Source organism: Pavona decussata, unplaced genomic scaffold (assembly GCF_977016875.1).
Source record: "Pavona decussata unplaced genomic scaffold, jaPavDecu1.1 SCAFFOLD_93, whole genome shotgun sequence".
Taxonomy (NCBI): domain Eukaryota; kingdom Metazoa; phylum Cnidaria; class Anthozoa; order Scleractinia; family Agariciidae; genus Pavona; species Pavona decussata.
The window spans coordinates 1,945,177-2,012,500 of NW_028145510.1; the positions used below are offsets into that span (position 1 = coordinate 1,945,177).

General features: G+C 39.0%; 7 protein-coding genes and 1 long non-coding RNA gene across 12 annotated transcripts in view; 5 read left to right on the top strand and 3 right to left on the bottom strand.

The window, feature by feature from the left end:
- LOC146473543 (contactin-associated protein-like 2) overlaps positions 1 to 3,536 on the top strand; it is a 22,615-nt gene extending 19,079 nt beyond the window's left edge. For all 3 annotated transcript variants that reach the window (XM_085118270.1, XM_085118271.1, XM_085118272.1), the window contains 2 exons: positions 1,104 to 1,218; positions 1,845 to 3,536. In XM_085118270.1, coding sequence (XP_084974396.1) covers positions 1,104 to 1,218; positions 1,845 to 2,467 — 738 coding nt within the window. In that variant the 3' untranslated portion in view covers positions 2,468 to 3,536. The remainder of the gene's footprint in view (positions 1 to 1,103; positions 1,219 to 1,844) is intronic.
- Positions 3,537 to 5,379: 1,843 nt separating this feature from the next.
- LOC146473545 (contactin-associated protein 1-like) lies at positions 5,380 to 23,288 on the top strand. The gene is made up of 3 exons (XM_085118276.1): positions 5,380 to 5,655; positions 15,308 to 15,568; positions 22,001 to 23,288. Exons 1-3 carry the CDS (start codon positions 5,577 to 5,579, stop codon positions 22,651 to 22,653), a joined length of 993 nt encoding a protein of 330 aa, XP_084974402.1. The 5' UTR covers positions 5,380 to 5,576; the 3' UTR covers positions 22,654 to 23,288.
- LOC146473546 (neurexin-4-like) lies at positions 9,450 to 13,386 on the top strand. Its single transcript, XM_085118274.1, has 4 exons — positions 9,450 to 9,603; positions 10,694 to 10,950; positions 11,727 to 11,838; positions 12,168 to 13,386. Exons 1-4 carry the CDS (start codon positions 9,543 to 9,545, stop codon positions 12,791 to 12,793), a joined length of 1,056 nt encoding a protein of 351 aa, XP_084974400.1. The 5' UTR covers positions 9,450 to 9,542; the 3' UTR covers positions 12,794 to 13,386.
- LOC146473547 (uncharacterized) lies at positions 18,860 to 19,607 on the bottom strand. Its single transcript, XR_014866373.1, has 2 exons — positions 19,560 to 19,607; positions 18,860 to 19,337 (listed from the first exon to the last, which is right to left on the bottom strand). It is a non-coding gene; the product is annotated as an uncharacterized LOC146473547 (long non-coding RNA).
- A 3,634-nt stretch (positions 23,289 to 26,922) lies between the features above and the next one.
- Positions 26,923 to 38,274, top strand: LOC146473548 (contactin-associated protein-like 2). Of its 2 annotated transcripts, none has more exons than XM_085118277.1 (3): positions 26,923 to 27,481; positions 33,169 to 33,429; positions 37,102 to 38,274. In XM_085118277.1, exons 1-3 carry the CDS (start codon positions 27,400 to 27,402, stop codon positions 37,707 to 37,709), a joined length of 951 nt encoding a protein of 316 aa, XP_084974403.1. In that variant the 5' UTR covers positions 26,923 to 27,399; the 3' UTR covers positions 37,710 to 38,274. The 2 variants fall into 2 exon arrangements, with proteins under 2 accessions (XP_084974403.1, XP_084974404.1); XM_085118278.1 differs by lacking the exon at positions 26,923 to 27,481 and adding an exon at positions 32,193 to 32,395.
- On the bottom strand, positions 37,691 to 49,761 carry LOC146473549 (uncharacterized). The gene is made up of 3 exons (XM_085118062.1): positions 49,445 to 49,761; positions 46,450 to 48,993; positions 37,691 to 37,750 (listed from the first exon to the last, which is right to left on the bottom strand). The coding sequence occupies exons 1-2, from the start codon at positions 49,759 to 49,761 to the stop codon at positions 47,850 to 47,852; spliced, it is 1,461 nt and encodes a 486-aa protein (XP_084974188.1). The 3' UTR covers positions 37,691 to 37,750; positions 46,450 to 47,849.
- A 6,948-nt stretch (positions 49,762 to 56,709) lies between these two features.
- LOC146473550 (uncharacterized) lies at positions 56,710 to 60,482 on the bottom strand. The gene has a single exon (XM_085118219.1). It carries the CDS (start codon positions 59,424 to 59,426, stop codon positions 57,870 to 57,872), a length of 1,557 nt encoding a protein of 518 aa, XP_084974345.1. The 5' UTR covers positions 59,427 to 60,482; the 3' UTR covers positions 56,710 to 57,869.
- Positions 60,483 to 62,765: 2,283 nt separating this feature from the next.
- Positions 62,766 to 67,009, top strand: LOC146473551 (uncharacterized). Of its 2 annotated transcripts, XM_085118394.1 has the most exons (4): positions 62,766 to 63,024; positions 63,116 to 63,278; positions 64,185 to 64,241; positions 64,319 to 67,009. In XM_085118394.1, exons 2-4 carry the CDS (start codon positions 63,132 to 63,134, stop codon positions 66,497 to 66,499), a joined length of 2,385 nt encoding a protein of 794 aa, XP_084974520.1. In that variant the 5' UTR covers positions 62,766 to 63,024; positions 63,116 to 63,131; the 3' UTR covers positions 66,500 to 67,009. The 2 variants fall into 2 exon arrangements, with proteins under 2 accessions (XP_084974520.1, XP_084974521.1); XM_085118395.1 differs by having other exon boundaries at positions 62,766 to 63,278.
- The last annotated feature ends 315 nt before the right edge of the window (positions 67,010 to 67,324 follow it).

A 67,324-nucleotide genomic window follows, 5' to 3' on the forward strand; every position in this document is an offset into this window, starting at 1 on the left:
TTAATGACGGTTCTTGACTTCAAAGCTACCATAGTGAAAGCAATAGCTAGAGCGTACATAGACCCTGTGTAAAATAAAGTCTTTCGTGTTTCTGTCACTGATTTTCATTTTATTAATTCTCCGCCTCCATATATAACTCCGGAAATCATGATATTAAGTCTATTACAATGAGACTTGGAGGATAGATGGCACATCTAAAGGTGTTTCTTTCGAGTTCTGCAACAAAGAGAAAGACGTCTTATGACGTAGAAATTACGACATATTTTCCAAACGGCGGGCATCTTGGATCCGCCCTCTTGGATTTCTGAATTTTACCTCAGAAAAACACCTAAATTGAACAAAATGCAACCAAAACCAATAGAATAACACTGTCTGCAATGATCTGAAACCACGAAATGTACGTAAGAAAGTTAATTTTTGTTCATTAAAAACAGCAATATTCCTATTTATGAAGAGTGTGCCTGTCAAAATTGGGTTATCATGGTAACATCAAATTCAATGAACGCTGATGTACCACATCATCTCGTTCCCAACTAAATATGTAGAAAAAAGTCACGACGTTTGGAGGTGTTTTCTCAAACATTGAGAAAAAGTTATAAGGGTTAAAGCGTTAGTAGGGGCAGAATACCTTCCCACCCCTCCCAGCCGCTCTAAATGGGGCTAATACTGAGACGTTTGTACCCATATGTTTTTTATTCATATTCTGCGTTGGCTGTCGGTTGAATCACAGAAAAATGTGACATATTTAAATATATTTTACAGTTTTATTGCATAGCATAACAGTAAGGTGAGTTTGTACTATCTCATAGCGAAGTTATTGCGACCACATACGCTATCTTCATTCGCCAGTTCAAACAGCAAAAGTCACTAAGACAAAACAGGTCAAAATAGAAAAGGCAGAGAGAGAATACATTAGGATACACAAAGGGAACAATAGCAGTAGCAACAACGGCTCTCGGAATCAACAACAGAGCATCAATAATGAATCTAACACACTGAAGGTGCAAATAGTCCGAGAGAATTGCTACCTTTTGCGGATGGCTTTCAAACCGGCTGAAAACGCATTTTTGAATAATAATTGACAAAACTATTTCCCATTTCAGAACCCCTGCAGGAGTAACCCTTGTTTTAACGGTGGTACATGTCAAGCAGGATACACCAGCAAAGAATTTCGATGTAAATGTCTTGATGGATTCCTCGGAGCAAACTGTGAACAAGGTAACACTGGGAAAGTTAATTTGATTAATTTGAATAATTTATTTGATCATTTAAGTATAATCTGTTGCCCATAACGGATACAAACTCTGGCACAAACCAGGGGCATCAACCGGTTCATTTTGGTGGACATCATCCCAGATGGCCTTAATCGCCTCAAAAATTCAGATTTAGTTGTAAAGAAAATCTACAGTTTTCTTCGGTAAAGTGTCAGCTGAAAATTTAGTAACAATGGAAGAGCAATCCCTTTCGCTTTCAAGGTGGCAAATATGTCGTTAAAAATGCTACAAGAGGTCATCAAGTACCCAGACGTAAAACCAACAACAGTTAGTAAATTCGGGAAATAAAATTCCGTTTCCCAAAACTTTCTGCATCTTCAATTTCAGCTAAATCATCCGAACACATCAAGTTGTATTAGCTTTCACAAATATACATGCCAGTCCAGCAAACGATCTGCATGTGGAACACAGGAGTCTATATTTTAAGTATTTCGCTGAAACGTTCTCCTTGGGTGCCCCTGATAAACATAAAATAATTTTACAGGTAAAATATAACACAAAATAACATAAAATAATTTTTCAGGTAATTATTTGAAGAAGCTTTGTCAGATTTGAAATTTTCCTCATCAGCAAAGTCTTGCAGCGATTTAAAGGTGCTCGTGCCCGCAGCAGAAAGTGGAAATTATGTCATCGATCCTGATGGTGATGGAGGCTTACCACCGTTTAACGTTACCTGCAACATGACTGAAAAGGATGGAGTTGGCGTGACAGTCATCAGTCACGACAGTGAAAACAGAACATTGGTGGATGGATGCAATCCACCGGGATGTTACTCACGTGACATTAACTACACGGGAGCGAGTCTGTCTCAGCTGGCGAGTCTCACCAGAGTCTCCTCACACTGTGAACAGTTTATCAAGTATGAGTGTTATCATTCAAGGATGTTCAGAAATAAACTGATTGCTTGGTGGTTGTCACGTGATTCTACTAAGATTACTTACTGGGGCGGAGCATCACCTAACAGTGGTAAGTGCGCGTGCGGGATGAACAACACATGTGCAGACCCCAAATATGATTGCAACTGTGACAAGAATGACAAGGAATGGCGTGAAGACAGCGGTCTCCTCACTGACAAAACCCATCTTCCAGTTACACAGCTCAGGTTTGGAGACGTAGCCAGGACTCCCAAAACAAATTTAAACGAACAAGGCTTCCATACCTTGGGGAAGTTCAAGTGCTATGGTATCACTTAAGACGAAGATGTCAGCAATGAGTTTGTTTGCGTTTACCTACACATGGAAGAACAGTAGAACAGTAGGTCTTACAAAATCGAATGAAAAGGATGTTGTTATTAAACAATTAACAGTAATTCCACGAACGCGTAGACTGTTCACAGTCGCCTATTTTTAGAGACTCGTATGTTCCGATTGAACTCCCGCCATCTTGGTTTGTAAAGGCAAACGCAATCTGGGGAGAGTGTCTAAACTACCGAGGAGGGCCTAGTCAGGGTAGCGTTGAGTTGGGGAGCCGCCGCCTCCCCACTCCGCTCCCCTCGGTACGTAGTTTAGACCGGCTTTCCCCAGGTTGCCTCCGCCATTACAAATCATTGGTTCGATCAAAGCGTGCGAGTCTCGAAAATCCCTCGAAAAAATAGGGGAATGTGAACAATGTGAAGGTACGGAAAATAATTTTTTGAAGAAAAAGTAAAACGCGTTTTCCTTAGTTGAGAGAACAGCTTTTAGGGTCAGTGTTAAGGTTCGATTTATACCGTGAATAAAAGTGCATGCTTGCATAGGGTATAGGAGATAGTTCATTGTTTCTCAGGACAATTGAATAAAAATAACATTATAGCTAATCGTTTGTGTGAGGCAGAGAGTTTTGAAGTATTACTTAAGTGTTACTACAGTTTGAAGTGACCTATGTCACATTGAGTATATAAATGGCACACTTAAAATTTGGATATCGATAGGATACTATTAATCTGTTTAATAGCATCATGAGTAATCTATATTTCTTTAACTAATCCTTCGGCAAAGAATGATTGATTCTCGAAATAATAAATAATAAAGCAAAGAATCGAGTACTCAGCTAAAAAAGAGGAATTAAGTACCGTCAAAAGATAATTTCCCCAAGGCTAATTAATTAGGCAAAGAAATTTTCAACATAAATAAATAAAATTAATGCTCCATTGTATCAACGAACTATGAAATATTATCTGTTTTCATAGTACACCTGTTTCTATGGACGTTTTTAAAAAAACGTCGATACATTTGATCACTTGTGATCATTTTGTTTTATTCTCATAACCTGTATGTTTGATCAAGTTAGGAGATTGTAAGGAGAATTTACACGCTGATCACTATTATTAGGGCTTAAAAGGTTAAGGTTGGTAAAAAAACGTAAAGTTGCACTATGAGCCTAAGTGGTCCACATGGCTAGTGCTTAAGACAGATAGATACCTACGGTAGCATGAAATAAAGAAATGTAATTTGTTTACCCACGAATCACCAAAGACCTCTAGGAACTCGTTCAAAGATGTCCGTGCGTGCCAGGTCGAATTGGAATTTGGAAAATGTTGGGGTTTTTTTTAGGGAGGGGAACCGGAGAACCCGGTGAAAAGCCCTCGGAACAAGGACGAGAACCAACAACAAACTCAACTCATATATGAGGCCGAGGCCGAAAATTGAACCCGGGCCACATTGGTGGGAGGCGAGTGCTCTCACCACTGCGCTATCCCTGCTCCCCAAAGGAGACAGTAGGAGACAGTCTCTAGGAGACAGAATTCTACTCCCCGCTGAATGGGATGATAGTCCATCATAGTGTTTACCCCAGCAGTATGTCGCCGGTACTCATTTATAAACCTGTGTGAAGGGAGACAATGAGGAGAAAAATTTCTTCTCTGAGGAAACAATACCATAATGCAGAATCCAACATTAAGCTTCGAACCAACGACCGCCCCCACCCTCCCCCCGATTTTTCGACCGTCAGATCAAAAGTACGACGCTTACCACTATGCCACTGCGCTTCTTCATAACAAGGTTTAAAAGACTTTAAAGTAATAGACCATTTTCGATATATTAAAATTCTTACTTGTCTACGAAGCTTTGGAGAATAAAACAACAGAAATGGGCCCTTTGCAGCTAACGGTCACATGGTACAAAATCCACTTTGCAGGAGAGCAAGCTACGTACTGGGACATCCAAAACAAAGAAAATTCAAGAGTGACTGGATGGATGTCCCAGAGAGCAATTTACTCTCCAGCTAGGTGGATTTTGTACCATGTGACTGTCAGTTGCAAAGGGCCCATTACATTGAGGTTCAGAGATGAATAATTCATTTCTTTTGTTTTATTTTCTTAAGCCTCGTAATCCATACGGAAGTTGAGCCCTCAGTACGAGCGGCAGTCAAAGCTGGTTTTCATACGTCATACAATGCCTCTGTCGAAAAGGAACACTTCATTGTCGACTTAATGAAAATAATATTTTCGGTTCATGCTAAACACCTTCAATGAATAATTCATGTCATTTCTGTTGTTCAGCACAACCAATCACAGAACGCAGGTATTAATGACGTATGTAAACTTAGTCTTTACGTCCTGTTGACCTATGATTGGTTGATTTAAATTTCAGAAGCGCCAACCGTGTGGCAGGTGTGTTAAATGACTGAAAATTAATATTTTTTTCTAGTTCCCGAAATGCTTGAAGAACACGAAGAGATTTAGAGATTTTCTCAAAGGGAGAACCAATTGCAACCATTATCACTTTATATCGATATTAATCTTAGGTGCGGGAGGAGGACTTGAAAAACCTGGCCAATTTTTTAAGTTACAATCCACTTCCATCCTAACCATCTGCGGCCAAACACAACTAATTAGTGCTTCAAAAAACGAGTCAAGTGGAATAATTTTTTTTCACAACTTAACCCTTATTTTATGTTTCCTTCGATTGTCATACGCCTTTTAGTTTCTCTAAGTAATATTAAAAACAGGTGACATGGCACCTTTAATATTCACACTGCGTTGTCGTGAGAATATTTAGCTTGCTTTCATTAAACCATTCTGTCATATATTATGTCAAAGCAATTTAACTGAACCTACCAGTTTCTTAATTATACCATTATTTGATTGTTAATTGCCGTCACCTACCTTTATATTCTAAAAGAAAGTCTTTCAATCCTCGATATTTGGCTGAACACAGTTTTGTTTTATTTAATTTCCCTGTTGGACTTCACTCTTACACCTGTCGCTGGGATAGTTTAACATGCACCAAAAATAGAAATTTATTCTTTGTCAATAAGCTTCCTGTTAATGTGTGACAACTGCTATACGTAAATTTGCGATTGAACGGCAAGATCCAAACAATAATGGCTCCTTTTGGTGGAAGAAATGCAGTTGTTTTTATGGTTTGTACGTGGCTGGGACTTCAATATTCAGCAGTTGTGGGTGAGAGAGGTTACGTATTGTAGAAATTTCGTTTAGACGTTTTAATGAAAGTGAGTTCAGTGTAGTGTGTTGCTGGCCAAATGTTTAGCGACTCGCTTGTCAGCAATCAAGTTAATGTCTAGCACCAAAGAACTTCCCACAACAAGTCTTGCAGGTTGACTTGTTTTATGGATACTGATAAGTTTATAGGACCATCAACGATCGTTTTATGACGGAATATTTGCCTGTGAGATGCGGGAAGCTTCTGTCTGCTTGTGGGTCAGTGAAAACTAATTTTCAGTGCTTACTGAAATGCCAGTCTAAAAATTTGCGATTTAAGCCCCATTTACACTACAGAAAATTTTTGGCACGGCTCGGATAAAAATGGCACGCGTACCCAAAAAAAAGGTTCGGCTCGGGTAAATATTGTAGTGTAAATGATTTTGCCGTACCAAATTTTATCCCTGCCGACCCAAAATTTCACCCGTGCTCGGCCCTTCTGAAAAGGTAGTCCGAGCACGGGTGAAATTGGTACGCGTTCCCAAAAACTCGACCCGGCTCGGACGAAATGTGTAGTGTAAACGATTGACCGTGCCAAACCAATTTTTTTCCTGACGAGCCTTCGTAACTGTGGTCAGCACCATCTGTTGAAGCATGTGTAGTAATTCCATTCAACATGGCGGAATCGGCGCGCCCTGCAACAAGCAAGTCACCAAGAAAATCTCACGGTCACTCTAAGAAAGGAAATGAAGTAAAGGAATACACTCCTTGTCCCTGAATACTGTTTCTAGCAACTCAAATCAGTGACCATTACAAGCCAGCATTGCTGCTATGACAATGAACATATTTGTATCTTCACGCCTTTTCTATTTAGTGTTATTCTGGAAAGAAGAACAGGAAGAGACTAATTTTCGACGTCCCTGCGACAAGATGTGTAGCCTTTTTAGAAGTAGACACTCCAAATACTTCTCACCCGCCATGTTTGAATGAAAGAAGCCATTGGCCGCATGCGCCCTAAGGAATAATCGCGTACGCTACCCAAGATGTTGAGCCTTTTTCCCGTACCAAAACATTTTCTCACGCCGCTTAGCACGGCAGAAAAAAAGACATGTAAACAGGACATCAGTGCTGCAGTTTTTGGTACGTGTACCATTTTTACCCGAGCCGTGCCAAAAATTTCCTGTAGTGTAAATGGGGCTTTAGAGAGCATTGGAACAGGTTTATTACTCAAGATCGAAATGCTTTCGTGAGTACCAAAAACAGGGCGAAGAGGCTAAGTCGTCTTTAATAGGTTAACAGTGAATGTCACTAAAAATCAATACAACGAAAAGTTAAAAAATCGCGGACACGGACCTGAAGAGGAAACTTAAAGGATCGATAGACAGGTCGCTTAAACAGTTTGATTTTTTAAAGCTCTATGGGGGTAATTTTGAATCGCCACAGCCTTTCTAGCTTCCAGAATGCTGACCAGGCGAGGCTAAGGCGCCGTTGTACATCGCTTTCGGTTGAAGCCATCTTTGACCCAAGGTAGGTGAAGTCGTTAGCCAATTTGAAGTCTTTATTGTTCAGAGTCAGGTTTTTCTTGCCGCTGGTATTGGTCATGAACTCTGTTTTCTTTGTGTTGATGACTTAAGGCCGATCTTTTGGGCATCAGCAGCTGTCCTATTTAGCTGACTTGAGCCTCTTCGAGGGAATTCTCAAAAAGGGCGATATCATCAGCAAAGTCGAGGTCATTAATCACGTTCGTTAGCTATCTGCTAGATCTTCTGGGCGCTGTAATATTTAAAGCCATGTGTTCCTTCAGATTGCTTCGTTATGAAGTCGATCATAATAACGAACAGAAACGGGGCCAAGACGTCTCCCTAAAGGACTCCAGTAGTGACCTCGAATTCTTCGGATAGACGGCCGTCGACATATACCGCTCTTTTCGAATTGATGTATAAGGTTTTTATCGCCTCTGCTAGTGTCTCCGGAATTCCATAATGTCTCGGGATCTTGAATATTGCATTGCAGAAAATAGAGTCCAAAGTCTTCTTGAAGTCGCTGAAGGTAACCAACAGTGGCAATTGTTGATCATCCGCACCTTCCATTACGCGTCTGAGGATGAATACTTGTTGTGTACAGCTTCTTCCTGTACGGAATCCTGCTTGGTTATGCCTGAGGGTTGGATCAACGAATGGTCTTATTCTGTTCAGCAATATTCTATTATAAACCTTGGCGGCGATGGACATTAGGGTTATGCCCCCATAGTTGGTCATTTCATAGAGGCTCCCTTTCTTGGGGATCCGGAGTGGTAAAATGATATTACTAATCCACCACGATGGAGGGATTTTGCGGTAAATACTGCATTGATAAAGCATGATAAAGAGCTTCCACATCTGTTTCACCTCCGTGCTTTAGGGCCTCCGCTGTTATTGATGGGTCACATCTTGGAGCCTTTCCTGTTTTCATATGCTCGATCGCTTTTGCCGTTTCACTCTTGGTGATATTGCCGGTGTCGATAAGAAGGTCAACCTCTGCGGGGGATAAGTTAATGCCAGCGTTTTCTGACTGGTTGTTAACGATTTTAGATAAACATGGTTGATATTCAGACAGTAGTTCCTTGGGGTTCTCTTTCCTGATAGTTCTTTTACTATCCTCCAAGCGACCTCATCTTGGTTACTCTCGGACGACCGTTTGAGCTCTCCCAACTTCCCTTCAAAGTGTTTAATTTCATTCTGTTGATAAGCTTTGTTTAGTTCGGAGTTCAGCGCTCTGTACCTTTCTTTGGTGTCCTTAGTATGTTTGTTCTTATACCCCCACTTTGCTTTGTTTTTCTCGTCCCTTAATTTATCCGTTTTCTCGCTGCAGGCCCAGTAAGGAGACTTCTTTGATTTTACAAGTCCGACTACTTATGCGGCAGTTTCCTCCATGCCCTCCTCGAATAGATCTTAAGATTTTGGTTTGCTATCTTCATGGGATAGGAGTGCCATCAGGGGCTCAAAGCGGTTTCACAGTTCTAGTCGGAACTCTTGCCATAATTTTGGGCCTTTGGTCAGTCTTTTCCAGTTGTCACGTTTGCGCTTCACCGGGTTTGCTACCTGAATACGCAGGCTGATTTTCACAGTTGCACTCACGATTCGATGGTCAGAATCTAATTCGACCGTGTTGTAAGCTCTGCAATTTCGTAAGGTGTTCTGCCACTTGGCATTGATTGTGATGTGATCAAGCTGTGCTCTTTAACCTGAAGGATTGTCCCAAGTCCAAGTTCGGCTTTTAGAGTGAGGAAACTTAACCTGAGCGGGGCGTAAGTTATGCTGTTCGCAAAACTGAATCGGACAAGAGTTCACCGTTGCTGTTTGTCAGGTCATGGTAAGTGTTTTTGCCAATGACCCGCGGTTAAGTAGTATGTCTATCTTGTCCAATTCGAGCATTGAAATCGCCTATTAGTATCGTGCAGTTGTGGGTTGAGATGTTTTCCACTGCATCCTGCATCCATAGAACCCAGACTTATCCTCTAGGTCTGCCCCTTCTGTGGGGGCATAAGCTACAACTATGGACAAGGCTGGATTGCCCTGAAGGTATGCCACAATAATTCTGTCTGACATTTTTTCAACTACTCGGAGGCCGGTTGTTCTTTATTTATTGTAACAGGATGACAACTCCTCCACATCTTTCGTGGGTGACTGATGCGTGGGCAAAAAGCCATTGGCCGTCGTCATTGACAGTTTAAACGACAAAGCAAAAAAAAAAAAAAAAAAAAGAAAAAAGAAAAATTGCACTAAGTGGAATACTAACTGACTGGCCGAAAGTTTGGCAGACCTGTGCAAGCGAGAAGGGACACCACTAAAATATTGAACAGTACGAAGCTGGTGAATTGAACATACTCCTTGAGTAATTTTATCCGAGTGTGCGTAAGCAAGACGGAAATGATTGTGAGCCCGAGAGTTTATGCGGGTGATGGCGACGGCAATCGACCGGCACTTGAAGGTGAATGGCTGTATGTACTCCATATCTCGAGACAGAGAGTTCGAGGAGTCCAAGCGAGTACTCGAGGGGAAGGCCAACGGTCTTCTGCGCTTCGGTTTCATTTATCCATTCATGTCATATATTATATAGAAGCGTTTTAACCCAACCCAAACAAAAAAAGTTTCTTAGTTATACTATTATTCGACTGCTGATTGCTGTCACCTACCTTGCTATTCTAAACTTAATATAAAATTCCTTTAATTTTACGACTCAGAAATTCTCGATATTTTGCTCATCACCGTTTTTATTTTATTTAATATTTCACTGTCGGACTTTACTCTAACACCTGTCGCCAGTCTAGTTTATAATTAACATGTACCAAAAGTGAAAATTTATTCTTTGTCTTAAGCTTTCAATTAATGTGTGTGACAACCGGCTATACCTGAAATTGCGATTGTTCGGCAAGATGGAAATAATAATGTCTCATTTTGACGGAAGAAACGCAGTTGTTATTCTTATGGTTTCTTTCGTTTAGACTTTTTAACGAAAGTTAGTTCTAGTGTCTTTCTGGCCATTTTTTAGTGACTTGCTTGTCAGTAATCAAAAATGCACCTGAAATCCAGCCTACCGAAAAGCGTGCTCGCAGCGATGCGTCGAGATGCCGACTGAAGTGTTAAAGTACACATGGAAACTAACCTTCAGTCTCCTTTCAATTTTCTAATATTTTTAGGTCTTTTGTTCATTGTATACGTTTTCTAACCAGTCTTTTGTTTCTAAAGAGTTCCAAACGACAAATTTCAGCAGTTTAATCAGTTACGCGAATGTGTACAAAGATACATCAACGTAAAATATATGATAGGGTCTCAATCTCCCATGTTGTAGGCGGAGGAAATTTCGCATCACGAAAACAAATAAAATAGCGTGACGCAAATAATTGAATGTAAAACAAATAATCACGTGATTTGTTCGTGTAATCTGAAATAAATTAGCACTCGTAAACTTTGGCTCCACTCAATGGCTACAAATTGCACTCGCCCACAATTAACCTTTGAAAAATGACACTCAAAATCGTGCTATTACCCATACAAACTAGATTACTATCTTTTGACAGCTGAGCATGAGCGCTTTATCATCTTCAAAGAACCGAGATTAAACAAAATCCTGGTGGGTCACGTGATCAGTAAAGGCGATGTACTCAATGAAGGGAGCTGCCGTGTGAAGTGTTATATGGAGCCCAACTGTGTGTCCATTAATATGGGACCTTTGACGGGAGGAAAGCTTAAATGCGAGTTAAATAATGCCACAGATGAAAGGGAATTTGCGTCAGACTTGAAGGATGAAGATCAATACACTTATCTGGCTATTGAGGTACTGGTAACTTTCAAAGAAAAAGAAACGTTTTTATAGGCTGCCTTTCAATTTTTCTTAAACCTCGTTATCGAAGCGAGGCCAGAATTGCATGGGTCAGCACGAAAATTTCAGATTACAGGCTGGGCCTGGCTTTGATGAGAAGTTTTGTTAAAAATCATCTACACCTCGGATAGTTTCTGATGTGTTCACACCTTTTACAAATGAGCTTTTTCCATTCTTTTCTTAAAATCACACTGGTCGCACTGAATAATTCATAGAGGCGAATTCTACTTGACCCATGAGAATGACAAATGGGGCTTTAAAGCATTTATCTTCGCGTTGGCTTTTGTAACTTGTACAAGGAAATATCAACAAAGGCAAATTATTATCAGACAAGAAGATTTGCGGTTGCTTCACAGCCGTTAGGTTGTAAATAATTGCTATCACGGCTCGATCTTTTATAATCATTTTTGTCGGAAAAAAATTCAGACCAGTTATTGCACGATTTTCGTTAAGTGTAAACCCCTCCAAAATAAGAAACGCGTAAAGTAATAGTCATCAACCAGCATCAGTTAAGGCAAATATGTGAGTAAAAAGAATGGAAAAAGTAATCGTGAGAGAGAAATTAAAGGATTCACAATTCTTGAGTATCATTCTGATAACACCAATTCTCGTCGTATCAGTTACAAGTTAACTTTCTTTCATTTAAATGAGCAAAACAAAATTCGGGCGCTTCTTTGTCCTGTGTCCTACAATGTCACGGTTGTGTAATCATAAACTGATTTTCATTTCAGAATCCCTGTAGTAGCAGCCCTTGTTTTAACGGTGGTACATGCCAAGCAGGATTTTCCAGTAAAGGGTTTCTTTGTAGATGTTCCCCTGGATTTCCTGGAACAGATTGTGAAGGTAACACTCCATGACTGCGTTATGGAATGGGCTATTTTTGGACTGATGTATAACCTCCAATCGTTTCTAGATTAAAAGCTTATAGCTTAGAATCAATTTATTCAGTTGAAACTTCCAAAAAAGGCTTGGTAACTCTGTCCGAAAAGAAAACAAAAAGCAAAAGACAAAACAACTACAAACGGTTGTTAATTCAGAAATTAGGGCTGGGATTTTTTTCCTCGAGTGTTACCAACTTAACTTTATGCACTATCATTATAATTAAATAAAAATTGTAAAGTACTAAACTTTCACTTATCGACATTATATTGCCAAACTTATCTTTTACAAAGCAACATCGTGCAGCCATTTAAAGAGGGTTGATACTGAGGCAGATAGTGGAGATTATGTCATCGATCCTGATGGTGAAGGAGGCTTACCACCATTTGGCGTCACCTGTAACATGACTGACAGGGATGGAGTTGGCGTGACAGTCGTCAGCCATGACAGTGAAAACAGAACACTGGTGAATGGATCTGAGAAAGCAGGAAGTTATTCACGTGACATTCATTACACAGGAGCGAGTCTGTCTCAGCTGGCGAGTCTCACCACACGCTCCTTATACTGTGAACAGTTTATCAAATATGAATGCTATAGTTCGAAGCTTCACAACCGGTACAAAAACGGGTCAGTGGGATGGTGGGTGTCACGTGATTCTAAAAAGATGACATATTGGGACGGAGCTTCTGGCTGGGATAAGTGCGCATGCGCCAAGAACAACACTTGTGCAAACCCGGAACGTGATTGTAACTGTGACAAGAATGACTTTCAATGGCGTGAAGACAGCGGTATCCTCACTAACAAAACCCATCTTCCAGTTAAACAGCTGAGGTTTGGAGATACAGGTTTTGACAAAGGCAAAGATGAACACGGCTACCATACCTTGGGGAAGTTCAGGTGTTATCAGACCATTGACTGATAAATAAATGACTGTACTAACTGTAAATGTATCGAATTTTCCTTCGGGTACTAGTGTTGCCTTATATAGCTGTAATACAATAGAAATCACCATTAAAATGGTAGAGTTGGGTAGAAGCGATTACCTTTAGGGAGCCAAACAGCAGCTTCAAAGTTGAGCCATCTACTTCATATCCATGGAACATGTAAAAAGATAAATCACTGTAGTCTTTCAGTAGTTTGTACTCGTCATTTTCTTGTGTTCGTCTTGCTCCACCTCGAATAGCTGTAGCTATTTGCGAAACAATAAAGCCTCTAATTATGTTATATTTTAACATAAACATTGATTGATTGATTGATTGATGATTGATAGATTGATTGAAAAATAAAGTTAACGAGTGAGCATCATAGTCTTGGTATTGTCAAATTAGCAAACCACGCGACTTGAAGCGACCTATTTGCGTAATGATAATCGATTGGTGGTAGCTTTTTGTTCAAAATTTCACAAAGTGTTTCTTCATCTTATAAAGTTTTCAATGTTTTAGCTTTCAAAATTACCAAAAATCAAATTTCTAACAATGAACAATGGCACGTAAAATAGATTTTCGGATCTAAAATGTGGAGTTTTGAGAAACAGACGCCAGGCGGCTAGTTTCTTAAAGGACGGATAACTTTAGCCAGATGATAAAGTCCTTTCCGAAGGTTAAATTATAAATATTCAGTGATTTTAAGAGGAAAACACGGGACAGACAATTCTCAGTGTCATCTTCAGTTCTTAAAACCGTTATACATGCATTTGAAATGGTGAAATATATATGCTAGAATTAAAACTATTAATAGATATTTCTTATCGCAATAGGGAATTAACAATTATTCCACGCGGATGCACGCGTTGGATATGACATGATAGATTTGGCTATAATCATCTCATATCCCGGCAACAAGCAATCAAGAAATATTGCTATGGCTAGATCTTGCTGATTTTCGCTTTGCAAGAACAACCAGAAGACAATATAATAGACACCACTACGTAGGGCATGGTATAATGGCTTTAATTAAAAACTGCATCATTGTATAATGCAATTCGAGGGATATGATTGGCTTAGCGGCCATGGTATATGAGCCATTATACCATGGCCGAGAAATGGCGACCATTACATTGTCTGCTGTCGTCCTTGCACAGCGAAATCAGTAAGATCTAGCAATATTTCTTGATTTTTTTTAATCAAATAATTATTCCACTTGCGTTTGTTGGATACGAGATGATTATAGCTAACTCGGTGCTACGCGCGTCGTTGGCTATCTATCATCTCATATCCTCGTGGAATAATTGTTAAATTTACGGTGTCCGCTAAGCCAATCAAATCCCTGGAATTGCATAAAACAATGATTCAGTTTTTCATAATATTAATTTCATGATAATGGATAGTGAAATTGTAAAGACGTATCGGAATAAAGTAGAGGCAAAAATAAGAAAACAAACAATGCAGACAGTGTGTTGAGAAAAAGGGATAAATTTAATAACATGATGCAATGACGGTTAATATAAAGACGGATCACGTCTTCCATTTGATGTGCGTGGCTTTCTTGAGTTTGATTTGAATCTTTGAGGTAGAATTTCAGACGAAATCCGATTCATCAGGACTAGATTTTTCTACTGGTAATAAAGTCACATAGATGATCAAGCCTTCCACGGGATCCCAAAAAAAGTTTATGAGAGTTGAAATAAGAAATTAGTATTAAAAAATATGGAAGCACCTGCCTTTTGGCTTAAGCAATAGCTTGATAAGGTTTGATAACTATTGAGCTCGCCAGTCATACATCGTGTTTTCATTCCAATGCCGGAACTTCTTGAACAAAATAGAATGACATTTTATTTAAAATTAACAGATCCTATTTTAAGAACTGTCCTTTGTTGTCTTTGCAGGATTAAATATGTATGACATTGACCACGTTATATTTACCCAAGAGAACTTCTGTTTTTGTTGATATGATGAAAAATACAGTCACAATTAAACTGAGATAAGGGATTAGATGAGTTACCTATCTATCTATCTATCTATCTATCTATCTATCTATCTATCTATCTATCTATCTATCTATCTATCTATCTATCTATCTATCTATCTATCTATCTATCTATCTATCTATCCTGTTACTTAGGTCGTCCTCTATCCCCCCATTTTATAACTACAACTACGAGACTTGCAAGGATTTGCCTACTGGCCATAGCTTAGCACTCACATAGCGGTTTCTTTTAAGTTTAAGAAAGATTCAAAATTAATTAAAAGAAAAAAGGAAATTAATTAAAATTCAAAATCCAAAATAAACACTTTTGATTGGCAATTCAAGGTTTTTATATCCGCTTCTTTAATGCCCCTTCTTTCAAAGTTCAGCTTATTGAGGAATCAGACTCATTAATTAAAGGAGACAGCGCTGACGGAGCAGACGGAGGTGAAAAGACACCGATCTGTTCAAAATATGGCGAAAATTCTCCTTCTCCTAACAATATCTCATCTACAATTGAAGTTTTCAGCTGTAGAAGACAACTTGTGTCGTGGGGAAAGGTCTCAAAGAGGATTTGTGCTCCTCAATGCAACATACCTGAGCTATAATCTCACGCACAGCTTTCCTGATTGTGTCGACTTGTGTGTTGACGATCCAAGATGCATGAGCTTCAATTTCTGGTGGAAGACAAGGAAATGCGATTTGAACAGTAAAGCAAAAGAACAAAGTTGTCAAGCACGTTTTGTGGAAGAACCATATGCAACTTACATGGGAATGGCAAGATACCCAGGTAACCCTATAACTAATACTAGAAATAGTTTACCGCTACAACTGCTCCCGATCCATGTGCTATCTGATTTGCGAAAAATTCGCTTTAAGAAAATGATGAGGTGGCATTTCGCACCTTAACGTCCGACAAGACTGAACATTCATGCATAAAATATTTGAAGAATCGCTTCTAGAAAATGATATGGTGGCATTTCGCACCTTAACGTCCGACAAGATTGGTCAATCATGCATAAATTATTTGAAATCGAATGAAATATCTTATTTGCGACCGAACTTTAAAAGAATCGTTTTGTGTTTAAAATACAGTAATAACAAATCCAGTTAAATTTAAATTCTTGTTGAGTTATAATTCACACGTTTGGCTTGACATACAAGAATTGATATTTCGGAGAGACTTCTGCCGACCAAAGGAAATTCATGAAAATTACACTGTCTTCCATATTTATCATTTATTTTACATTAACTGTCCAAATTCTCGCGCGCTGATTGACTCGTAGCTATTGTCTATAAAAGCCGACATACAATAAAAATGATCTGAGATGAAAGGCACCTGCTTTCTTAACGGAAAATAAAGTCAATTCCGCTCGTACTTTTTCCATGTTATTGTAAAAAACATATCGACGGCACTTTTCTACGGTCTATGCTTTTACAGATCATAAAATGACGCCATAAAATGTTCAAAACTTGGCAGTGAAACCACTCGCCGTTCCAGTTGAGTTTTGGCCATTTTTTGACGTCACTCTATAGTTTATAAACCGTATAGACAGAATAATGCCGTCGATTTGTTAATTATTATTATTTAGTGTTTTACATGTTATTGGCATAGTTAAAAAATGAACATGGCTGTTTACTCGCTCAACTTGCAGTTTTGCTAGTGACGGACCATCCTGGATTAAAAAATATTTGGTGAACAGATAAATAAATAATAAAATAGATAAATATGTCTCATTACATGTTACGGTGTGTTATAAAACCTCGGTCCGCAAGGTCCGTACTTACAGTACGGACCTCGAACTCGGTTAGTATAAAAATGACGTATGTATTTTTACGTGTTGTGCTGTATTGGGGCAAAGTCCAAATTCAAATAGCGAACACAACTTTACACCTGCATGCCGGTGCCACAAATGATCTAATAGGATATTTATTTAACAAATAAATAAATTTATGCTTCTTATCAGTGCATCTGTTCTGTGGCTTCCGATCGGGTGGTAGTAAGGAGATACTCTAGCTAATTACCCTACATAAGGCTTGGTTAGACCATCATTTGTCCTCTTTGGCCTAGATTATCCAACAGTGAACTAAGGCGCATATCCAAGGGAAACTCGTCACTTCAGATTTATTACCAAATGTAAGCTTTTCTGAGGAGTAGCAAAGAAAACTGTTAGCTATAGGAAATGAAAACAGAAAAAAGATGAACGCGCTCGAGTTAGCTAGAAAACCAGAGTAGGAATAAATGTAGCAATTCCCTGGTGAAAAACCTCACAGGATCTTCAAGGATCTTTAAAGATCTTCAAAGACCTGCCAAAGATCTTTAAAGATAAAGATCCTTAAAGGATCCTTATAGGATCTTTGAAGATCCTCCAAAGATCTTCAAAGATCCTGCATTTGCAACATCTTGTTATACTATCTGCAAAGATACTCAAGGAATTGGTAAGGATCTTGCAAGGATCTTTGTAAGATCCTTGCAAAGATTCTTGCAAAGATCTTTGCAAGGATCCTTCAAAATCCTCAAAGATTTGATGAGGATCTTTGAAGAATCTTACAAAGATCCTTTTAAAGATCTTGCAAAGATCTTTGCAAGGATCCTTCAGGATCCTCAAGGATTTAAAGAGGATCTTTGAAGAATCTTACAAAGATCCTTTTAAAGATCTTGCAAAGATCTTTGCAAGGATCCTTCAGGATCCTCAAGGATTTAATGAGGATCTTTGAAGAATCTTACAAAGATCCTTTTAAAGATCTTGCAAAGATCTTTGCCAGGATCCTCAAGGATTTAATGAGGATCTTTAAAGAATCTTAGAAAGATCCTTTTAAAGATCTTGCAAAGATCTTTGCCAGGATCCTCAAGGATTTAATGAGGATCTTTAAAGAATCTTAGAAAGATCGTTTTAAAGATCTTGCAAAGATCTGTGCCAGGATCCTCAAGGATTTAATGAGGATCTTTAAAGAATCTTAGCAAGATCCTTTTGAAGATCCTGCAAAGATCTTTGCCAGGATCCTCAAGGATTTAATGAGGATCTTTGAAGAATCTTTAAAAGATCCTTGCCAAAATCTTCAACAATTTAATAACGATCCTTCGAAGATCTTGCAAAGATCTTTGTCAGGATCCTTAGGGATCCTAAAGGATTTTTAAATTAAGCTGAATATCTTTGACGGATCTTAAAAGGTTCCTTGATAGTAAGGATCTTGCAAAGACCTTTGCCAGGATCCTTCATGAGCTTCAAGGATTTAATGAGGATGTTTGCAAGACCCCTATGATAAATAGAAAAAAACGGTGATGGAAAATAAAAGGCCATATATTTACACTTGCAATTACAGTGTAGGCATTTGGTAATTTATTTTATTAATCAATAAGACCGTTTATTCAAATACACTTCGCAGTCCGAAGACTGAATTGCGTGTACAAATAATTAAATTGTATGAAACTGAAAAACATAATATATACAAAATCTAGAAAAAAATTTAATAATTACAGGTAACATACTTCGAACCTAGTTTAATGGCCTTAGCTCCCACGAGTCTCCTGTAGCTCAGTGGTAGAGCATCCGAACTAGTAATCGGAAGGTCTTAGGTTCGACTCCTGATAGGAGCATTCGGATTTCTTTTTTGCGAGTATGCCTGCGTCACTTTCTAGAATAATCATCATTCTCAAAAAGGACATTATTTAAAAAACTACTTACTACTACTAATGACTAATAAAAGAGTTCTTTTAACGATTGTTTTTGCACACCGGAATTATAAAACGATTATTGCTCCCAAGCTTGTGGGATGAAAGGGCAGGTGAGGCAGCAAATTTGAGCGTTTGTGGTTTCTTGATGAAGATATAGTGTTAAGAAAGTTTGTTCGAAAGAAAGTCACATCGGGCATACAATGTTGGTAGATATTCCCACTTTAGTAACAAACACATTTGTCACATTTCAAAATGAGAATCAAAATTTCCGTTTCCACTGCGTTTGAGCTTCCAGAGTAAATAATTATACCTTAAAGGTGTTGGAAAGTACAGACTGTTCACTAAAACTCTGAAAGTTGCAATAATGCAATGTCATCAATACTGCTGGTTTTTTGCTTGGAACTATTGCTTGGATGTCTCAGAGAAACGGGTACATGGAATATGGAATTTCGTTTTGGCAATTTAAATTTGTGATATGTTGCACCAAGATTCCTGCTTGATATGGCTTCCCACCAAAGGATATAATTCAATAGACAAATAAATAAGTTTACTCAGCTGATTGTCTGATCAGTGCTTGTCATGCAGCATGATAGTGTCTTAGTGATACTCAGACTCAGTAATTCATTCTTATAAATAAAAAGTGATTTCCAATAGCTAAAAGTTTGCTCACAGTCTTCATCAAATGATTACCCTGTCGCTTTCTTGCACAATACTTCTTTTATAAAGGAAACAAGGAAACCACCGGGCCAAGAGCGGCAGCCATCTTGGATTTCCATCAGACTTGGAAGACTGGGCACTAACAAAGCCAAATTTGGTCAGCAGCTATACACTGCAGGCTCGCAGAAAGACCGTTTCTTTTGGATTTTAGCAGGCGGACTCCAATCTCGTACCCAGAGTCTTCAGGCTTTTTGGTCAGCGGGGCAACGCCGGGAAGACTCTGAGGACATCGAAAAAATTCAATTTTTTTGATTGGCTGTTCCGTAACGGTTGCCATTGTTTTACCGCAGAAATCCTGCGGTAATAAAATTCGATGTCCCCAGAGTCTTCCCGGCGTTGCCCCGCTGACCAAAAAGCCTGAAGACTCTGGGTACGAGATTGGGCGGACTCAAGAAAACAAGGCACATTTCCTCAGTTTTTTCTTCTTTTAAGCTAGAAAACGTGGACAACTACTTTTTAGAAACAGGCAGGTTTTAATATAAAAGACTGGCTTGAAAATGTATGATGCACAATTCAACCAAACGAATGCATGTGCTTCTGTGAATTTTAATAGCTACAAATTCATCTGATCTCGGTTGTCGAGGTAGCCATTTCCTATTTATTTTTAAAATAAAACACTTACAAACGTTTTTATGGGGTAAGTTTGTAGTTTTAGCGCTAGTTGAAATAAACAATCAAATGATTGTAGTTGTACTGAGAATCAATTGCAAGCTTTATTTGTGTGGTGACTTATCCGGTCGATTATAACATTACTTTAATTTGCCTGTGATTTGTTTGAAGTTGAAGGTCAGTTTGTGGAGTATTATAATGCCCACATGTACAATAAAATAGCACCATGCGTTAAAAACGAATGTGAGCACTGTAATCACACAAAAGAACTGACTAAAGTGCATGATTTTCTCTCTTTTTGCTGTAAATTTTCAACTCAATGTTGTTGTCAAGGCCGAGACTCAAGACTGCAGCTTCAGAGTGTGTGAAGTCACCAAATCCTGCTCAATAAACTAAGTTACTTGTAAGCAGGGGAGCCTATTTTTAACTGATTTAATAAGGTTATGAATTGTGACTTCTACTACTATATATACTACTCAGGAACAATGAAAAAATAAAATTTTGTAACTTTGAGTTTTGATCATCACTTGATGTCTGATAGTTTAATAGAAAATTAGAGGGTCAAGTTGTTTTGATCATGTAAATTACAAGGAAATTGGTACTTTTTTTGTCTTTTAGCACTGTGTTTGCACAATTATTATGCCTACCAAATTTTTATAGTAGCACAACATTTGCTGATGTTGTGATTGCACTGTTTTGTTACATTATTTATTGTCTAGAATATAGTTATTCCACATTTTGTGGGTCATCACGAGGGAGAAACTACAATTTTTCTGAGCCACTATAAATGTGCAGATCAAGGCAGTAACTTTTAAGTTTTGTTAAAGGCTGATAATAATTATCAGCCTTTAACAGGGATATTGACTTGCACTAATGTTATGAACAACATGTGGTGAAATTTGTTGCACTGTGTAGCCTTGTCATTAGAACTTTTGTACATAATCAGAGCTTGCTATAAGTTATTGTTTTTCTGTTATTATATTTTCTTGTACTAACTTTTTCATTGGAAATTGTCAAACCAAATTTTAGAATAAAAATTATTACAGTTTCTTGTACATTAACGTTAGGATCGTGATCACCCAGGCTTCATGTTGTAGTCAAAATTTTGTCCATCATGGTTGAGGTAAAATATCCATCTGCTGAATATTATTCTTTCACAATACATAATAAAAGTTATGTTTCTATTTCTGATTTTATTGACACAAGTTACTTGGTTCTGATTTAGCGCTGTAGACCTACATTTATATACAAATTCCTGAATCTTAACTAAAATAAGTTAGGGATTGTTCAATAAAATTATCCCTTTTATGGCATGCTGATGTTCTTTTTCATCTACATACTACATGTACATTCTCAACAGCTTATTCTGAGACTCACCGGAAATTTCAGTCACAAATGTTCTTGTGATTTTGGAAAGTTCAAAGTAGTACCAGGTCTTGCAAAGGATCATTCAAGATCCTTGAAGATCTTTTGCAAGATTATTGAAGATCTTCAAAGATCTAGGCAAGAGCTGCAAAGGATCCTGTAGGATTCTTGAAGATCTTTGGCAAGGTTATTGAAGATCTTCAAAGATCTTGAAAAGGTCTGCAAAGGATCCTTGAAAATCCTTTTAGGATCTTTGGCAACATAATTGAAGATCCTCAAAGATCTTGGCAAGTTCTGCAAAGGATCTTTGCAGATCCTCAAAGATCCTGGCAAGACCTGCAAAGGATCCTTAAAGATCTTGACAAGATCTTGGCAAGATCTGCAAGGATCCTTAAGGATCTTTGAGGATCCTCAAAGATCTTGGCCAAGATCTTCAAGGATCTTCAAAGATCTTGGCAAGAAAGTTGAGGATCCTTAAGGATCTTGGCAAGGATTTTTGAGGATCCTTAAAGATCTTTGCAAGATTGTTTAAGGATCCTTAAAGATCTTCATAAGGATCCTCGCAGATCTTCATAAAGATCTTTGAGGATCTTTAAAGATCCTCAAAAGATTAACACCAGGGATCGTCAAACTGTTCTGTTTTAAAGTACAACTACTAATCAAACGAAAATCGTGTCATCTTTGTACTCGTTTAACGTGTTTTCGAACAGTGGGGTTGGATAATAAATAAAGTTTCTGAATATATGGAGCACTAAGTTTTATTTCAACACTCGTGAGACCAAAATGAAATTGGACCATTTGGAAGCAATTTAATTAACTTAAGAAATATGTTCGTATTTAATTTTTTCTTTATAGCATTAGCGAGGTCTTGTAGTGATTTAAAGAAGCTGGATCCCACAAGAGAAAGTGGCGATTACACCATTTATCCCGATTGTGAAGGAGGCATGCTACCATTTGACGTCACCTGTGACATGTCTGAAAAGGATGGAGTTGGCGTGACAGTCATCAGTCACGACAGTGAGGGCAGACCATTGGTGAACGGATGCAACCCACAGGGATGTTACTCATGTGACATTCACTACACGGGAGTGAGTCTGCCCCAGCTGGCGAGTCTCACCAGGGTCTCTTCACACTGTGAACAGTTTATCAAATATGAATGTTATCATTCAAAGATGTTCAGAGATGAAATTGCTTGGTGGGTGTCACGTAATTCTACTAAGATGAAGAACTGGGGCGGAGCATCATCTAGTAGTGGTAAGTGCGCATGCGGGATGAACAACACATGTGCAAACCCCAAATATGATTGCAACTGTGACAAGAATGACAAGGTATGGCGTGAAGACAGCGGTCTCCTCACTGACAAGTCATTTCTTCCGGTTATACAGCTCAGATTTGGAGACGTAGCCAGTGAAGAAAAAGGCTACCATACCTTGGGGAAGTTCAAGTGCTATGGTATTGCTGAAAAATTGTCGAAGATGTCAGCAATAAGATTGATTGCGTCTACCTAAACATGCAAAAACAGTAGAACAGTAGGTCTTACCAAATCGAATGAAAAAAGTGTTATTATTATACAATAAAAAATGTATGGAGTCACATTTGATTGAGAAGTAGAGGGATTTCCAATCAAGTTGCGTCAAAACAAGTAAAATTAGAGGGATTACTCTAATCAGTCACAGCTATCGCATTAACACAATTAATTATCAACATCATGCGGAACTAAACGCGAGCTGTCTGCCTGTTTGCCTGTTCTTCATAGTTCAACTTTTCCGATATAAAGAAGAATTTTTTTTCTTTCCTGCGAAATAAAGATTGTTGCCCTAACAGTGATCCGTAACTCCCTGGGTAGAATTTTTGGTAAAATTTATCTGGACTTAACTGGTCAGTACACTTGTTAACTTGGAATTTGTTTGCATGTTCTTTACAGTACAACATATGGTTACGGCTTTTTTTTTTCTTTTCTGTGAAATAAAAAAGATTGTGATACAGTAATCTGTTCGCAATAAATAATTTTAAAAGTATAGTTTTGCTTGGTTTTTTTTTCTTAGCAGTTTTGAGTAGCCGGTGTTACCGTTTCCTCATCTCCAGCAATTTACGAAAAACACGGTACGTCCCTCGATTGTGCATTTTGCACTCGACGGCTTGCGAAGGCTATTTAAAAGTATGAGTGCCATGATTCGATGTTGAAAAAGGTATGGTGGGTGTCATGTGATTGTACTGTAATTCAATGCTTGGACGGTACATCTGGCACTAACAAGAAGAGCTGAACAAGGCTACCATACCCGCTTGGGGAAGTTTTAAAAGTGTTACAGAATCGCCCGATAAAGATTTGGCTGTATATATATTGTTTCCTCTACTCGTATTGTAGCTAGTTTCACTATCGGTGAAAAAACAGGAAGACATTAATAGCTGTGATACAGTAGATTATAGCAATACTTTTCTATTTACACTCAGTACAATTAAGGATCATTTACAGTTACAAAAGGTCGGTAGCTAAGCTTTCAAACGCGCATGAGGAAAAAAGACCATTTTCCCCGTAAAGAAAAGAAAAGAAAAGAAAAGAAAAGGAAGTGGTCTTAATAAGCTTCTTGGGGAGGTGAACCGATTTTTAAGTTTAGGGTATTTTTTGCGTTTACGCACTTGTATGCTGTAACGTACATAAACAAGAAGAGAAATCGTGTCGCCTGAAAAAAGCAAACATTATGTCCAAGCTCGGCTTTTAGAGTGAGGAAACTTTAACTGAGTGGGGCGTAAGTTATGCTGCTCGCAAAACTGAATCGGACAAGAGTTCACCGTTGCTGTTTGTCAGGTCATGGTAGGTGTTTTTGTCAATGACCCGCGGTTTAGTAGTATGGCTATCTTGTCCAATTCGAGCATTAAAATCGGCGATTAGTACCGTGCAGTTGTGAGTTGAGATGTTTTCCACTGCATCCTGTAAATTTCCAGAACTCAGACTTATCCTCTAGGTCTGCCCCTTCTGTGGGGGCATAAGCTACAACTATGGACAAGGTTGGATTGCCCTCAAGGTATGCCACAATACCTTGACACATTTTTCAACTGCTCGGAGGCCGGTTGTTCTTTATTTATTGTTGACAGGATGACAACTCCTCCACATCTCTCGTGGATGGCTGATGCGTAGGCCAAAAGCTATTGGCCGTCGTCATTGACAGTTTAAACGACAACGCAAAAAAAGAAAAAATTGCACTAAGTGGAATACTAAAACTGGCTGAGAGTTTGGCAGACCTGTGCAAGCGAGAAGGGACACCACGAAAATATTGAACAAAACGAACCTGGGTTAATTGAACATACTCCTCGAGTAATTTTATCCGAGTGTGAGTAAGCAAGACAGAAATGATTGTGAGCCCGATAGTTTACGCGGGTTATGGCGATGGCAATCGACCGGCACTTGAAGGTGAATGGCTATATGTATTCCATATATCAAGACGGAGAGTTCGAGGAGTCCAAGCGAGTACTCGAGGGGAAAGCCAACGGTCTTCTGGGCTTCGGTTTCATTTATCCATTCAGGTCATATATTATATAGAAGCATTTTAACATAGCCCAGGCAAAAAAGTTTCTTAATTATACTATTATTCGATTGCTGATTGTTGTCACCTACCTTGCTATTCTAAACTTAATATAAAATTCCTTTAATTTTCCGACTCAGAAATTCTCGATATTTTGCTCAACACCGTTTTATTTTATTTAATTTCACTGTTGCACTTTACCCTAACACCTGTCGCCAGTCCAGTTTAACGTGCGCCAAAAGTGAAAATTTATTCTTTGTCAATAAGCTTTCAATTTATATGTGTGACAACCCTATACCTGAAATTGCGATCGATCGACAAGATGGAAATAATATTGGCTCATTTTGACGGAAGAAATGCAGTTGTTATTCTGTTTTTTTTTTTTTTCGTTTAGACTTCTTAACGAAAGTGAGTTCTAGTGTTATTCCGGCCAATGTTTAGCGACTTGCTTGTCAGCAATCAAAAATGCACCTTAAATCCTGCCTGCCGAAAAGCGTGCTCGCAGAGATGCGTCGAGATGCCGATAGAAGTGTTAAATGAAGCAACTAAGGGACAGTATTTTACTCCCCGCTGAATGGGACGCTAGTCCATCATAGTGTTTACCCCAGTAGTATGTCACCGGTACTCATTTATAAACCTGGGTGAAGAGAGACAATGTGGAGAGCAGTTTCTTCTCTAAGGAAACAATACAGTAATGCAGAATCCAACATTTAGCTTTCAAACAACGACCTCCCCCCTCCCCCTGATCAGTTCTACCTTCAGATCAAAAGTCCGACGTTTACCACTATGCCATTGCGCTTCTTCATAACAAGTTAAGAAATCAAAGCAATAGACCTTTTTCGATATATTAAAATTCTTACTTGTCTACGAAGCTTTGGGGAATAAAGCAACAGAAATGGGCCCTTTGCAGCTAACGGTCACATGGTACGCAATCCACTTTGCAGGAGAGCAAGCTACGTACTGGGACATCCAAAACAAAGAAAATTCAAGAGTGACTGGATGGATGTCCCAGCGCGCAATTTACTCTCCGGCTAGCTGGATTTTGTACCACGTGACTGTCAGTTGCAAAGGGCCCATTACATTGAGGTTCAGAGATGAATAATTCATTTCTTTTGTTTTATTTTCTTAAGCCTCGTAATGCATACGGAAGTTGAGCCCTCAGTACGAGCGGCAGTCAAAGCTGGTTTTCATACGTCATCCAATGCCTCTGCCGAAAAGGAACGCTTATTCCCGTCGACTAAATGAAAATACAGTCGAACCTGTATATAACAGCCACCCTCGGGACTTGGGAACTGGCCGCTTAATGCAGGTGGCCGCTTAATACAGGATCACTAAAAATACTCACTGGGCGTTGTGTAATGTCAATTTTAATGGCGTATCATACAAAAACATTTCATGCAAGGAAACAATAGAACAATTAACACTCTTTCAAGCGATCAATACTTGAAACAAAGTTCAGCGCCAAATTGTAACTTAACGGTATAATATACGTAACATTGTGTAAAAATACTCTACAACAAATTGTCCTCTACTCTTCTACGGTATACATTACTGTATTTCTATGACTTACAATTCACTGTGAAAAGCGTTAACGATACTAAACTGCTGAGTATCAGCTTACAGTAGCTTTGTACATATTATTTCAGTTATAGTGATAATGGATCGCATTTTAAACACAATAAAATACGGCATAAAATGACATATGGCTTAGTTTCCATTTAAGGGTGGCCGCTTAATAAAGGTAAAAATAACAAAGAAACACAAACATGGGACTGCTAAAGGGTGGCCGCGGCCGCTTAATAGAGGTGGCCGCCTAATACTGGTAACAAATACAGTGTTTTTATGAGCGAAAAATCGGGACTTTGAAAACTGGCCGCTTAATAGAGGGTGGCCGCTTAACAGAGGGCCGTTATATACAGGTTCGACTGTAATATTTTCGCTTCATGCTAGACACCTTCAATAAATAATTCATTCCATTTCTGTTGTTCAGCACAACCAATCACAGAACGCAGGTATTAATGGCGTATGTAAACTTAGTCTTTACTTCCTGTTGACCTATGATTGGTTGATTTAAATTTCAGAAGCGCCGACCGTGTGGCAGGTGTGTTAAATGACTGAAAATTAATATTTTTTCTAGTTCCCGAAATGCTTGACGAACACGGAAAGATTTAGAGATTTTCTCAAAGGGTGAACAAACCATTATTACTTTTAAGTTACAATCCATTTCCATCCTAAACTAACCAGTGCTTCAAAAGATTAGACAAGTGGAATAATTTTTTTTCACAACTAAACCTTTATTTTTCTGTTTCCTTCGATTGTCATACGCCTTTTAGTTTCTCTAAGTAATATTAAAAACAGCTGACATAGCACCTTTAATATTCACACCGCGTTGTCGTGAGAATATTTAGCTTGCTTTCATTAAACCATTCTGTCATATATTATGTCAAAGCAATTTAACCGAACCTACCAGTTTCTTAATTATACCATTATTTGATTGTTAATTGCTGTCACCTACCATAATATTCTAAAAGAAAGTCTTTCAATTTTCCATATTTGGCTGAACGCAGTTTTGTTTCATTTAATTCCCCTGTTGGACTTTACTCTTACACCTGTCGCCAGGATAGTTTAACATGCGCTAAAAATAAAAAATTATTCTTTGTCGATAAGCTTCCTGTTAATGTGTGACAACCGCTATACGCAAATTTGCAATCTAACGGCAAGATCCAAACGATAATGGCTCCTTTTGGCGGAAGAAATGCAGTTGTTGTTGTTATGGTTTGTACGTGGCTGGGACTTCAATATTCAGCAGTTGTGGGTGAGAGAGGTTACTTACTATAAAAATTTCGTCAAGACGTTTTAATGAAACTGAGTTCAGTGTAGTGTCTTGCTGGCCAAATGTTTAGCGACTCGCTTATCAGCAATCAAGTTAATGTCTAGCACCAAAGAACTTCCCATAACAAGTCTTGCAGGTTGACTTGTTTTATGAATACTGATAGGTTTATAGGACCATCAACGATCGTTTTATGACGGAATGTTTGCCTGTGAGATGCGGGAAGCTTCTGTCTGCTTGTGGGTCAGTGAAAACTAATTTTCAGTGCTTATTGAAATGCCAGTCTAAAAAGTTGCGATTCAGAGAGCATTGGAACAGGTTAATTACTCAAGATCGAAATGCTTTCGTGAGTACCAAAAACAGGGCGAAGAGGCTAAGGCGTCTTTAATAGGTTAACAGTGAATGTCACTAAAAATCAATGCAACGAAAAGTTAAAAAATCGCGGACACGGACCTGAAGAGGAAACTTAAAGGATTGATAGACAGGTCGCTTAAACAGTTTGATTTTTTAAAGCTCTATGGATCGCCACAGCCTTAGTAGCTTCCAGAATTGCTGACCAGGCGAGGCTAAGGCGCCGTTGTACATCGCTTTCGGTGGAAGCCATCTTTGACCCAGGGTAGGTGAAGTCGTTAGCCAATTTGATGTCTTCATTGTTCAGAGTCAGATTTTTCTCGCCTCTAGTATTGGTCATAAACTCTGTTTTTTTCTTTGTGTTGATGGCATAGCTGATTTTGATGGACTTGTTGATAAAAAATTCCGCAGAATCTTACCGTCTTGTCTTATAGCTTTATAGTTTGATCCGACAACGTTTTAAGGCCGATCTTTTGGCCCTCAACAGCTGTCCTATTTAGCTGGAATTGAGCCTCTTCGAGGGAATTCTCAAAAAAGGCGATATGGTCAGCAAAGCCGAGGTCATTAATCACTTCCCTTAGGTATCTGCTAGATCTTGTGGGCGCTGTAATAAAGCCACGTGTTCCTTCAGATTGCTTCATTATGAAGTCGAACATAATAACGAACAGAAATGAGGCCAAGACGTCTCCCCGAAGGACTCCGGTAGCATTCTCGAATTCTTCGGCATATAGTGCAATTTTGGAATTGATGCATAAGGTTTTTATCGCCTCTGCTAGTGTCTCCGGAATTCCATAATGTCTCAGGACCTTGAACATTGCATTGCGGATAATAGAGTCAAAAGTCTTCTTGAAGTCGATGAAGGTAACAGACAGTGGCAATTGTTGATCATCCGCCCCTTTAATTAAGCGTCTGAGGATGAATACTTGTTGTGTACAGCTTCTTCCTGTACGGAATCCTGCTTGGTTATGCCTGAGGGTTGGATCAACTAATGGTCTTATTCTGTTCAGCAATATTCCATTATAAACCTTGGCGGCGATTGACATTAGGGTTATGCCCCTATAGGTGGTCATTTCATAGAGGCTCTTTTTCTTGGGGAGTGGTAAAATGATATTCCTAATCCACCGCGATGGAGGGATTTTGCGGGTAAATACCGCACTGCATATTTGATAAAGAGCTTCCTCAACTGTTTCACCTCCGTGCTTTAGGGCCTCCGCTGCTATTGATGGGTCACATCCTGGAGCCTTTCCTGTTTTCATCTGCTCGATCGCTTTTGCCGTTTCACTCTTGGTGATATTGCCGATGTCAATAGGAAGGTCAACCTCTGCAGGAGATAAGTTAATGCCATCGTTTTCTGACTGGTTGTTCAGGATTTTAGATAAAAATTGTTGACATTCAGACAGTAGTTCCTTGGGGTTCTCTTCCCTGATAGTTCCTTTACTATCCTCCAAACGACCTCATGTTGGTTACTCTCGGACGCCAATTTAAGCTGTTCCAACGTCCCTTCCAAGTGTTTAATTTCATCCTGTTGATAAGCTTTGTTTAGTTCGGAGTTTAGCGCTCTGCACCTTTCCTTGGTGTCCTTAGTATGTTTGTTCTTATACCCCCACTTTGCTTTGTTTTTCTCGTCCCTTAATTTACCAGTTTTCTCGCTAACCCAGTCAGGGGATTTCTTTGATTTTAAGTCTGACTACTTTTCCGGCAGTTTCCTCAATGCTCTCCTCGAATAGATCATAAGATTTTGGTTTGCTATCTTCATGTGATAGGAGTGCCATCACGGGCTCAAAGCGATTTCGCAGTTCTAGTCGGAACTCCTACTTTAGCCCTAGCGTTTGGTCACCCTATTCCAATTGTAACGTTTGCGCTTCACCGGGTTTGCTCCCTGAATACGCAGGCTGATTTTCACAGCTGCACTCACGGTTCGATGATCAGAATCTTATTTTACCGTGTTGTAAGCTCTGCAATTTCGTACAGTGTTCTGCTGTTTGGCATTGATTGTGATGTGATCAAGCTGTGCTCTTTAACCTGAAGGATTGTCCCAAGTCCAAGTTCGGCTTTTAGAGTGAGGAAACTTAACCTGGGTGGGGCGTAAGTTATGCCGTTCGCAAAACTGAATCGGACAAGAATTCAGCGTTGCTGTTTGTCACGTCATGGAAGGTGTTTTTGTCAATGACTCGCGGTTTAGTAGTATGGCTATCTTGTCCAATTCGAGCATTAAAATCGCCGATTAGTATCGTGCAGTTGTGGGTTGAGATGTTTTCCACTGCATCCTGTAAAATTTTCATAGAACTCAGACTTATCCTCTAGGTCTCCCCCTTCTTTGGGGGCATAAGCTACAACTATGGACAAGGCTGGATTGCCCTCAAGGTATGCCACAATAATTCTGTCAGACACTTTTTCACTGTTCGGAGGCCGGTTGTTCTTTACTTATTGTTAACAGGATAACAACTCCTCCACATCTCTCGTGGGTGGTTGATGCGTAGGCAAAAAGCCATTGGCCGTCGTCATTGACAGTTTAAACGACAACACAAAAAAAGACGAAAAATTGCACTTAATGGAATACTAAAACTGGCTGAAAGTCTGGCAGACCTGTGCAAGCGAGAAGGGAAACCAGAAAAATATTGAACAGTACGAACCTGGGTTGATTGAACATACTCCTCGAGTAATTTTATTCGAGTGTGCGTAAGCAAGACGGAAATGATTGTGAGCCCGATAGTTTACGCGGGTTATGGCGACGGCTATCGACCGGCACTTGAAGGTGAATGGCTATATGTATTTCATATATCGAGACAGAGAGTTCGAGGAGTCTAAGCGAGTACTCGAGGGGAAGGCCAAGGGTCTTCTGGGTTTCCGTTTCATTTATCCATTTAGGTCATATATTATATAGAAGCATTTTAACATAACCCAGACAAGCAAAGTTTCTTAATTATACTATTATTCGATTGCTGACTGTTGTCACCTACCTTGCTATTCTAAACTTAATATAAAATTCCTTTAATTTTCCGACCCAGAAATTCTCGATATTTTGCTCAACACCGTTTTATTTTAATTAATTCCTCTGTTAGACTTTGCCCTAACACCTGTCGCCAGTCCAGTTTAACGTGCGCCGAAAGTGAAAATTTATTCTTTGTCAATAAGCTTCCAATTAATATGTGTGACAACCGCTATACCTGAAATTGTGATCGATGGGCAAGATGCAAATAATAATGTCTCATTTCGACGGAAGAAACGCAGTTGTTATTCTTATGGTTTCTTTCATTTAGACTTTTTAAAGTGCCTATAAAGTAAACTTTTTTTTTTTGCTTTTTTTTTTTTTTTTTAAGTTTACCATGTCTTAATTACGAAATTGTAAAAGAAATGCGCTAGAAAAAGCAATAAGGTGCTTTTTTGTCGTAAAAAGTAGCCCAAAATGACAAAAATAGTGTCCCGGGGACTGGGAACAAGTTTAGCGTTTGATGACTTAGGAAATGCCTCAGAGATTTGTTTACAACACATCTCGCCTTGTTGTTACACAGAATCACCCAATATATATTTTTATCGCGAAAATTTCGTGTTCGAGGTTTCTCCCCCCAAAAATGTCGGGCAATTTCTATGACGAAGTAATGTCCTTTACCGAAACTTTTCCAACGGATATCTGAAAGAGTCAAGCGATTCAGACCGAGAAATTCATAAACTAACAAACCGTGACAAAAAAATTTTTACTTCAAAGGCACGAAAGTGAGGTGTAGTGTCTTTCTCGCCATTGTTTAGTGACTTGGTTGTCAGTAATCAAAAATGCACTTGAAATCCAGCCTACCGAAAAGCGTGCTCGCAGCGATGTGTCGTTTTAAATGTGCACAGGGAAACTAACCTTCAGTCTCCCTTCAATTTTCTAATATTTTTAGGTCTTTTGTTCATTGTATACGTTTTCTAACCAGTCGTTTGTTTCTAAAGCGTTCTGAACGACAAATTTCCGTCGCTTTAATCAGTTACGGGAATGTTTGTACAAAGATACGTCAACATAAAATATATGACAGGCTCTCAATCTCCCATGTTGTATGTAAACCAAATAATCACATGATTTGTTCGTGTAATTTGGAATACATTAGCACTCGTAATATTTTCAAAGACTACAAATTGCTCTCGCCTACAATTAACCTTTAAAAAATGGCACTCAAAATCGTGCTATTACCTATACAAACTAGATTTCTATCTTTTGACAGCTGAGCATGATCGCCTCATTACCTTCAAAGAACCGAGATTGAACAAAATTCTGGTGGGTCGCGTGATCAGTAAACACGATGTACCCAATGAAGGAAACCTCGTACCCAGCGCTTTTCCCTTCTCGAGGGGGGGCGGGCGGCCCCCTCGAGAAGGGAAAAGCCCCGAGAACGAGGTTGCAATGAAGGGAGCTGCCGGGTGAAGTGTTATATGGAGCCCAACTGTGTGTCCGTTAATATGGGACCTCTGACGGGAGGAAAGCTTGATTGCGAGTAAAATAATGCCACAGATGAAAAGGAATTTGCGTCAGCCCTGAACGATGAAGCTCATTACACTTACCTGGCTATTGAGGTACTGGTTACTTCAAAAGAAAAAGAAACATTTTTATAAACTGCCTTTCGAATTTTCGATTTTTTACGCCTCGGATAGTTTCTGATGTGTTCACACCTTTTACAAATGAGCTTTTTCCATTCTTTTCTTAAGATCACACTGGTCGCACTGAACAGTTCATAGAGGCGAATTCTACTTGACCCATGAGAATGACAAATGGTACTTTAAACCATTTATCTTCGCGTTGGCTTTTGTAACTTGTACAAGGAAATATCATCAAAGGCAAATTATTAACTTTCCTTTATTAGACAAGAAGATTTGCGGTTGCTTCGCAGCCGTTAGGTTGTAAATAATCGCTATCACGGCTCGATCTTTTAAAATCATTTTTGTCGGAAAAAAATTAGGTCGTCCTCTATCCCGCCATTTTGTAACTACAACAACGAGACTTGCAAGTATTGACCTACTGGCCATAGCTTAGCGCTCACATAGCGGTTTTTTTTTTTTTTACTGCTTATGAAACAAAATAGATTTAAAGAAGAAAAGTGAAAGAAACAAGGAAATTAATTAAACTTCAAAATACAAAATAAACACTTTTGATCGGCAATGCAAGGTTTTTATATCCGTTTCTTTAATGCCCCTTCTTTCAAAGTTCGGGTTATTGCGGAATCAGACTCGTTAATTAACGGAGGCAGCGCTGACGGAGCAGATCAGGTGAAAAGACACCGATTTGTTCAAAAATATGGCAAAATTTCTCCTTCTGCTAATAATATACCATCTACATCTGACGTTTTCAGCTGTAGAAGACAACTTGTGTCGTGGAGAAAGGTCTCAAAGAGGATTTGCGCTCCTCAATGCAACATACCTGAGCTATAATCTCACGCACAGCTTTCCTGATTGTGTCGACTTGTGTGTTGACGATCCAAGATGCATGAGCCTCAATTTCTGGTGGAAGACAAGGAAATGCGATTTGAACAGTAAAGCAAAAGAACAAAGTCGTCGAGCACGTTTTGTGGAAGAACCATCTTCAACTTACATGGGAATGGCAAGATACCCAGGTAACCCGATAACTAATACCAAAAATAGTTTACAATACAACTGCTCCCGCTCCATTAATTTGCGATCTGATGTGCGAAGAATTCGCTTTTAGAAAATGATGTGGTGTTATTTCGCACCTTAACGTCCGACAAGATTGGTTATTCACGCATAAAATATTTGAAATCGAATGAAATATCTTATTTGCGACCGAACTCAAAAGAATCGTTTTGTGTTGAAAATACATTAATAAAAATCCAGTTAAATTTAAATTCTTGTTGAGTTATAATTGACACATTTGGCTTAACATACAAGAATTCATCAGTATTTCGTAGAGACGTCTGCCGACCAAAGGAAATTAATGTAAATTACACTGTCTTCCATCGTTATCATTTATTTTACAATAACTGTCCAAATTCTCGCGCGCTGATCGGCTCGTAGCTATTGTCTATAAGGGCTGCTTTCCATATGATCGCGGATCGCAGATCGCAGATCGCAATAAGGTGTGCGATCGTCTGCGATCATATGGAAACCAGCCTTTAGACAGAACATGGTTCTATCTTCTGCGATCGTCTGCGATCGCGATCGCAGGATCGCAGACGATTGCAGAAGTAGTTTCCATATGATCGCAGACGATCGCAGACCTTATTGCGATCTGCGATCTGCGATCCGCGATCATATGGAAACCAGCCTTAAGAATACAGACAATAAATATGACGTCAGATGTAACACACGCACTTTCTTAACCGTAATTAAAGCCAATTCCGATGGTACTTTTTCTTTGTTATTGTAAAAAAAAAAAATCGACAGCACTTTTCTATGGTCTATACTCTTATAGACCATATAAGGCATTTTTTAAGGCCATCCATGGAATCGCGCCAACGTATTTAAGAGCCCTCGCGTCGATTAAAAGACCAGGAAATTTTAATTTAAGATCCTCCTTGGTAGCTTGTTGCTTGCAACGCCAACTTATAGAAGTAGGGTTGCATTAGGAGACAGATCATTCCAGGTCGCAGCTCCAGCACTTTGGAATGTATTACCGCTTGAGATTCGTTCTATTACAGATCTACGGACTTTTAAGTGCCATCTGAAGGCGCACCTCTTTAAGGAAGCTTTTATTGATTGAACTTTTAACTTTTATTACGATGATTTCTAGTACCTTGACATGCATTGTATATTTCGATTTTTATTATGATATATTTTTTATCAGTATAATTTAGATACTCTGTATATAAGTAATATTTCAGTATTATAGATAGAAATCATTTAATGCGCGCTTGATCATTTTATGGAAAGCGCGCTGAGAAATAAAATTATTATTATTATTATTAACATGGCAGTGAAACCACTCGTGGTTCAACTTGAGTTTTGAACATTTCTTGACGTCATTCTATGGTCTATTTAACAAATAGTTCCCCCGTTGCCGTGCGTCTGTTCAGTAATATATCACAGATAATATCAAAATGTGGTAAGAACAGAAAAGTGGCACACGAGGCGCAGCCGAGCGTGTCACTGATGTTCTTACCACATTTTGACGTTTTCTGTGATCTATTTCTGAACAGACGCGCGGCAACATGGAATCTATTTGTTTTCAGTGAGGGTAAAAGGCGGAAAGAGTTTGCGGAATGGTATGTGGAATGGCGTGCGGAATGGCATAATTATGCGAAATACGATTTACGCGGGATTAAATTAACTGAAGAGCACGTCATGTTTTCGCGCCAATTTTATAAGAGCAGCAGCTTTTTTGATGCTGCGGACTCTTGCTAAATATTAACAACAATTCGAGGATTTGATCGTCTGATTGTTGATTTGGAAGAAGTGAGGGTAAAGAAAGCGATGAAAACTGTTTATAGTTTTCGCATTCAAGGAACTATGAGTAAATCCGTGGCCGTAGTAAATTAAATTTCATGTTCACTTTACTCCATGCGACTTCGGTTGACAAAAATAACGTGGCAGCGTGAAGTCTTCTCAGGACAAAGATTGATCCTTTACCGAGGGCAAATAATAAACCTTTTTTTCTTTTTTTTTAAACCCTCAGTAAAAGATCAATTCTCACACCCTGTATGCTCGATGATTCATTTATCATGAGCGGGAAAATGAACAACAATTTGACCAAAATGCATTTGTGATAAGAATAGTTTCACAACCTTTCAAACAACCAGTGTCGATAATTAGACACCATACTTGTCATCTGCTTTTTTGCTCTAGGGCTTTTTCGCTTTTAAATCTCATTTTAGGTTGGGACGTCTGGCACTGAAAGACCTTAATTAAAGACGGGTATGTTTAGTTCGATAGCTCAACAGTGACTTGCGTACTCGTCGCTCGACGAAAATGTAAGGTGAGAAAAAGTAGAACATATTTTTCCCATGAGTTGTACAAATTGTAACCGTCAAAGAGTCTGATGAAATGACCGAGTTTAAATCTAAAATTTCTCACATAATAGTTTTGGCCTTGGACTGATGTTATTTCTCCAGTCTGGTGTTGCTTTTTGTCTAGCCTACTCGCTACCACGTTCTTTTTGTCAACTAGAAATTTAATTTATTCTTAGTTCCTTGAATGCGAAACTTCATCGATCTCTTCACTGTCACTTCCTAACGAGCGATCAGACATGTTCTATCCCAGGCGTATATTTTCTAATCCTCGATCTATTGTTTGGTTGTTTAATAGTCCGCAACATCGAAAAAACTGCTGCTCTTATAAAATTGGCGCGAAAACAGGACGCGCTCTTCAGTTAATTTATTCCCCGCGTAAATCGTATTTGGCATAATTATGCCATTCCGCACGCCATTCCACATACCATTCCGCAAACTCTTTCCGCCTTTTACCCTCACCGATTTGTTTTATATAATAAAGAAGCAAAAGTTGTTAATGGTGACGACATCTATGCGTTTGTCCTACAATAGATCATAAGTAAGAACCAATCAAAATGCGTGTAGAATTCAGCTTATTATATAAAAGAGTAAAGACCATAGAAAAGTGCCGTCGATTTGTTAATTATTATTATTTGGTGGCATATTTGAAAAATTAAAATGAACATGGCTGTTTACTCGCTCAACTCAAAATGCTGGATTAAAGAATATTTGGTGATAAAGATACATAATAAAATGATTGATAAATAATCACACAGACGGACGGAATGGATAAATATGTCTTATTATATGTTTTGGTGTGTCATAAAAACTCGGTCCGCAACTTACAGTACGGACCTCGAACTCGGTTAGTAGGAAGTATGTATTTTTAGGTGTTGTGCTGTATTGGGGCAAAGTCGAAATTCAAACAGCGAACAAAACTTTACAGCTGCATGCCGGTGTCACAAATGATCTAATAAGAGATTTATTATCAAACGTAAGCTTTTCTGATGAGTAGCAAAGAAACCTGTTAGCTATAGGAATTGAAAACAAAAAAAAGATGAACGCGCTCGAGTTAGCTAGAAAACCAGAGTAGGAATAAATGTAGCAATAATCATCAAACTGTTCTGTTTTAATGTACAAATAACTAATCAAACCAATATCGTGTCATCTTTGTACTAGTTTTGCGTCTTTTCGAACAGTGGAGTTGGATAATAAATAAAGTTTTTGATTATATGGAGCACTAAGTTTTATTTCAACACTCGTGAGACCAAAATGAAATTGGACCATTTGGAAGCAATTTCATTAACTTAAGAAATATGTTCGTATTTAATTTTCTCTTTACAGCATTAGCGAGGTCTTGCAGTGATTTAAAGAAGCTGGATCCTACAAGAGAAAGTGGCGATTACACCATTGATCCCGATGGTGAAGGAGGCATGCTACCATTTGACGTCACCTGTGACATGTCTGAAAAGGATGGAGTTGGCGTGACAGTCATCAGTCACGACAGTGAGGGCAGAACATTGGTGAACGGATGCAACCCACAGGGATGTTACTCACGTGATATTCACTACACGGGAGCTAGTCTGCCCCAGCTGGCGAGTCTCACCAGGGTCTCTTCACACTGTGAACAGTTTATCAAATATGAATGTTATCATTCAAAGATGTTCAGAGATGAATTTGCTTGGTGGGTATCACGTGATTCTACTAAGATGAAGAACTGGGGCGGAGCATCATCTAGTAGTGGTAAGTGCGCATGCGGGATGAACAACACATGTGCAGACCCCAAATATGATTGCAACTGTGACAAGAATGACAAGGTATGGCGTGAAGACAGCGGTCTCCTCACTGACAAGTCATTTCTTCCGGTTATACAGCTCAGATTTGGAGACGTAGCCAGTGAAGAAAAAGGCTTTCATACCTTGGGGAAGTTCAAGTGCTATGGTATCGCTTAAAACGTGTCGAAGATGTCAGCAATGAGTTTGATTGCGTCTACCTAAACATGGAAAAACAGTAGAACAGTAGGTCTTACAAAATTGAATGAAAAAGATGTTATTATTATACAATAAAAAATGTACGGAGTCACATTTGACCGAGAAGTAGAGGGATTTTCAATCAAGTTGCGTCAAAACAAGTAAAATTAGAGGGATTACTCTAATCAATCCCAGCAATCACATTGACACAATAAATTATCAACATCATGCGGAACTAAACAGAAACGCGAAATGTCTGCCTGTTTGCCTGTTCTTTATAGATCAACTTTTCCGATATAAAGAAGAATTGTTTTTTTCGTTCCTGTGAAATAAAAATTGTTGCACCAACAGTGATCCGTAACTACCTGGGTAGAACTTTAGGTAAAATTTACCTGGATTTAACTGGACAGTACACTTGTTAACTTGGAGTTTGTTTGCATGTTCTTTACAGTACAACATATAGTTACGGCTTTTGTTTTTCTTTTCGTAAAATAAAAAAAGATTGTGATACAGTAATCTGTTCGCAATAAATAATTTTAAAAGTGGAGTTTTGCTTGTTTTTTTTTTTGTTTTTTTTTCTTAGCAGTTTTGAGTAGCCGGTGTCACCGTTTTCTCATCTCCAGCAATTTACGAAAACCACGATACGTCCCACAATTGTGCATTTTGCACTCGACGGCTTGCGAAGGCTATTAAGGACGGTGCCTACTAATATCGAAGTATTTTTGTGCGGCTTATGACTATGCGGGAAAAACAGATCCTAGCAAGGCCTCTTGGAATCGAAAAAGAAAATTGGCGGTAACCACGCATTTTTCAGAGATAATTAAGCAATAATATCCCCAAAAAGCGCCAAAATATAGAGCAATGTATGGGATTTTTTCCCTAAATTGAAGTTTAATTATCTCTGAAAAATGCATGGTTACCCCTAATTTTCCTTTGAGATACCAAAAGCACTTGCTAAGTTCTGCTTTCTCCGTATAGTTTTAAACCGCGCAAAATTATCCCTGTATTAGTAGGCACCACCCATAGGAAACCCGAGTATCTCAAGATGCGCAGAACGTATGCGCAGTAACAATAGTAGGCACCGTCCTTAAGTGTATGAGTGCCATGATTCGATGTTGAACAAGGCATGGTGGGTGTCATGTGATTGTACTATAATGTCGTGGTGGGACGGTGCATCTAGCACCAACATGTGTGCATGCGCGATGAACAACCCATGATGCGGACACAGAGGCAAAATGAGTGCGCATGCTCGTCACGCGCGAGCAAACTTACGCGGCAAAATGGCGGCATTTTTAAAATTTCCATTATACACCTTATTCACAAATGGCCGCCAACCTGAAACGAGCGCGCGGCCAAACATGGAATCGAGGCGTTTTGGGATAAAACTTCCAGATCATTGTAGGAAACAAGTGAAACTATGTCTGTAGTCCTTTCGGAAAGCGATATTCCCGGTTCCATCGGAGCTGAAAAACGACGAGTTACGTTTTGGCTTAAATGACGTGATCCCGCCAAAGGTTTACGCACAAAAGCCCAACTCGTTAAGCGGTAAGCTTGTATTGTTCGATCGATGCATCCTTTTGACACAATAACCTTTGAAATTAATATACTTTTTTGTGTTTCTAAGCAGTAAGATAGTATTCTTCGATCGATGTTTACGTTTGACACAATCAACCTGTACTACTCCTTTGCGGCGTTTCTGAATAGAGTTGAAGAATACATCAGTCAAGGAAAGGACGGTATTGTTGTTGATCCTGATCCAAATTCCTTTTACACGAAACAAAACCCAGTGTAAAACGAAATAGATTCATCTCCAGACAGATTATCTATGCAAAACATGCGTGACTTTAATTCTCCGTTCTCCTCGAGTTGACGCTTAATTTCTGCCTGGGAATTTCTCAACTGGGCTTCTGTATTTCCTAGTTTCTCTTTTAAAATTAATACTTCCTGATCTAACCGCCCAGTTTCCTCTTGAGCTCGTAACAACTGGAATCGTAATGACTCGCATGAATCTTGTGATTCAGTATTTACGATTTCAGCTGTTTCGAGAGAAACTGTATCGTCCGCTTCGGATGTTATGTCGCTGCTTACTGTGAATGATTCTTCCGTGAACGATTCTTCCTGTCGACGCTTTCTCTTCTTCGGTGAAAATCTTGCAGAGATCTTTCGCGGTGAAGTACGCCATGCAAATTTCGAAGGAACTGCGGTGATGTCTACACTCATCTTCTTTCCTCTAAGGCCTTTTTTGATTTCGCTTTCACGAAAATGCAGTGAGCAAACTTTTGTAATTTCCGTCAGTTTCAATTTCGTTCCAACGTCTCTTCGAATCTTCTGTAGCCTTTGAGCTCGAAGGATTGGATCGTTCGGAAAATTGAAAAAGCCGACTCTCTTTCCGTTGGCAGTCTGGTTGCAAAGAGGAACACAGCAATTAATATTTAAACTCGAACTCATCCCCAATGAAATTAGCAGTCAGGAAACTGTCGCATTAAAGAAATCGCTTTTAGATGACCGATAATTTCAGCGTAAGTTGGCCAGTTAATTGACCAAAGTTTGCACGAAAACAAATTTTTTATCCCAAAACTCCTCGATTCCATGCTTGGCCGCGCGCTCGTCCCAGGTTGGCGGCCATTTGTGAATAAGGTGTATTTGTTTTCGTTTCGCGGGGATAAGCCCAAATCAAAATAGATACGGTTGCCGCTTTCAGGAAAGGTTCCTTCGAACTTCCTCCATCACATATCTTATTCAACATAAAAATATTGTGGTAACAGGTGTGAATTTGGCAATTGAAGTGGAGCATTTGTAATCGATTCCGACACAAATCTGCGGAGCATGCGCACTCGTTTTGCCGCTGTGTCCATGATTCGTAGACCCCCATCAGTGGTTGTAACTGAGATGACAGGGACGATGTATCGATGTATGGCGTGAAGACAGTGGTGTCCTCACTAACAAAACCCATTTTCCGGTTCAACAGCCCAAGTTTGGAACAGTCAGGTAGATTCTCGCGTAAGAAGGGGTGAACAAGGCTACCATACTCGCTTGGGGAAGTTTTAAAACTGTTATTATAGAATCGCCCGATAAAGATTTGGCTGTATATATGTTGTTTCCTCTAGTCATATTGTAGCTAGTTTCACTATCCGTGAAAAAACAGGAAGACATTCATAGCTGTGATGCAGTAGATGTTAGCAGTATACTTTTTTATTTACATTCCGTACAATTAAGGATCATTTACAGTTACAAAAGGTCGGTAGCTAAGCTTTAAAACGCGCATGAGGAAAAAAGACCATTTTTCCCGTAAAGAAAAGAAAAGGAAGTGGTCTTAATAAGCTTCTTGGGGAGGTGAACAGATTTTTAAGTTTAGGATTTTTTTTTTACGTTACCGCACTTGTATGCCGTAACGTGCATAAAGAAGGGAAATCGTGTCGCCTGAAAAGTAAAGTTATCGTGCAGACTTCTCTTGGTATTAACGAAGCAAAAAGCTTTCACGAGCAGTTTAGATGAAACTGTGAGTAATACGGTATGTAACTACGGTCATGCAAATTAAGCTACTTGTTGTTGTTGTTGTGCAGTCTCGTTCATTCTTAGTATGACTCTTCAAAAACTCATTAATAATTCATAAGCCCATTGATCTATCAAATGGTCGATAAAACATCAGGTGCAGTAGTTTAACAACCCAATAAAACCTCCTCCTTATTAGTATGCGGTGTTTAATGTTTTTCTCGTATGCTTATTTCCAACGTTCACAAATGCATCATTGTCATGAACTCCCTTGACACACGCTTTTCCAGGAATGTATTTGAAACCGTTCAAAATACACACAGCAAGTGTTTTATCGGGTCTAAAACCACAAGTCCTAGCCGAGTGGTTTTAAGAGCGTATCCATGAGAGGACCAGGCAGTGGTGATACATGCCATCTCACCGATTTCAATGAAACTTGGCCAGATTGAAGGGCCCACCTAATAACTTCAAAAGCCAAAGTGGTTTGATATTTGGAATTTTCCGGGGGGAGTTAGACCACCCCCCCTGCTTTTTTACAAAAATTCCCATAAAAATTACTATAAAAAAGCGAAAAGTAAGGGGCTCCTTAAGCTTGTAGAATTTATCTAATTCTGTTGTGGCTCCACATGAGCATAAGTACACCCTTTATGAGTTATGTGCAGGAGTCTCAGATTATTTGAATAATTACCTGTCAATCAATGCAACTAGGTAAAATAGCATATCAAACTATGGTGATTTTGTGGCCAAATATCTCCAATGGCCAACTCCCACCCAAAAAGATACAACCATCATGGTTCAGTTCTACCTTTGGCCTAACCAAATCGATAAAAAATTTTTGGGACCTGCTATTTTCAGCGCGTACGACAAGCTCAAACCCTGAACATCTTGCAAAAGATTTTGGTTTAATACAAGCTCATAGTCGCAGCAGAAAACAACTTGGGAGCGAATTAAAGGGTCCCTCCCATTCATTTCTATTAGTTATTGATCTACTGACTCTCTCGTAGATGATATGATAATAATATCTGGAATTTTCGCCAAAATTATGCCAAAACTGGTAATTATAGGAGCCGAAAATCAGCATTCACAGTTGGTTTCCCCTAGTAGCCCGAGAAAGTGGTAACTTTTCGCTTTACAAGCCCAACATAATATCCACTCATTATCTTAGCATGATTTTAAAGACTTTTATTTCAGAATCTAACCTCTAAACCATTCGGATCTAAAACTGAAACAAATAGTTCACATATAGTAATGTAGTTGTTGACAAACGAGTAAAACGTGACAGCATTTTGACTAGATGTCGCCTCGAAGTTGACACGTATACCCTTACTATCCCATAAAATAAAATTATTTCTGTTGGACTCTGAGCAATGCCGAAGATTTGAGTCTTTAAATCAGAGTGGCAGCCAAAAATAGGTAAGCTTACTTACATTATATAAGCATTATATAATCCGTTGAGCTGTTTACTTCCCGAAGCGTGATCCGACGTCTTTCAATTTCATGTAGTCTGTCGCGTATATTTAAACCTCAAACACCTCTCCATCTCGCTTAAGCGTAGCTTCCTTGGCTTGCTCACTCAGAAAACCTGCATCGCCATCATTTTTGGCGAACTACAAACATCAACTGTAATTCACGGTTTTGGGCAATGCGATAGATCTACAGCGTATTGCGTGACTAACCCGAGCCTCCCTGTCGGTCAGCGGACACGCTGGAATTTAACTTGTTTCTGAAACGAAATACATGAACAGATACTATCTATTTCCATAATCAAACGAAACTGAGGAGATATATATGAGAACTATAGACTATTTAATGATTTTGTGTGCTTGTTATCCTTTTCTGTACATAAGAGATACTTGTCAGTCATACGTGATTTGTTCATCCGCAAAGTAAACATAAGTTTAGGTACAGTGGAATTTTTCCGGGAAATTTCTTAGTGTTCGCATTGGATTTTTTCGGTACCCGAGTGCTATCTTGCGAAAATTCACTTTGAGCCTTTCATAGTTGTTTGTGAGACAGTAAAATTGATCCTTTGCACAGCTCATAGCAAGTGTGAACTAATTCAAGGATGACTGGCAGTACTTGTTACTTGTTATAATAGGGACTTTACGCAAACACGACGCAGACGGCAACGAAAACGTCAAAAAAGAAAAGGCTTAATGAGCTAAACAATGCTCTGCACGTGCATTACAAATTTTGATACATTTCGTCGCCATCTTCGGCCAAACAACAACGTGAAATGCCCAAATTCAAGGTTTTGTCGAGAACGTGAGCACATGACAGTAAATTTTCATTCTCTGTGCTAACTTGAAGACCATTTCCATCAGTTCTGTTACTGGATAGTTCGGCCACATTGTAGAAGTTGAACGAATTGGAATAAGCGCAAAGTAGTACAAGTAACGCGAAGTTGTATTTTCAAATAACGTTTTCGTTGGCGTTGCCGTCGTGGTTGCGTAAAGTCCCCAATATCTCTGAGTTAGTACGCGCGGTGTGAGTGGTCAATTTTGCGAACCGTGCAATGCTAGTGGTCACTGTACGGCCCACTAAATTTGAAGTTTAACCTCGGAGATATAATAAATGTCTTACTGACCTCGTTTTCTCAGTCCGTACTGTAAGTTACGGATCCTTGGGGAAAAAAAATGTTGCCCGGAATTTACTGAGTTACTCCGTCTAATATGTACTCAGCTGTAATTGATTTCCTTTAATGTTTTTGTTGAATGTTTATTGCCGCTACTGATTCCCTGGACTTAAGTTTTTCACAGAATTCTCTTTTACAGATGCACAAATGAAAATTCCCGAACTGTCTAAGCAATCAATTTTGCGATTTTGCGCGGTGTGAGTGGTCAATTTTGCGGACCGTTTTTTCACTATACGACCCACTAAATTTGAAAGTTTACCCTCGGAGATATGATAAATATCTTACTAACTTCGTTTTCTCAGTCCTTACCGTAAGTTATGGACCCTTGTCTTTTTCCCGTTGATTTATGACCTTCCGGCTTGGCCGGGCCGTAAATCAACGGGAAAAAACCCGGTCCGTAATCAGTTTACAGTACAGTACAGACTCGTTGAGTAACTCCGTCTGATATAATCACCTGTAATTGATTTCCTTTAGTTAGTTTTGTTGAATGTCCATTGCAGAAATTGATTCCCTGATCTTTAGTTCTTCACAGAATTCTCTTTTCCGCATGCAACCTTGCCCGGGGCAAAAAAAAAAATAAATAAAAACGGTTTTTGTTTTAGGGGGAAAGTTCAGCTAATAACTTGAGCAAAGACATGCTTTTCGCATTTCAAACAAAGATAAGAAATTTCCTTAAACTTTTTTTCATTTGTAAAAAACCGTTTCGACAACAAGGTAACAAATAGCCGGATGGAGTACACAAAAAGTCTCTTGATATTTCCTCTGCGGTAACTGAAATCGCACGTGCGCGTGCAGCTCAGCAAAGACCAGGGAATCACTAGCCGCAATAAACATTCAACAAAAAAATTAATCATTAAATAGTCAATAGTTCTCATATATATCTCCTCAGTTTCGTTTGATTACGGAAATAGATATTATCTGTTCACGTATTTCGTTTCAGAAACAAGTTAAATTCCAGCGTGTCCGCTGACCGACAGTGAGGCTCGGGTTAGTCACGCAATACGCTGTACTGATCTATCGTATTGCCCAAAACCGTGAATTACAGTTGATGTTTGTAGTTTGCCAAAAATGAGGGCGGTGCAGGTTTTCTGAGTGAGCAAGCCAAGGAAGCTACGCTTAAGCGAGATGGAGAGGCGCTTGAGGTTTAAATATACGCGACAGACTACGTGAAATAGAAAGACGTCGGATCACGCTTCGGGAAGTAAACAGGTCAACGGATTCAAGTGTTACTTATGTAATGTAGGTAAGCTTACCTATTTTTGGCTGCCACTCTGATTTAAAGACTCAAATCTTCGGTATTGCTCAGAGTCCAACAGAAATAATTCTATTTTATGGGATAGTAAGGGTATACGTGTCGACTTTGAGGCGACATCTAGTCAAAATGCTGTCACGTTTTACTCGTTTGTCAACAACTACTGTGTGTGAACTATTTGTTTCAGTTTCAGATCCGAATGATTTTGAAGTTAGATTCTGAAATAAAAGTCGTTAAAATCATGCTAAGATAATGAGTGGATATTATGTTGGGCTTGTAAAGCGAAAAGTTACCACTTTCTCGGGCTACTAGGGGAAACCAACTGTGAATGCTGATTTTCGGCTCCTATAATTACCAGTTTTGGCATAATTTTGGCGAAAATTCCAGATATTATTATCATATCATCTACGAGAGAGTCAGTAGATCAATAACTAATAGAAATGAATGGGAGGGACCCTTTAATTCGCTCCCAAGTTGTTTTCTGCTGCGACTATGAGCTTGTATTAAACCAAAATCTTTTGCAAGATGTTCAGGGTTTGAGCTTGTCGTACGCGCTGAAAATAGCAGGTCCCAAAAATTTTTTTATCGATTTGGTTAGGCCAAAGGTAGAACTGAACCATGATGGTTGTATCTTTTTGGGTGGGAGTTGGCCATTGGAGATATTTGGCCACAAAATCACCATAGTTTGATATGCTATTTTACCTAGTTAATTATTAACTTGCATTGATTGACAGGTAATTAATTAAATAATTTGAGACTCCTGCACATAACTCATGAAGGATATACTTATGCTCATGTGGAGCAACAACAGAATTAGATAAATTCTACAAGCTTAAGGAGCCCCTTACTTTTCGCTTTTTTATAGTAATTTTTATGGGAATTTTTGTAAAAAAGCAGGGGGGGTGGTCTAACTCCCCCCGGAAAATTCCAAATGTCAAACCACTTTGGCTTTTGAAGTTATTAGGTAGGCCCTTCAATCTGGCCAAGTTTCATTGAAATCGGTGAGATGGCATGTATCACCACTGCCTGGTCCTCTCATGGACACGCTCTTAAATCCCGATTTTATAGGGTTGGGGGGGGGGGGGGTCGACAGGAATCGAAGGGTTGGGGGTTACAAATACAAACTCTCACCCTGGTTACGAGAAACTGAAAAAATGTCTGCCAATTGAAATCTTTATTTCTACCAATCTTTTCTTTGGAAGCATTCCCATAGAATTGCTGCAACGTATCTCTATCCACTTTGCTTCTAGATCCTTTTGAACCCTGCAAATAAAAAACATCTTTCTCGAAGATTGTCGATATTGCCGCTACATGTCTATTACGAGAGCATTCCCTTGCCTCACCTGACATATTACCAATCTTCACAGCAGATTTATGTTAGCGGTTACCTTTGTTTTCCTCAGACAAAGCCAGCCGTAAAAAATCTTTTGATCATTTACTTTCGCTAACATATTCATAGACAGAAATCTTACTAAAGAGGATTATGTGCGCCTTCCATTTAACCAAACGTTCCGGTTTGAAGTTTCGAAAAATTTACCTGCTGAATGGAATGGCATCTTTCGGTTAAGGCCGCGGTGGATACGTTGACCATGAATATATTCATTAGGCAAAATATTGGCAGGGGTACCACTTTTAAAATCCTAAAATCACGAGCAGTTCAAAGCCGATTTCGCCAAAACTTAGCAGACGTATTGGAGAATGACCAAAGTGCACTATGATCGTTTTATAATGTGTAGATGGCGTCTTAGGGCAATACAGAAAGTAACTTAAATTAAATTTGTTAAAAACGTGATTTTGTGTCCAGGTTTTCTCCTCCACGAAGACGCAGAGAAATTTGATTTTACCACTGAGTGATCTATTACAACATCTATTGTGTCATATCATAGCCGGATTTTTTAACTTCAAGCTTCTTAAGAAATATTTGCCCTTAAAGGCGCAAAATCTATCATGCTAAAATTCAAAGGCTTCAATCTTACCTTCTAAGGCTTATTTTAAAATTCGGCCCATGATATGACAATCTAAAATATGCCTAGTTTATCATCTTGCCGTGTCAACTCGTGAAATTGTCTGTCCGCGCTATATTCTTGGACACAAAAGTGCTTGTTTTTACGCTTCCGAAGGCTTTCCGAGCAAACACGAGGGAGCTGATTAATTCAAACCTGGATTATGGTAATTTTGGTAAAATCTTACTGCACGGGCCATAGATAAGTGCACGCAGAAATCAACAATACTTTGAAATTCACTGCATATATGTTAAAACGCACGGCCTTGCGGCGTTTTGCAAGTAGTAGCTGGCGACATGCAGTAAGGATTTTTTGATCAGCTCAATTTTATTACTACCAGTGGTAATTACAAAAACTCATTTTTGTGTCAAATAATGGCAACGATATTTCAACCTATCGTACGTGCATGTCAAAAGTGCTCGCCGACATGCACATGTACAGGTAGTTACATAGTTTTTGTTATTGATTGTTAATTGGTCTTCGTCCATCGAAAATTTCACTATTATTTCAATTTACAAACCTGTAAAAAAGTAACTTAATCAGTAAGATTTTAAACGTTATACAATAATTAGTTATATTTTGCAAGCATTGTTCTTTTTTCGCACTAGATAAAGAAACTTGAAAAAAAACGAGAAACACAAATCTCTGTTAGAAAAACTCTTATATTACACGGTGACCATCGCCGGACATAATACAAATCTAAACGAAGATAGAAACAATACATAATACTACAGTCAAGCCTAGATCTTTGCCCTCTTGTTGTTTGCGGTACCACCGTTGTCTCTAGCTTTTCTTTTCCTTGCTTCTGTCGTCACGGTGCTAGGCTCTCTAATTGGTAAGCCCTGCGGGTGTCGGGGTGATGCCGTCTCGGGAAGCAGGCAATTAAAATAGAACCACTTGAGATTTGGGAACATCTTTCTCTCCCAAAATGCTGCATCATATTCGATTCGTTCCACATGAAGTCCAGATGGTGTCCAGACTACATAATCACACCATTTGTAGCCTGTAATGTGCAATTGTCCCTGAACTTGGTAAAAATGATTGTGATTCTTCTTGAGCGCCAATTGCCCATTCGGCTTTACTTCCAGGGGGAAATTCTTAATCTTCTTTGCTGCCTCCATTGGAGTGTATGCTTTGCCTGTCTTACGTGTAGCTGAATACGGACATTTAACTTCCACAAGGCCTTTGCGGGAGGGGCTCCCCTTCAATACAACAATTCCGTCGGGAGAAGCAGCAAGGTATCCATGCTCACTACAAATAAATAACCCGGCTTGTTGAACCGAATTCCCAGATTCTTTGCAATACTCTTCTAAGGCTATTTTTTCGTTTTCTGTTCCCCATCGTAAAGACTCGCTTGAGATTGGCCGAGGATAAAGTATTTCCACCACCAGCCTTGCGCACGGTGTTGATTTCCTCCGTTTACAGATTTCTCCAAATCTTGATGCGGTTAGACGCTGTTTCCGTAGTTGGTGCCACAGTGGACAATTACTTTGACCCCTCGTTTGAAGCTCCATTCTTATTATTTCCTCCGGGGACAAGTTCGCTCGTTTTGAGTTCTCTTCGCACAGTTTATGAAGTTCGTTGGGATCAATATCCTCATGTGACGCGTTGAGTCCATAATCATTTGAAGGGCCCGTAGTTGACTGTGTTACTTTCGATTTCCTACGAATTTCCTTGTAATGTTCAGAGGCCTGTCGTTTTTTATCTTTTGCTCTTGTCTTTTCGACGCTGTCGCAATATGCCTCCAACACCGGACCTGCTTTCTGGCCGGCAGTTGCTCCGCTCCCATACCTCGGAATGCCAACCGGCTCCGTGCTGATAACAAAGGCCCGCTCCGTAACATCTGTGCAAATACGACTGAAAACGCTTAATGTTAGGCTAACTCTGCAAACAGAAAATAGCTTGCGATACTGGACACAAGAAAGTATTCTGATATGTATTTTCTCGGGAATACGTACTTTAAGGCAGAGATTCACACATTCACGTGATTGCAAGGCTCCTTTAAAATTCACCCAAACTCCGTAAACTTTTTAAATATATAGTAGATAACCGAAATATACTCATAAAAGAGCTACACGAACAATCAGAGGACGCGTTATGTCAGAAAACGGAAAATATACTTATCGTTAAAAATATGCCTGGTATACTACATATCTTGATTTTTGATTAGTTAACAGGGTATGGTATCTGGCTAATGTACTTCGGACGACAAGTATGGTAGGCTCACGCGTCGTTTTTTGCATTGTATGTAGCAGATGTTATTAAGATATTTAACTTAATAGTATATGCTCTGCTATAAATTAGAAAATAAAAACTTAAAAAAATACTTTAGTACCTGTTCTCAAATGATCCTCGTTGTATCCGATTGACTTGTTTCCCACCGTTAAATTTTGCGTTTATAGACATGTATGTCTCAGCCATGTTGCTTGTTTTGTTTGTCACAAGTTGTACTGCGAGACTGACGATACGATCTCCTTTCTTCAGAACTTCATTCATAAGCCCCGTAGGTAGCTTGTCGATAAGATACTGACCACCCAGACGTGCATTTTCTTCATCCTCTTCGTTGATGTCATCGTTGGCCAATCCATCAATCTGATCAGCGATTTCATACAATGTAGGCAGATCGTCGTTTCTCCTCTCCTGTCCCGTCATTCCGTCAAAACGTTGACCTGAAATAGCACTGGTGACGTCGGTTTCTTGTTGTTCGCTGGCAATTCTTGTTGAAAGTACGTCACAGTCCCCAGCAACTGAAGCCTGCTTGACTTTACAAAATGCAACGCTGCAGTTTCTGTGATCACCAAACACATGGTATGGCCCGTTTCTTGATCTCGCCGTAAGGCATCCGCATTTCCGGTAGCTGAATGCATCCGTATAGCGGCTCTTGCACCAGCGGCAATTTTCTTAATTTTCATTTTTGACAGGCCATTTCTTTCTTTCCACTCAGAATGTGACTCAACTAAGTCGTGCAAAGACTTTCGGTAACATCTTACAGCGTGATTCGCACACTCGATCTTTTTAACACGCCTGCCATATATCGGGACACTATCGATAATGGACCTATGTACACTGCTATCTCCGTCAGCGATGAGCCCAGTGTAGCGTAGACCATGCATGTTTTCACTTTGTTTGAATCCCTCTACGATGATATCCTTTTCCATAGACGAAGATGAATGTTCCCAGTTTTTGTAACATTTGTGAGGTTGCGGTTGCGATTTCTTGTTGTCTGCAATGGCACAAATGCTACAATATTTGTTCCGTACCCCCAGATATAGTAACTTCTTTGTACGCTCTCCTATAATAACTGCCACGCCCGAATTGGCAGAGTAGCGATGCTGGTGACTTCTCATCGACCACCCTCCATCGGCGATGACGTTGATGGCTGGTACTCCTTCATCCATGTTACCTGCCGCCATTGCCAGCCGTTTTTCTTCTTTTCCAGATTCGATCAGGTCGGCAGTTATCGCTTGTTTCCATAAGCTTCCGATTTGTTCTTCTATCTTCAGAAAGGTTTTCTTATCTGGTGACGGAATGTCCAGAACAGACAGGATCTCGTTCATATTAGCATGTCCACCACCAGTTGCCATAAACCCCCACACGGCGGCAACGTTTATGCTGTGTCGCATCTGTCCACCTGGCCCTTTTGACTTGGGTTGCGCTTCCACTGCGAGCGACATTCCACATCCACTGCATTTGAATTGGATTACACAAGCTAAGCCTTTCCGTTCGATTTCCTGCTCCAAACGAGGAGTACCCTTACAAGGACAAACTGAGGCATGATCAATTACCCCTTGAAGCGATCTTCCAAAGTGGCCAATATTAACTATTCGGTTGCCTTTTAAATTTAGCGCTGGAATTGATTTCTTCTTCTTTGAACTGGACTTGCCAGTTTCACTAGTCGATCCTTCACGTTGCGCAAGTAATTTGTCTTGCACTCGTCTCAGCGCCAGTGCTGTGGACGTTTTCTTCGCACCCTGTTTACGCAGTCTACCACTCTTTCGATATTGCCTCCCTCTCGCCGACCTCACCATTTTCGAACGAAAGACACGTGCATGAATATTGCTGGATTTACATTTCGTCGCAAATTTCTCTGGTTCGCATAATTGATACATTTTTATCGTGTCCTGTCATGATGTACACAATCTCCCGAAGCGGACAGAGAGGAGAAGAAATTAATTTTTTTGAAACTCTAACATGTTTATTTTTTGTCACCGTACAGCTTACATTTTGAATCAGTATATCTATATAGTTGTTTTTTAGCCTTTAAGGTTTGCTGTTGTTTATAAAAACCAAATGCAGACTTCTGACAAAGAAACTTGCTGCGCTCAAACGGCCCATTTTAGTAATGCACAAAAAGTTCGTGCTACGCGAAATAAATCACGTGCGATTATTGAGGCAGAACAGAATATTTTTAGAGACATTTTCATGAATATTTCGCTTTTTGTCGGTTTTAGTCGTTTGACTTCGTGCATATTATTTAAATAAATACATTCTGATAAGAATCCTGTCCACCGCGGCCTTAACCGCAACCGACTTGAAAACAAACCCGTTCCATCAACGAATTTACTATGTAAACTGAAATAAAACAATCAACTTACGTCGAATAAGCTGGACCTGAGTAGCAATGGCCGAATGAACGGAATTTTCCTGTTGTTCCGATTTTCCGGAACGTTAGGACAAACTCGCGAGGTATACCCAAAATTCCGAAATTTTACTTCGGAAAATTTCTGTTCCATACGATTCTTTGCCCGAAATTTCCGGAATTTTTTGACGAATGGATAGCGCCCATTATCTCGAGGTATGAGTATGAAGCATGTTTATTTTAAACAAACATTTGCTTCCATGGCAACGATGTTCTGTTTTTGTTGATATTAAAAATTAGCTTCTAATATCAATATTTTCACGACAGTTACTGGAGGTCAATATAGCGATAGCTCTACCTTAATAGATTTCAGCTATAATCCTTAAAAAGTCACAATTGGAGACGGTTTGTTCACTAAGAAATAAAGTTTTATGAGTCGAGTTCAGGACAAAAAAAATTAAAAAATGATAATAATAATTATAATAATAGTAATAATAATAATAATAATAATAATAGTAATAATAATAATAATAATAATAATAATAATAATAATAATAATAACAATAATGACGATAATAATTAGTTATAATAATAATAAAACAATTAAACTTAGAAATCCCAAACAAGCCGTTTTGGTTAGAAAATTCGAAGATATGATAGAATTTACTCGTCTGGAGTATCCTTTTGAAAGTTCAGGTTATCGATTAATCAGAAATCAAAACTGAATGAAGGTATGCGTTAAAAGCATCGATTTGTCCAATAATATTATCAACAATTTACCATTTATATTGAGTTGAAGCTTTCAGCTGTAGAAGGCAACTTGTCAGTACCGCAAGAAAATTTGCGTTCCTCAATGCAACATGCAGCTTTAATTCCAAGCAGAGCTGTCCGGGCTTGTGGCGACTTGTGTATAGACGATTGAAGTCAGATCGCAGTTGAGTTATAAATTATGTGTAACGGTCGTTTAAAATACAGAAAATAATCACAAAAAGACACTTCTGTTGACTAAAGGGGGTGGGGGTGGGGGGGGGGGGGTAATTTGTTACATTTATGACATAGCGCGCGTGCTTTCCCATCTAATTCCTATTGGAGTTATCATGGTATATTTCTCAACATACCTACTGGCGGCCGTGCATCAAAGATGATGTGTGCAAATCAGACAATCTCGGGTTTCCGTCACTTAGTTTTAGTTTTTTACGAACTAATTCTATGAAGAAAATTTTCATTGACAATTTCAGATGCCGAACGTTCTCGTTCAGACCATGATTGTGGCGTATTTGTAACCAGCCAGTAAGAACCGTTGTTTTTCCGTACACCGGATTGAGAGAATTTTGTAATCAATCACCTGTTTTCCGCGCACTACTTTATTATCACTAAGTTATAAAAGAATTGGTTCATGCTTTGGCTGTGCGTATGAATCGAGTATGGATGCACTTGGGAAGTTTGGAGAGCACTCAAGAAGCTAGACTTGCTCTTGTGCTCACTAAACTTCTCGCATGCACCCATAATTCGATATGTGCATGAACCAATTCAGTCTTAAACAATTTCCATCATTATCATTGCCGGGTTACTATGTTCCACATATCATTGCCATGCAGTTAGTCATCCTAAATAGACATAGTCGCTCAAATTTATCATGCAAATGTTTTGGTTTGTAACCATCCTTAATATTAACACTGAAATAAATAAATAAATAAACATGCAAGCAAATAAATAGTTTGTAATGAGCTAAATTACTGTACCGACCGCTAAATTCTGGTTTCATCACTCGCAACACTACCCTGTTAACAGAGGCTTTTACTTTCAAACTACGCGAAATACCAGGGACTCGAACAACTTTGCTTGCCAGAAAGAAACGTTCTGCTGGCAGGGTATCGCGCGATAAAAATTAACAATTTCCGAGCAATTCAAGATAGTTTACTGGTTGAACACGAGCAAGTTTTCCTTATCAAACGTACTTTGAATGCTTTTTATACTTTCCGGATGAATAACAAAATTTCTCAAGTTGAATCCCTACAGCTTGACAAACCGATTTCCTTGTTCAAAACCTCTTTCCATTTTCTGAACAAGTCATCGACTGACAACTTTTGCACCACCGAGTTGCATAAGAACAGGTCAGAATTGTCTTGAAACTTGTGAAGGAAACTTCTCCGTGTGCAACCAATCTAACGTAATTAAGAAAAAAACATTGCATTTAATTTCTCTAGCGTTGGCAAGGTCTTGAACTGAGAATTGATCTTGATGCTGAAGGAACCCTGACACTTAAAGTCGCATGTAAAAAATAACAAGACGGACTAAAATGGAGTTTTAATGTGACGGTCATCCGTAACGATAGTGAAAACAGAACTTTGGTGGAAAGATGTGATTAGACTGGTTGTTATTCACGTCACATTCATTACACAGGAGCGAATCCGTCTTGGTTGGCGAGTCCACACTACGAACATTTTATCAAGAAGGTGATTCAAAGATGTTTAAAGATGAATGGCTTGATGGTTGTAAGTGACTCTAGTAATGTGATGTACTGAGGCGGAGCATTGGGAAGAACAATTTATGTGCAGCCTCCACGTTAAATGGCTTTCGTCAACTTAGGAGTTGTTTACATGATACCAGCGAGACTTTCATTCCGGTACAAGTTCATTCCAGTTCCCTCTTGTGTCTCTTTATTCTTTTACATGATACCAGCTCAAAATATCATACCCCGGTCACTGTAGCGAAGCGAGATTTTCATTCCGGTAGAAGACTCATTCCGATGTCATGTAAACGAGGCACGACTGTTCGTTCCGGCATGCTTTCCCGGGAGTCTGGCACGGGTAGCGCATGCGTAGTCTTTGACATCAAATCCAAGATGGCGTCAAAATCACGTCGGCTGGCATGAAGTGTCCCTTCATGCAAGCGGGGAATGTAATCTCATCCCTTCACGTAAACACGGTATAAAATCACACTGTCATACTTAGTTATGAAACTTAAACTTGCACCGGTGCGAGTTTTCACATGTAAACACCCCTTAGCAATTTGGTGCCGGATCAGGATCAGCAATGGACTATATAACAAAAACTTGAAAGATGTTTGATCAGCCTTGCATCTCTCAATTCAAGTTGTTCCACGCAGTCTCCACATATGGTTGAAAACATGACGGTTTCGTTATAAAGTTACTCACCGGAATATCGAAATATCGAACTGTCAGATTTAGAGTGAAGAAGTTCTTTTTTTATGATAACTGATCACAACCTTAATTTCCTTTCATGTAACGCCCCAACCCCCCCCCCCCCCCACCTCCTCCCTTGCCCGTCCCGTTGAATAAATCTATAGTACAGTACTGCGCACTGAGCATATTCATTTGATTAGGCCGCAATCGGATGAAGAGAATAAGAACCCATACGGAATGGATCATTGTCTATTACCTAAAGCATTTTTTCCAGTGTCAGACAATATGTTTCAAAACTAAGAAGACTGCGACGGAAAAAGAGCCCATAAATAAACCATGCTGTTGCAAAGTACCCGGAATTAAGCAGCTTGCACACGTCTGAGCTGCATGCCTTGGTCGCTGTCGCTTTTACGGCAAACGGCAAACGTGATAATGATAATGATAATGATAATGCTTATTTGTGCTTTTTTTCTATTTACATGTTGAATATTACAATCTTTTAGTGGTGTTATATAAATTAAATTAATTATTAGTTAAATTAACGTGTAAAGCAAGGAAGCTAAATAAACCATTAGGTTGTCTTGTTAGCTCCCTGGCTAAATTAGGTTCTAGATAGCAGGCAAAAAAGAAAGAAAAGAAAAGGAAAGAAAGAAAAAGAAAAAAAAATGAAAAAGCAAAAGGAAGGAAGAACTTATTAATTGTAAAAAAAAGTTAACGTATGTTACGAGGTCAGCCTAAAAGAAAATTAGTTCATTTGTTGTTCTGACAGTAAATAATGTATAATTTGTTTCGGAAAAGCAGACACACTTTGTATGAGTTTTTTTAAATGAGATTCGCGTATATGTTTCCTTGAAATAAAGAGTGCAAAGATGAGAATAGTGCAAACTAATTCTGCAGTGGCGTTTTATCCTAACGCAAACTACTCGATTTGACAGAGAAACTGAAAACAGCAAGCGAAAAATATAGGATAAACATGGTAACGTGGTCATATCTCACGTTCGCCGTTTGCCGTAATCGTCATTCTTAACCTCTTAAATATCAAATTGTGTAGGAAGCTGTGTCATTCTCTTTTTTATCACAGTCATGTAAAATTGAATGTAGGCCGGGTAACAAAAAGACATTGACACTACAAGAAAGAGCACCTAACAAATAGTAAATAGGCTTTGTTTGAGAGTATTGTCTTTTAAATAGAGGAGATATAGTTTTGTTTACCCAGCTGGCGTTTGTATCATGTTTTTCCTGTCTTCATACTATTGTGAAAAAATTCCTGAATTACGAAACTATATCTTCGCTATTTTAAGAGACAAGACTCTGTTCAAGGTGCTCTTTCCAGCAATGTTAATGGTTTCTCGTTACCCTACCTGCATCACAAATGTTAGTTTACCGGGCGTGATAAACGTTTTTACTACTAAATATTTTTATACCTCTGCCAAACAACTGCACTGGTTACAAAATTGGCACCGGGTTCGTGACGCAGTGGTATTGCCAAATGAACCATTATTCGGGCGTAGATGAAACAATTTTGTAACTGATTAATATCAAATTCTGAGTACTTTCACATTATCAGTATCACATGATGATGATGACAGCAAAAATGATTAAAAACATCATAAATTTAGTGCTGTGACGGTTGTGAGAGGATGGTCAGAATCAAACCTTTTGGGGTAAAATTACCGATTATAAAAGTGTTTCTAGACAGTACAATATATATTTATAGTTGCTACATTATCAGTATCACATGATGATGATGACAGCAAAAATGATTAAAAATATCATAAATTTAGTGCTGTGACGGTTGTGAGAGGATGGTCAGAATCAAACCTTTTAGGGTAAAATTACCGATTATAAAAAGTGTTTCTAGACAGTACAATATATATTTAAAGTTGCTCATACATCTTGGCATATTTTATTCATAATCCATTAAAAAAATTAATAATTATTATTTACAATGCACAGTTACTGTGCTTGAACCATTTGTCAGCTTAAAGTAGGGCCTTTACCCTCTCTCTACATTTTGAATTCTGGTTTGTAATTGAATTTTTCTGATTTTGTTTTTCTGGTCCAAATATCTACATACAGCCATCTTTATAATTATAATATTATTGTTCCTGGTCAACTATTAAATATTTCCATCACTAGAGACCGAGAGGATTACAAAACAGACGTCCCTTTCTCCCACCTCTTTCTTTATATTATTTTTAACAGGACCCTCAAGAGCGGTATGGGTTCAACAAAAGGGTTTGTCATTCATAAATATTATATTGGCGCGCATAAAGTTATTTATATCGCGACATGCAATGACCTGACTTGATGTTAAACTTACGCTCAATAGCACTCAATTAAATGAGTATTGCGTAGCATAAAATAAAAGGATTTGCATCTAGGTATGGATGCTTTGATGGCAAAGGAAAGAACGACTGAACTAACCGGGGATCGTGCTTATGTTGTAGCCCAACCACCCATGAACGATCATTGGTCAGAACTTTTATGATCTTTGTACCTAGCACGTGCTTAAATGTCGCGACATAAATACATTATGTGAGGCCATAACGTTTGCTTTTATGATTCATGTGTGGCGTTCTGACAATATCGCATTGCTATAAAATTAATAATAATGATTTCGTAACTTTTCAAAATAGAGTTTAAGGTTCAAACTCTATCGACTCTGAAATCTAAGACTACAAGGCAAGAGAGGATCCTCTCTTGGTACAAAGTTAAGTGTTTTCCGACTTAAGTTTCGAACTGGATTACCAGCTTTTTTAAAAGTAACCTAATTATTTATACATTTTGTTCAAGAGGATTTGAATAAACAAGTTGTCAACCGTCCATCCGATCCATCTGATGTTTCTCTCACCTTAAAAAATAGGGTTAAGCATGCGCAGATTCTGTCGGACGATGGAAGAGGATGACCACCAATCAAATTGCCGATAAAAGATCAGAGAGAATCCAGGATGGTAGAGATGAACCAATACCTTCATAAAGCATACAGTCTTAAAAGTAGCTCTATCAATTGTGTAACATAGATTTATTTGTCGTTTATACAATTATTTCCTCTTCCTGAGATTGAGACAAATACACGAGGACCACATTAGGCGCTTGCTGATCAGCCTGATTAGCTGATCTCGAAGTGTCATTTCTACTTTCATCGTCGTTTTCTTCCTGTTCTTCATGATCAACGCTTTCTTGAATAGTGTTTTCTGGTGAAGTCAGAGCTAGTATGGGCCGTGAGAAAGGTGACCGATTGTTCGTTAAGTAGATTGGAGACGCAGGGCTTTCTGGGCCACGCGAAGCGAGCGTCACAGGGGTTTGTTGTGATGAACTTGGTGAATTGGAGGATGAATGAATACGAGGTACACCTTGTCTGTGGTAAGGGGGGAGGGAGCGAGATACGGCTGAACCTGAAACTTGAGTTGTAGAATGTGGAACTGGGCTTAGCCTTGATGGGCTGCGAAAAATAACGCTTCCTCCTGGTGACATCCCGGAAGTGGGAAACCGCGAGGATTGATGTGCTTGGCAAGGGGATGAATCAAGGCGTGTTGTCCTACCCGGGGAAGAGATGGTGGACGAGATGTGAATGCCAAGGTCGATCCTTGACTGATCTGGGGGAACATTTAGTGACGTTCGTCGTTCCGTTGGAGCCGCAGCTGACAATGCTGATGGCGATGGTGGTGTTGATTGATAATCAGGAGGATACAGAGAACTTTCCTCAGAAGCTGTAGACTCGAGTCTTGATCGCCTTCTACCAACCACTCTGTCGTAAGCAGGAGGCGGGAAACCCATAGGTAGACTTTCTGACAACGGACGGCTCATGGCTGTCGGTGGCTGATACGGTGGAGGTAGCGGATTCGAGTGTCGCCTAAAATGGCGAGCAGCAGGATTAGACTCAACAACTATTCGTGCTGGATCGGTGTAAACTCGAGGACGCTCTGGAAAATGTAACACTTGCGGTCTAGCCACTCCCGGAGTGCGTTCATGATACTCCCGCAACATTCTCGTTGATCTATGAACTACAGGTGCTGGCGGATTGGCAATGAAACGAGTATTTGCTGGATTAATAACCCTTCTTTCGTCATCATGATGTGGTTCGCGATAGATGATTCGTCGGTTGATCCCTTCGTTCGAGCTATCAGAATGAGATATCGAATTATTGGTGGAAATTGTTGAAGCCCCACGTGTGTACATTTCAGACGAAGCAAAAGCTAACATTTCTTCTCGAGGTACATATGTCCTTGATGAGTCCGCGCGTCTTGCATTGGAACCTTTCTGAAACTTGGCGTAAACGATGGCAGACCAACCCAGCACAACGATAAGTAATAACCCAAATCCTATTAGTGCTCCAGCACTTATCTGATCGATGTCGCTATCAGAACTTTGAAAGTGTACCACAGCTATGATGATGATGCCAGTTAAACACAACATCATAAGCCAACACAGGATGCAAAGACAGAAAATCTTTTTCCTCCGTGACGATGCTTCATGGCTGAAGGAGTGTCTCGTCCTCAATCTCGGCATTTCACGCTGCGCTTGTCGAGGAGGGCCATCTATTCGTCCAGGGCGAGCGGAATGATCGCTATTCACGCTCTCAGCTTGCATTTTCGCGTTTACTTCGGTCGCCGTGACTTCACGATTTCAGATGAAACGGGTAAAACACTTCAATTTCTCCCTTTCAATGGGAGCTTCAAAAACATCAATGTTTCAACAATGTCGACAAATTGTTTCTAAATTAAGCGAACAACGGCGCATAATTGTTTTATATTGAGCGCGTTAAAACTCCTTAACAAAACAGCATTCTTGTGGGTATCACGTCCGGTGACGTGGCTCGCAACCGAGACTGTTGTATATTGCAGTTTGGAGCCAGCTATCAAAAACGTTTCATTTTCAACTCTTGAAGATCAATCCAACCTGTGCATGGACAGAAAAATGACCCTGGGTGTTTTTTTTTAATGTAACCGTATCACTTCTGGAAAGTGTAATAGTTTACAGAAGTGTTTTGAAAATAAGCTTATAAAGACCAATCCTTAGTAAAGTGATATTGGATTGAATACGCGAGTCATGGCTCACTTCCCTCTTGACAAAAAGCCTACAGTCCTTTTGTTCCTTGACAAATTGATTCCAATATCAAATAACTATTAATTTTATTGCGTTGTAGCCTGCTTAGTTAATGTCTATCTATACTACAGTGTCCCTCACGGAACAATCTTGACAGTAGACTTGAAGTTTGCGAAAACTGGCATGCTGTCGAATGTAGACATGCCAAACATTTCAGAAAGTTTGACTGGTAATATTGACAAACACGATATTAGATTCGGAAGCAAAAAGGATTCTTTCTGGTCAGGTTGCGTGTCTAGAATATAAGTAGTTTCCCGCTCAAAGCTTTGTTGCACTTTGTTCGCCGGCTTATTGTTATTTCCGTTTTTAGTGAGTTAATAATAGTCTTTTTGAAACTCCTGTAAACGATGTTTAACAAAAAAAAAAAAAAAAACAGAAGTGGAATATATTGTCAAAGAGAAATCTCTAAACTTATTCATCATAAACACCTGCAAGGCCGGATTGTTCTACAGTCAGATTAGAACAGCTTTTGTCTTTTACTCGGCGGCGGCATTTTTAATCGAATGCGCTTCTTTGTATGTTTAAACGCTTTGCTAATTGTTTCTTTTTCATTTGGTCAGCCACAAGTCCTTTCCTAATATTGTTTTTGTCTTTCAAGGTCTAGGCTTTTCTTTCATTTTCCTTTCAACACTCCGTCTAGGCCATTTTCAACTTCAACGGCACCAAATCGTGAACTATTCTTCTAAGCTTTTACATTGCCGTTTTAACTCTTTCAAAAAAAAAGCCTCTTTGCCGATCTCATAAAACTGAACCAAAAACCTTGAAGAGTGATCCCTTGTCCGCGTCTTCTCGGCCACCGCAAGTGAAGAGCGTTTTCCGTTTTAAAATGTGAATTTAAGCACAACAAATAACAACAGTGCCTTTATTGGAGTAAATCAAAAATGAAATAAATAAAACAAGAAGAGAGCTGGTACGATAACAGATCTAGAGTCAGTTTAAGAACCATTGCACACTTCATTAATTGCCTTAAGTATGGTTATACTGGTTTTATAGATTTTTCTGATTTCTCGGTTACGGTACACAACAATTTCTCAACACAAGCTACGACGAAAATAACAAACCCTGAACATTCCAACGAATTTGTCAGCATTATTTGTTGCTTACATTTATGATTCTGGGACTTGTCTAACAAACTTACAAACTGAACATGGTCTGTTATTTAATTATTGTGGATAATATCCGAGATTTCTTATAAAGTTCAGTTTACTGTTAAGCGAAAGGTATCAAGGATCCATGATTCTGCGTTCCGGTTGTAGCTGTTTGGCCAATGATTCAACCATCAACATGTATTCCTTTTTTGTGTGTAAATATGCGGCCCATTCACTGCACCCCTTTTGCCAGATTTTCTTGTACCTGAATTTCATTTTAATAACACCCCGGTATGAGATCTACTGATTTATTAGCTAGCCCTAATATAAGAGACAGATCATTTAATTTCCGAATTTGGGGGCGGGGGGTTGTTCGGCAATTGTTTTTTCCCGATTTTTTGTGACTATTTAAAGCTTTCTATGATTTTCTTTCACTAATTTCAAAGAATTTTCTTTGGTTCGCTACGAAGTACACGATCTTCATCTTTTTCTACTCTAAATATGCGGGATTGTTTCGGTATTTGCCCAGTCCCACCCCACCCTTCCCCCAAGTGACATTGTCAACTTGCGCTCTTGTCCTGTTTTCTTTCATAAGTTTCATCAACAAGGAAACAATTAAATAAAAAATAAATAGCCAGACAAAAACATGCGGAAAATTGGTCAAAATAGGTTAATCCAGATAAAAATAGAGCTGTGATGACGGCTTGCGAAGACTGAGAAAACTTGAAACATACATCATATAGTTTTGGCGAAATCACGGTTTTGAAGGCACATACCACAACGTACAACGTACTCCGCAACATGGATCCTTAGTGACAGGAACACTTGTTAATGTCAATTTTAACGCACCGTGATGATCCCGTGCATGAACTGGCTTAACGATGACGACAGGGACGAGTTACAGTACTTGTCACATTCTAGATCAGAGGAAGTCCATGGAACACGGTACGTCTTTCAATCGTATTTTACCACCCATTAATCAGAGAGTGAACGTGCAAGTAATTAGGAGAGTCCGAGAGACGTGCACATACCTGTATAGAAATATGGCGATATTAATTTAAGTGGGATCCGGAAAGTTCTTAACTGTGGCTCCGGTTCCTAAGAGCCTGAAAAGAAACGTGTTGAGACAAATCAAAATCAACCTTAACTTCTTGCGCACACGTGGTTACCAAGGTCAACATCAGTTTCACAAAGTTTTCGCTCCGTAAATCGACGGAGAAATAATCACCATATTAGTTTTGTTAAAAGCGGAAGATATTGTAAGTCTTTGGGCGCGTATTTGCTGACTCCTGCAATAATAATATTGTTCTGATTTATTTAGTAACGCTCACGTTTATCAGCGCATCCGCGCCCCCGTCAGTACGGTTAAATCCAATATTAAATTATGCAAAACAGAAATTACACAAAACACTTAAAAAGGTAATATTAAGACCCGTCCGAAGGAAAGAACGTTTCAAAAGCTTTCATTTCATGGGTCACTTCTTTACCAGTTTCCCCCTAAATCATGACAGAAGATTTAAATTAGAACCATCCAACAGCCTTAAAAGGCTGTTGGATCTGAGAATGAAAATAGGTGCTGGTTTCTTTTTATTCACATTTTGAATCGGCTGCATACAGATAAACTTCACGCCGGGCCCACAGATTGCAAAAAGCTGCATTGAAATGTTTTCAAAAATGGCGCGCGAAATCCGAGTTTTCGAGAGGAGACTGGGGATGAGTTAGGAATGGTATAAATACAGGGTTCTGCTGCCTTCTGGGAAATTTTTGGTTTTTCATTCATCAAAGATCCTTGAAGGTTGTTGTCTGAGCTTTCGTTTCATACCAAACAATCCATGTTTGCGCTCTCAAAGGACGGGCTTTGGTGGATTGATCATCTTGGTCTAATGGCGTCGAGTTGATCGACATTATAAAGTTCAGTTTTTGGCTTGGAAAGAATCTGACAGTTTTCCAAACAGCAGTATTTTAAAGCGAAATCTTGCATCTTTGAGACGTTGGTAAGAATTGTATCATTTTGTTTTCCTGAATTTTTGCTTATATCAAAATGCCTGGGCTCAGCATGTAATAGTACCTTTGACATTACACTAGGTTAGCTGGTAGTATTATGCCACACACCAAGAACAGTCGATTTGATGTTTCTGCCTTTATGAAAGCCCGAAAGGAAGCGAGGCAGAAGGCAGTACAGGAGTGTAGAAGTTTGAAAGCAGAGCATAGCACAAACACGTGGAAAATTAACAAACTGAAGTCGAAGGTTAGTGGGAGTTTTTGTTGTATTAAAAATGCGTGCCAATTATAGTGACTTTATTGGCTGCTTTAAGGCCCCAGAAGTGCAAAGTATTTTATGTTCACACTGTGTTCAGATCCATAAAGTCAAACTTAAGCTTATTTGCTTTGTAAGCATATTGTTTGACCTGCACTGTGTGGGGACATACACGTTATTATTGATAAATATTTCTGATTTGTTTAGCATTTCTTGCAAATGAACTGCCGCTTGTAATCATATGCTGTTCGCTCTTGTTTTATTTGTGAACTGCTCATTTTTGGTTTGGGGATGAGGGCTGGGAAAAATTAGAGGGGGTAGGGGGGGGGGGCATGTCGTAGGTTTTGGGGGATATATTTTTCCTGTAAAAGTTTTGTATAACCTTGTAGTGAGAATATCGTGAAATCATGAACCTGGCAGTGCATGTGTAGGAGCTCTCTTTTGTGGTAGGGTTTTTTTTCTGTGCATGCACCGTAACCACTTGATGTTGTAGCCTGAATTTCAACCATCTTCTCCAGTCGTACACTCCTGGAAAAGACATCTGAACCGATGAGCTGCCAATGTTGTCCAGTCACAACACTTCTGAAAACTGGGAAGTGATTTAATTTGATTGGTTGAATATTTTAAAACAACTGGATAAGAATGTATGTTATTGAATTAATTCTGGCTAATGGACGGTACATGTAATTTGAAATTCACTGAATTTCATGTTTGCATAGAATTCAAATTCCAAAAAAAATATATTGCAAACAGGAAAATGAACTTTACTGGTTCTCTACCTCAAATCTCTGCCTTTTTAAATTCATTTATGTATACAGAATCAATAATTATGCAAAGCTGGTGGACTGAAGTTCAGGCTATTGGTAGTGGCTAATAAACTTTTTTCCCTACCTGAAGGTCAGCTTTTCAAGAGACGTTTTGAGGGACTTGACTCACAAAAGTCAAAATGTTCAGGTTAGTCTCACACTAAGATTAAATTTTTTTTTCAGCAACTCAAAGAAAAGGGAGTAATAAAACATTTTTCTTTTCAGTCACAACCACTGAACACTGATATCAGTTCACGAACAAGAACCCCAACTAAATTGGTGGAGGGGAGATCAAATATCCCGGCAAGAACAGCAGCGAAAAGGCGACTTGAAACAATGAAGGCTGCTTCCAGAATCCATGGAGGTTCTGAGAATAACCCAAGTCCAGCCTTAGATGGGATGTTTGACACTTTAGTAAAACGATGTAAAGTAGATAAAATTAAAGATTATGTTCTGAGTCAGAAAAAGGTAACAGAGAAAGTAGTCTCTGTTGCATTTAAGGAAAATTTAAAATCTTTTGAAGACTCACCAGAAAATGTAAAGAGAAGCATTGCAGTTTTCTATAACAGTGGTGTCATGGGCAAGCGAAAGTATAAATCTGTAAGACTTTCATTATCAATGAAAAAAAATGAAACTACAGAAAAGGGAAGATCAGCTATTACTATCATGCCAAAGTGCCCTGTTCCAAAATTATTGCCATATGACAAGCTTGTCAAAGAAATCAACCAAATCAACGTTGGAAATGTGTACACCTTAGAAGAACAGTTTCAAGGGGTAATGGAGGATGAAATTACACAAGGTTGTTTCCGAAAGCTAGTTGAGTATTTGCCACGCATGGCAAAATTCTATTTAAGAAAAGACAGAAAGGAAACCCTTCAGTGGTTTGGAAAAACCGAGGGCACTTTTTTATTTGCTGTGGGTGGAGATGGCTGCCCATTTGGGAAAAACGAAAGCGCATGTTCCTTTTTGCTAAGCTTCTTAAATGTTGGTAAAAGGGTTGCTTCAAGCAATGACAACTTTATTATTTTTGGGGGTAATTGTGCAGAGACTTCGCCTGTTGTGTGCAAGTACTGTCAGTTCTTGTGTAAAGAAATTTGTGAGATAGAAAAACAAGTCTTTGAAATTGAGGGCCTGCATGTTACCTTCAAATGTGCTGAAATACCAAATGACATGAAAATGTTAGCCATGTTGGGGGGTGAACTACCCAATAGTGCAAAATATTTCTCATCTTTTGCAAATGTGTCAAAAGACAACTGCACAGACCTAAACGGAACATTTGCGACTGATAAGAAAAGTACATGGAATCCCTGGAAGTATGAGGAAAGGATCAAAATTGCAAATGAGGTCGAGAAATTTAAAAAATCCTTGTCTGAAAAACAACTCAAAGAGAAACAATTGCGAAGTAAAGTCACAGACTTCATTGCCCGTAAGAAGAGTAGGCAAGAGTTTGTGCCCTTAATTGGCAAATTGATTGATCATGCCCATGTAGAACCTTTGCACATTAAAAATAATGCATGGCAGTATTTTTTTAAAGCAGTTTTAAATGAGGCATTTGCAAAATCAAATCTTCCAGACAGTTGCAAAAAGTTTGCAGACATTCCAAATGACAGCATTGTCTCTAGAGTTGTGACTGCACTAAAGTTTGAAGTGAAGGCTAAATGTTTGGCAAGAAAGGTAAAAAAGTGGTATGATGAAACACAAGGTAAGGGTCAAGACCTCCAGTATCGATTTACTGGAAAAGATTCCAGGCTACTTTGCCACAATTTTATGAGACTGATTAAATGGCTTAATAGTGAGAAAGATTCTGAAGATCAAAGAAGAACAGTGTTAATTCTTGCATACCTTGGGTTGAGACTAAGGGATTGTGTTTCACTATTCTGTAGGTTTGACATTACTGTTGAACAGCTTACTCAACTGAGTGTTGTTGCTCGTGAATATTACCGGGTCAATGCTTTGTTTCTCTCTTCTTCGGTAAATCCCACTGTGTGGACAATTGGACACATCATTCCTGCCCACACAAGAGAGCTACATGAAAAATATGGGCAAGGCCTTGGGTTAGTAACAATGGAAGGGAGGGAGGCAAAACATATTGCTTTGAAAAAACTAAGCGAGAACACTTTTTATCACAGGCGCTGGTATGAGATTTTTAAGCATGAGTTTGTAATGCTAGTCTGGCTTCCTGAACAAGGGTTTGATCTTAGTACATACAAGCATACTGATGTTTACATACCAAACAGGGTGCTCTCTGACCCAAGGTTCTGCTACTGCAACCTAGAAAAAGCTGCTCCAACTGATGAAAAATGTACATTCTGTAGTGATCCAATTATGAAATTTATCCAACACAGTGTTGAGCAGGGAAAAGTTTTGCCACAGATGTTATGTGATCCCAGGGCATGTGAAAAGTGACAAAGCAATCGGTTATCAATCTCCAGGTCAAATGTGTTGCTGGAAACATTTATGGGATCAACTGTTAAGGTCTAAACAAGAAAATTGCAAACTAAAAATGTCTGCAATGCTTATTTTGTCACAAGGGAAACCTAACAGTAATAATATTATTAAGCGTTGAGGTGTTTCATGGCTAATCATGGCTAATGCTAACCAACACCACAACTCCAGAGTTATGGTTTCTTGTTTTGATGTCAGTAATAAAATTGAGAAGTAAGTATAAGTATTTTGTAAACATATTAGAAAGTTATTTTGAAAATAGTTTGCTAGTGTTGAAAGCATGTTAATGATGTTGAAACATTTTTATTACAATGTTAGAAATTAATTATGAAAATGTTTTCCTAGAGATGACTTGACAGCATTTTAATAATGTTAAATTTATACTTTGGCAAGCGAAGACAACAAAAAAATTGTAAACAGAAAATTTAGCATCTTTATTCAAAACTCATTGTAATAAACTTTAAACTTTGCAAATCAGCTGTAGTATTTTGATTTTTGTCACCTCCAATGCACCAGTCAGTTCCAGCAGTCCCATTCCAATTCCCTCCCCTGGGCATGGTTTAGATCACCCATGACAGAAAATGCCACTATTTCATCAGTTTTTGGTGTAATATGGCTCAAATGAAGTTAATTGTAGAAAATATATGGATTTTAAAGCTATGTAAGATGATCAGTTTCACTTTTCTGACTGCCAGGTAAGGATCATGCTTTAGTGATTATGCATCAGTCAAATCCAGCAGTGCCCATTTGGGCATTTGCTCAAGTTGTCAGTTCCGGGGGGGTAGG

Bases quoted from the DNA above. Each gene is read 5' to 3' on its own strand.
- LOC146473549 (XM_085118062.1), bottom strand. From the start codon at position 49,761: ATGACGGGACAGGAGAGGAGAAACGACGATCTGCCTACATTGTATGAA. The intron at 48,994-49,444 runs GTACTAAAGTAT...TTCTGTTTGCAG, and splicing joins CGAGGATCATTTGAGAACAG to AGTTAGCCTAACATTAAGCG.
- LOC146473545 (XM_085118276.1), top strand. From the start codon at position 5,577: ATGGCTCCTTTTGGTGGAAGAAATGCAGTTGTTTTTATGGTTTGTACG. The intron at 5,656-15,307 runs GTGAGAGAGGTT...TGAAGTTTTCAG, and splicing joins TCAATATTCAGCAGTTGTGG to CTGTAGAAGACAACTTGTGT. The intron at 15,569-22,000 runs GTAACCCTATAA...TTTTCTTTATAG, and splicing joins GGGAATGGCAAGATACCCAG to CATTAGCGAGGTCTTGTAGT.
- LOC146473551 (XM_085118395.1), top strand. From the start codon at position 63,132: ATGCCACACACCAAGAACAGTCGATTTGATGTTTCTGCCTTTATGAAA. The intron at 63,279-64,184 runs GTTAGTGGGAGT...CCCTACCTGAAG, and splicing joins TTAACAAACTGAAGTCGAAG to GTCAGCTTTTCAAGAGACGT. The intron at 64,242-64,318 runs GTTAGTCTCACA...TTTTCTTTTCAG, and splicing joins ACAAAAGTCAAAATGTTCAG to TCACAACCACTGAACACTGA.
- LOC146473548 (XM_085118277.1), top strand. From the start codon at position 27,400: ATGGCTCCTTTTGGCGGAAGAAATGCAGTTGTTGTTGTTATGGTTTGT. The intron at 27,482-33,168 runs GTGAGAGAGGTT...TGACGTTTTCAG, and splicing joins TCAATATTCAGCAGTTGTGG to CTGTAGAAGACAACTTGTGT. The intron at 33,430-37,101 runs GTAACCCGATAA...TTCTCTTTACAG, and splicing joins GGGAATGGCAAGATACCCAG to CATTAGCGAGGTCTTGCAGT.
- LOC146473550 (XM_085118219.1), bottom strand. From the start codon at position 59,426: ATGCAAGCTGAGAGCGTGAATAGCGATCATTCCGCTCGCCCTGGACGA.
- LOC146473546 (XM_085118274.1), top strand. From the start codon at position 9,543: ATGATTGTGAGCCCGAGAGTTTATGCGGGTGATGGCGACGGCAATCGA. The intron at 9,604-10,693 runs GTGAATGGCTGT...ATCTTTTGACAG, and splicing joins CAATCGACCGGCACTTGAAG to CTGAGCATGAGCGCTTTATC. The intron at 10,951-11,726 runs GTACTGGTAACT...TTTTCATTTCAG, and splicing joins ACACTTATCTGGCTATTGAG to AATCCCTGTAGTAGCAGCCC.